Source organism: Larus michahellis, chromosome 1 (assembly GCF_964199755.1).
Source record: "Larus michahellis chromosome 1, bLarMic1.1, whole genome shotgun sequence".
Classification (NCBI taxonomy): Eukaryota; Metazoa; Chordata; class Aves; order Charadriiformes; family Laridae; genus Larus; species Larus michahellis.
In genome coordinates, this window is record NC_133896.1 from 125,809,954 (window position 1) to 125,873,524 (window position 63,571).

Sequence of the window (63,571 nt, forward strand, 5' to 3'; positions counted from 1 at the left end):
CTGCCTAGCACTGGAGAGGGAACACGCAAGCCACAACACACCTCGTACTCGGCAAATGCTAATGTCTCATAGCAAAGAAAGGGGCAATAGTTACTTTTCCCTGGAGGCTTTGAAAGGGACTTGAAAGAACCACCCCTTCACGCTTTCATTTCTCATTTGCATGCACTCCTTTTCCAAAAAGCATCTCCTGTGCTTAATAGAGTTTAAAATTGTGCCAGACTAGGCCATTCTAAACTGTATTGATGTTTCCCAAACTCTCCTGGGGTATCTCTAAAAGTGAGCTATATTCTATTGGTTGAGGACTGGGAGAAATGTGAGGGGAGCTGGAAAGAAATTCAGAATATAGAAAACAGAAGGATAATGTAGGAACTGAGAGCAAAGATGGTCCTTATGACTCAGGTATTGGACTGGCTCTGGATTCATTTGCGAGACCCTTGGCTGCCTGCATAACCGTTGGCAAGTCGCACAATTTCTTGGGTTCTCATCCTCACTTTATAGATGAGGAGTTAGTGGTCCCAATTTCTCTTTGTACATCATGTCTATTTACCGAGCAACACAGAATAAAAACTAGTAAAAAATGAGAAAGATTTTTTTCTTGCATCTTCTTTGTCAAGTGTGCACATTGTTTAGAAACTCTGAGCTAGCTGAGGTTCTCCCAGGAGATGCAACTCTTATTAACAGCATGACAAAAATACACTTTGGATAGTCTGCGCATAAATGCCAGCAATTTTTAAATTGCATTCAGGCAATGGCAGGGCCGTTTAGATACAAAAAAAGCTTTACAACTGTTCCAAATACTTACTAGTGGAAGACTGTTAACAGACGGGAAAAAATGGGGAGGTGTCCAAAACCAGCAATCCACCCTGGTGAGAAATCCAGCTGCTGGGAAGTGGAATGGTGCTGGAATTCATACCAGGTTGTTGTCTCTGGACACCAGTCAATGGCCTCCATCTTTTATATCACGCTCCCATTAGCCATAAGGATTCCGTGTTTTTCAACTCCTTTTCTCTTGGCGGCTGGGTAAGGAGAAGGAGCTTTTTCTCTCAAGTCCTCACTGAAGAATCGTTTCAAAGCTGTTGCCTGGGTGAGGAACATCACTACTCTACCCCACTCCTGCCTCCTGAAGGTCACCGTTGGGCAGAGAAAAATCGACCAGTCTACCTTTCCTCCAGCTGCTTAGCTCCTGATGTATGTTTGTTTACTGCTGGGCCCCGAGCTGCTTATCTTCATAGTCTTCCTCCCCTCTGAATAACTTTAGGATTTACCTCTAGAATCAGAGAGCGCTTTCTTCGGCATGGTGTTGGGAAACCAGCATGTTTGAAAATCTTGAGACAGACACCCCATTCCCCGCCCGCCCCCACAAATTTGAGATGACTATAAAAAAGGAGAACTAAAGGAAAAAATAATTGGGAGTTCTTTTCCTTGATGTTGGTAGTACTTTTTATGATTGTGTTTTTTGAGATTTTCCACATAGCCTCGAGGAATGGGGAAGCTATTTTTTTGGACGTTAAGATTTCAGGTAACAGCTACAAGATTCCAGCTGCTCGGGCCTCGGGCTTCATGATACTCACCGATTTATGTGCACTAATGTTAAGAGATTTGGCAGCACTTCAAGCAACTGAGTGAAAACAACGTGTTTATTCTAAGCTTCGCTCTTGCCCTTTGACTCGATAGCGGCTGTGCAACTGGCCTGGCTGCTCAGCTCCGCTCTGCCGGAGCATGGGAAAAGTAGGAGCAGCGGCAAAGAGACAGCTGGCTGGCTGCTGACTTAGAAAGACATCATTGCGTCACGCCACGCTTGGTAAGTTATCTATGCAGCACAAGGGCCAGGATTTTCCCCCCTTTTTTTTTAAGTGGGAGGTAGGTGCTGTGCAAGTTGACCACGGGGACTCGGCCGTGTCGAGTAAAGCGTCCCGTTCGTCAGTGGCAAGGTGGTTTTTCAGCCCTGAAATGTAATGCTTTTCTGACCCTCAAAAAAAAAAGATCTCTGCTGAACGCCTTTTGAATCCCGTTTAAATGAACTGTTTGTAACCTTATTAGGATTTTCTTTTTCATTTTTAATATGTGGATTGTTTGAATGGAAATATTAAAGCCAGCACGAGCAATAAATATGGATTGCCAGTAAAATAAACAGTTTGGCCTCTGACTGCACAGAGGAAGCACATCAAGTGAAGGAAACTTCTTCTAAAAGTCACTTCTCTAACTGTAAGACTATTCTGATAGCTGCTTCTTATTTAAAACCTGCACTATTTTGTAGCTTACTAATCCACACATTTAACTCAGTGTGGAAGCATAAGTTAATTGACATTCTGCTTCCAAAGCGATACTGATATTATGAAAGGCACTAAACTGATACGTGAAATATAGAGTAAAAGTGAATGGGAAGCAAGAGAGATGTATTTCTGACAATCCAAAAAGAGTTTGCAAACGATAGATAATGAACGAACATGAAATAGTTTTTACATGCATATGGGTTGCTAGTAAAATTCTGGCTCTGGATGAATCTCATGGAAAAATTATGATAGATTTCTGTCATGCCAGACTTTTGCCTTGTCTCTTTAAAACTCTTCTGGTGAAACTCATAGGGAGGTATGTCTTGCCCAGTTCGCAGTTACTGTTGTAAAAGTATACATATGTAGAAGACTCACTGGTAGGGAATCACATATGGGACTCTATCCTGAAGTCACTAAGCCGGTGAGTGTATTTTACACCTATTTATGTTGAGCAGGCTCAGCAACTTGCATGAGGAATGTAATGTCCTGAAGGGCTGACTTCATAATTTGCGGCTGCATATATATTTCCTTCACGAAACCACATTTATGTTTCTTTATTATCATTATTCTTTTAAAGGTTTTTAACTACTCACAACTCTCGTTTCTTTTTCCTTGAGTCCTGCTACTCCGTCTTCAGTATTCTGACTTTTTAGATTTCAAATCTTGGCTATGGTGTTGAGGATCAGGTTGCTGGCTGGGGACATCTGGATGGGTTTGAGATTTGTGCATATCATAATCAAATCTCCTAACTGTATATTTCAAGTCCATGTTTTCATTCTTCCTTTGCATTTCCCATTGTTTGGTATCCTCTCTATTTGTAGGAGTGTATGCAGTCTCATGCAATTATATAAAAATGGTTTCCTTATGCATGGTATGAATTTTTATAGCTTTACATTCACTTTTTTTCTTTCTTTCCATCATCCCATTTTGTGTTTAAATAGGTAGAATAAGTTAGGTAATACGTACACAGGGACTGCTCCACCATGGACCGGAGCTCTAAGTATCTCTGTTAACACATGCTGTAGCCAAAGAAGTTTACAGCATGCAGAGGGAAAAGGTTATTGTTAGTGTAACTGAATAAGTATTAGGGTTAATATATAATGTATAGGTCTATGTAATGGATAGTTTTTATTCATCATAAAATGTTCAAATGACTTGCAGATGTATGACTGCTGCAGCTGTTGCAGACCTTGTAATGGCATTAGGCTCTGACTCAGAAAGGAGCTCGTTTGCCAAGAGATTCTGGCAGTGGCTGCGGCTGTGATATTCCCATTGAAGAAAGTATTGTCAGCAGTGGAGGTGGTGATACAAAAGTGAACTGGAGTATGAGAAAGGGGCAAGGGCAAGACTGGGTCTACGTACGACAGGAAAATGGGGGTTCTGAACGCTTTCGTTTGTTTGATGTTTAATTATATCGGTAGTGTCCTACCACTACATGGTCTACTAGGGGAGCAGCCGGAATTTATAGTTACCACAGATTCTGGCTACATGCAGTTTATGTTATACTAATTGCAGAAAAAAAACCCCACAAAACACCAAACCTTTGATAATGTAAAACTTTGCTCATGAGTTTTAAAAAGAAAAAGCAAGCTACAGTCCCCACACGTAGAGAGAATTGAATCTCGCTGTGCAAACACAGTCTGTGGCGCAAACTGTGCAGCACGGGAGCTCAGCTACTTTCTGCCTTTGGAGACTGTACAGTCAGGGAATATGCGTACTTAGCAGTCAAAGGAATGCCATCATCCTATGGATGCATACAGTACTCTGAAATAGTACTGAGGAAGGAAAAAAAAAATCCCCTGCATGTTTTTGATTGTTTTCCTAGGTCTGATTGAAGTAAAGAAAATAATGAAGATTGACATCTGAAATAGGCACACATTTTATACGTGGGATGTCATACTGAGATAAACATGCTGGGTTTGATACAGCTTTTTGATTCCTGTGCAACGGGAAAAGCAGAAGCATGAGCATTTTTAGAAGAGAATTGGGGAAGGCAGTGCAAAACGAAAGCGCAATTTTGACAGGGTTCGGCGATAATACTCAGAAAGTTGGATTGAGGGAAGCAAACCCTAGAGACAGCTGAACTGTAAATCTCTGAAATGGCGAGGGAGCACAAGAAGAGTCACCTCTCAATGAAGAGCGGATTTCGCCACTGCCTTTTCTGATGCTTTAAACTACTTACAGAGTGCATGAGTTAGTTATGAAATGGACTGCAATGCCGACTCTTGCTTTCTATGAACAGTTAGAAAGCCATAAGCACTATTGTTTCTGGAACTTTTTGAAAAGCCTTTGCCAATGCCATTGTGTTCTTTCTGACCCTGTTCAATGCCGTATCTATGAAAGTAAAACTACCAAAATATACAGATTATTAGGAAAGAGATGCAATCTACATGAACTTCACTCATTAGATTTAAAAAACATAAATTGCAACCCTTACTGATGTGACTTTTGCCTTACATGAGTACAAGGGAATGAGCTGATAATAGATCTCTTCTCCAGGGCTCAGAATTCCTTGGATAAGAGAAAAAAAGCCAGCCAACGTGACTGCATTGGTTGCCGATTGGTGCTGTGAGCTGGGATCTGGGTCTCCCCTCTCCCTGGTAAGCGTGCTGCTCACTAGACCAGGGTTACTCGTTTTGTCTGTTCAAGTCTTGGTCCGCAGACTAAAGTCTGCTGGAGAACTTTACCAAGGTCGCATCAGTGGGAAGCAGTGTGTGACAGCAGCGCACTGTTGGGCACACCAAGCGATTCACCCTGCCTCAAGGGCTGCATTTCAGCTCCTTCCTAAGAGCACGATGTGAAGTGTGGGGCTTTCTGATGGATGCAGGATGTGACTGGGCTTGGACATAGGAGCATGAGAGTAATCAGGGCATGGTACAGGGCAAATTTTATTTCTGCTTCGGTTCTGGATCAGATGTGCTTAAATAATCCTACAGACCATTGTTCCATCGTTGTCTGCGCTAGTCAATAAATACTACATGTGACGAGGAAGAATCTCAGTACTGGATGGTTGCAGTGTCTATCCTAGGAGGCCCCATAGCAATGGTATGAGGCACGTGGCCTGCAGATCTGTGGGATTTCATGCACCCTTTCTATGGGAGGAGGCTTAAGTCTCTCCCTGGGAATCTGCACCTGCTCTGGGAAATAAAGAGGATGTTGCAAACTGAAAAAGAGCTGAGCAGTCACTGCCCTGCAGCTTCCGGGTTAGATGGTCCATGGGGGAGGTGGGTCTGTATCCTCAGGCATTGCAAAGATTTGGGAGCGTGCCTCTCAGGATGTGCCAGTGTGGCACAATGCATCTCTGCGCTGCAGGTCCCCAACCCATGTGTGAATGGACCAGTCTTTCTCGGAGGAAGGAGCAGACCTTGGCAGGGATACAAGCTTGGATCCCAGAAGCAGTATTGCCTTGCTAGCATAGCACTCAGTCTCAAGCCGGTTTGCCTTGCCTCTCAGCCCACCAGCTATCTTGCGCACAGCATGAGGCTGGTGTTACTTCTGCGCCTTCCAGATCCAAAGTTATTTCATGCAGAGGCAGAATAGGGATCTCTGTACCATATTGCTCTGCAAGCTGTTGACATGTCCTTTATTTCCTAGAATGTCCTCTCATCAATAAATCTTAGGAAAAAATGTCCAAAGAGTCTCCTGTATCTCCTCTTTCTTATGAGGAAAGGCTGGCTTAGGTAGTCTAACTCCAAGAGAGACTCACTGGCTGGCAAAAGGACATTATAGAATTGCAATCTGTAAATGAGTTCAAACAAGGGAATAGAGGAATTAATGGAGAAGTCTGCCAGCAGCCATTGAATATGATGGTCTCTGATTTCAACTTATGATTCAGAAAGGTGCTAAACTATTGACCTCAGGAGCTCTTAGGATGCACCAGAGGAATGCTGACCCAGTTGTTTTCATGTTTGTTGCAGTCTTTCACTAAGCACTTACTACTGGCCAGTATTGGACTCATGGTAGTTTGATCCGCAGGTACATGTGGAAGGAAGGATTGCCCTGAAATTAAGAACTGGGTGCCAGCTAGGTCAATCCGGTCTGTCATGCGTGAACATATTAGCATTGTGCTCAGATGACAACAGTTCTTCATGTTGAGGAAGTGCCTGAAAGCGTTAGTGGGAATGCTGCCCCCAACATCAACCATCAGCTGATCTAGAGCCTGGTCCAGATGTCTGACTGCTCCAAAGAGGAAGGGCTTCAGCTAGATGTGGCGGCAGGAATGTGTGTCACATCTGGAGTGTGGATGTGGGCCTGGAGGATATGGTGTAAGTACTGCAGCATGGACCATCAGAGACGGGCTTGTCTCCATGCAGCCAGGGGTGGCTGTGCATGGTAGTTTCCACAAATCCCAACTTGGCAGAGATGAGAAGGGGAATGTTTGTGGAACACTTCTGCCCGTGGCATTTCCTATTTGCTTTTAGCTCGGTGCAGACGTTTCTGTGGAGCCCAGCTTTTCTTTTGCTTTGTGCTAGGAGCTCAGGTGCCTGGCTAGACAGTTGCATTAGGCAGCAAAGCACCTAATCCTCACTGAAGGCCACCTAATCCTCTCAGCTGAATGTCCGCCTACTCCTTCAGATACTCCCTTCTTTATTTTTTCTCTATTTGCTCAGCAATTGAGTTCTTTTCTCTTCCATTTGCAAAACACTGTCGGGAGCAAGCTGGCTGGCCAGCCATTCTTATTCCCCATTACCAACGCCTCTCGATTCTTCTAGGCTCCAAAATGCAGAAACTCATAAAAGCCGCTGGAAGTAAAGGAGTAATGGAGAGGGAAGACAGGTCTCTATGGACTGAAGAAAGTGCTCTGTAGACCAGTGTTTGAGAATCTCTCATTAATGCTTCCTGGTTATTTTTTCTGCATTTCACTTTGCGGAATCCAAATCCTGCTCAAGCTGGTGGGAATTGTTCCACTGACTTCTGTGAGAGTTGGATCTAGCCCCTGGTCTGGAAGGTAAAACTAGCCTCACTGGTTTTCTTTTCTTTCAGCTGGTTTCACTTTCTGCTTCTTAACTCCCAGAATAACGTGAATGCATTCATAGTCCTCCATGTTGAGATTCATACAAAATATTCTCTTTTTCTGTTTTTTTGTGAAATAGAAATCAAAATGTGTATTAGAAATTCCACCTCTGTCCTTCTGACTCTCTTTTCTGCCCCTCTGCCCTGTTTTTTCCTCCCCCCTCCCCCCTTCCACAAGGAGGTAAATGAAAATATCTTTTTAAGTCTAACACATATTTGAAGAAACTTTGCAGTCAACCAGTAAGATACTCTCAGCTTTTGGCATCATTAAAAGCAGAAAGTTTGCCCTCAGAAGGTAATCTGTTTATAGTATCTCAAGTGGAAAAAAGATACCTTGGGTTGTGAAAGATGTTTGTTCCATCACCATGGAAGTCCTCGCGCAGTTCCCAGGGCAAGGCATTGCATGTGGGGAGGTGACGGTGGATTTCTACATCACAGCTCAGTCTTCAGCTTCTAAGTGGAAGCTGTGCTTTTATGATAAGCTGTTTTTCCTAAAATAGCAGTTTGTTCAAATTAACATCTCTGATAGCAGAAAACGAGCAATGTAGAATGTGGTACGACAGAACATACAGAAAGGAACATTATCTTATAGAGCTTTGGGGTTTTATCCTCCAGATCGCCTAAAATTCTTTCCAAATAACGTGTTAAGATATTGGTAATGCAGTGACTCAACCATATAAACAGATGGACTGAGTAGCATGCAGCCAGTGATTCAGCTAATGTACAGCTCTGGAAATTCAAATTTGATTTAACAAGAGGAGAAATGTTGAATAAGACATTGATAATTTTTCCTTTTCTGAAGGGGGCTTTAAGTACATTGTTTTTTTCTGCTAAACAGAGAGGGTGGAAAAACACAGGACAGTAACAGCTCATCAAAAGGATGGCATCTTGATCCCCACACAGGAACTCCTTGCAGTAGTACTGCACTGCAGTGCCAGCTCTTGGTCCGAGCCCAAGTCCTGCTGTGGGACATGAGCTCTTAATTTCTCCAGAGGGAGTGTTCCCAGCTGAGTTACACAGATCTCCATGATCTACTTCAAGCAAAGCTTGCCATTTATTTAGACTGAGTTAACTCATTAATTTCAGCTTTAAAATCTTAAAAGCCAAATCCATTATAAAATCAGTCACAAATTTTTCCCAGGCTCCTCCTATACCACGTAAAGTTGTAGCTGCAGATGTGAATGTGCTGCGCCTGCAAACAGGGCACACAGAAGTTGCTTTTTGGAATGCTCTCCAAACCGCCAGAGGACATCTAAGTTGTTGACAAGTCTTATTACACACTTTTTCCCCTTGGAGTGATGAAAGAAGAAACTGGTTTGCTGCAGAGGCCTCCCATTGTTGAGAGATCAGCACTTAAAAACTCACCTGATTTTTATGGGGGTCTGGGGAAAACCCTGCTCTGCTTAGATTATTCCAGTCTTATCACTGCAATTACAGACTTTATTCAGTAAATCATGAGTACAGATTACTGCCACCTGCATGGAAGCCCATCCCTTGAACTCTATGTAAACATTTCCTTTGAAAGCTTAATTATGAAAGAGTTGCACAGTACACAATCAAGAGCCATGAGGCTCTCCTTTTTCTGAACACGTTAAATTCATATGAATGTTACATTATGCACACAGTTGTAATATTTAGAACTTGGAAATTACTAAAGGATGTCAGAGTAAGCCTAATTTGTCTAGCAACTGTATGCAGGATACAGTTGTGTCCTCAAATGCATTTGCACAATCCTACTATCACGAAATGGCAACTGAAAGTGCATTTTGGAGAATAGATTTGGGAAAGTGCTTTTCTCATTTGGTGAGATGGGACCTTCATAGCTTAGTGTTTGCAAATACTTGGTCCAACTGTGAGGAAGGCTCTTATATATCCGGGACTGTTCTCAGTAACCAAGTAAGGTCCTGACCCTACAAACATGCGTGCTTTAAGTAATGAGCTGTACTTAATGAGCATATTTAATACGTACAATGTGAAGAAAGTAACAGAAGTTTGAGAATCTGAGTATTCTGTTATTTGTAGTTGTAAGCCTAAATATTACAGAACCTCATTTTTACGTACTTGTAATTTGCAATTACAAAATATTAAAATGTCATTTCATTCATGCTGGAATGTAGCTTTTGCTTTTTTAGAAAAAAAAGCAGCACTCTCACCATTGCATTGAAGTGAGTACACCCATACCAACTGAAGTTCATAGCATAAAACTGCATCAGTTGTGTCATAATCCTTATCAAATGTGTAGTATGGAGAATTTCCTCACGATTTCTGTCTTCCGTCCTATGTATTGTACCTTTGTCCTTTTGCAGAACTGCTGAGGGACAACACAGTTTGTTTGGAGAATAAGAAAGAAAGAAAAGGGGACATATCCTTTCCCTTTTTGTTTGTCTGTCTTTGAATCACTCCTCTTGATTACTTTTTAATTCTTTTCCCCTGATGCTTCTCTCCTCCCAGCTCCTTCTATTCTCCAAATGTTGCAGGCTTCTCTCAAAAGCCTTGTAATTTTTAGTGCTTGTTGTGGCTTAACCCCAGCCCGCAGCTAGAACCCCACAGCTGCTCGCTCACTCCCCCCAGCTGTGATGGGGGAGAGAATCAGAAGGGTAAAAGTGAGAAAAAAACTGATGGGTTGAGATGAAGATAGTTTAGAGAAAAAAAAGCCATGCAGACAAGCAAAGCAAAACAAGGAATTCATTCACTGTTTCCTATTGGCAGGTAGGTGTTCAGTCATCTCAGGAAAGCACGACTCCATCCCATATAACAGTTACTCGGGAAGACAAATTCCATCACTCCAAACATCCCCCCTTTCCTTCTTTTTCCTCCAGCTTTATGTACTGAGCATGGCGTTATATGGTATGGAATATCCCTTTGATCAGATGGGGTCAGCTGTCCTGGCTGTGTCCCCTCCCAACTTCTTGGGCACTCAGCCTGCTTCCTGGTGGGGTGGTGTGAGGAGCAGAAAAGGCCTTGACTGCCTAGCAACAACCAAAAACACCAGTGCGCTATCAAAAGTATTTCTCATCCCAAATCCAAAACACAGCACTATACCAGCTGCTGGTAAAAAAGTTAACTCTATCTCTACTGAAACCTTAACAGTGCTTTTCTTAAATCTTCATCTCCTAGAGTCATTTCAGCTGTGATATTTTAAAAATTAAGCATAGCTTTTTGAGCTTTGCAGAGGCTGTGTCAGAGAGAAATGAAGATAAAATGAAAAGCAGGGATCTCTCGAAAGCGGTTAGGATTGTGCACTCAGTGAGTTTAGAGATGGGCAGCTGGAAGGCACAAGGGTAATTTTTAGGTTACTTCCTTCTAAGGTTTACATAGTTATATAACGTAGGTACAGGTATATTTGGGGTGTATCCATGTCATTTAATAACATTTGAACCTAGCCACTTAGTCCAGTCAGAATAATTTTGTTTCTGTAACTTTCATGAAAGTAAGCTGTGGAGCTGTGAAAATGTGTCTGTACTCCCTTAATGATCGAAAGTCTCCAGTGGGAGCTTTTAGGCAATGGCATCCACTGATTACAGAGAAACCTTATGTACAACAGAACTTTGGAAGAGATTACAGTCAAAGCTTGCAACGTAGACCCTAAAGTTAACAAACCATGAGGAACAAATGTGGAGAACCAGGCTTTCTTAACTCTGGTGCTAGGGGAGTCACGTGCTTTAGGATCGGGAGAGTTATAACATTTACTGATACTATGAAAAGCCTGGGAGGCTGAGGAGAGTAAAGGATGGAGTAACCTTAATTAAAAAGGAGACCAAGAGATGGAATTACTGAGGTGAGGGGAAGCCAGCAGATGAGGAATTTCTAGACCTGGTGTGTGTGAGGGGGGAGCTAGGGAAGAAAAAGTGGCAAGAAGGAAGGGAAGGAAAGGCAATTTGAAGCAGCAGGAAAACAGGAAAATTCAAGTTGGGAAAGGCATCAAGAAAGACTTTGAAGATCACTGGGAGAAGAGATTAAACAGAAACTAAATTAGTTTGAATTTAATCTGTACTTTCTCAGGAGAAATCAGTGAACTCCTATCCAAAGAAGTGCAGGCAAGGCAGAAGGAGAACAAAGGGTTTGCAAGGAGAATCAAATTTGAAGAAGAGGCAGGTCTGGGCATGGGAACCAGTTAATTTTAAGCTCTGTTTAGTGAATGTGTCACTAATGAATGTGTCAGGGATAAAGAGAGATGAAACTTGTGGTAGAAGCCAGCCTGGCCACAGGAACTCTTGTAGAGGTGTCGTTACATGGCGCAAAAGCAGAAACAGAGAAAGAGGCTCTTGTGAGTAAGACAAACTAAGAGTTGTATTTTTAAAAAAATCTTGTTTATGTAAGTCATTCACATGAACTTTGACACCCAATTCACACATCTGAGCGCTCTGGATTAGCATAGTTCATTTTCTTCCCCACTCTCTCTGCTAGGTGTACAAGTTCTTTCTCTGTTCACAAGCCCAACGTCCACGTGGCTCTGACTGCGCAGAGGAAAAATGGCTCGAAAACTGAACTCCTGTAAAGGCTCCAGGCGGTCTAGCCAGAGGATGAAACGGCGGTTTCGTTAGTGGACAAATGGTGGCAGTGTGCACAGAGGGACTAGATCCCTGAAGACCAAAAGCAACTGTGTTGGCCCAGCAGGGTCTGGACACAGCGGTTACGCTCATTGGACTGAAGGCAGGCCTGGCTTGCAGGAGCATTTAAGTAGCAGTTTCTGTTACCGGCCTATTAGCCAGATCATCTTTAAGTGGCCTGGCCCAGGAAAGGGTTATATAGAAGAAACTAGGCAGCTCACTACTGTTAAACCAACAGGAAGAGTGGCACAGACCCTGAAAAAATGTAGGGCATTCCCAGTTTACAGGGGCACGGGGTAATCGAGTGGATTCCCAGCTGCTGTGCTGCAGAGGGACTACAAAACCCAACGCTAACCCTGCTTTGGTTTTGAGCCGAGCTCCCCGAGATGAGATTTGCTCCGTGTGTATCAGCTCCTTCCCCTCCTTGGTAACTTTTGCCCTCGAGGAGCGAGGCAGAGGTTGCCAAGATGGTCCTTCGGGTGGCAGCACGAACGAGGAGCGAGGCAGGGACGAAGGATCACCTCAGCGGGCCCTTTTTCCACAAAACCTATAAGAAACTTTTAAAACATCCCAACAGCAAAAACGAGTATTGATTCTCCTCCTCCTTACCTCTAAGAGCTCCTGATTTAAGAAAAGTTGAGGGAAACGGGGCATATTTAACGGGCGGGCCCCTGGGTGAGGAGAGGCTGCGGCCGGTGCGCCCCGTCTCCCGGCTGCCGCCCTCGCCCCCTGTGGCGGAGCCACTTGGTATCTCCCTCCTTCTGCACCACCCCCCCCCCCCCCCCCCGGAGGAGGTGGTTTCACCCCCCCGAGAGGCGTGGCTGCTACCGCCCCCTTCGTCCATATGCATGAGCGCGAGCCGCCAGGCGCCGGCGTAGGGAGGTGGCGCGCGGTCGCCCCGCCCCTCCGCTCTGGCGGCGGGGCGGGGCGACCGCGCGCCACCTCCCTACACCGGCGCGCGCCCCGCCCCCCGCGGTGAATATTGATGAGGCGTGATGCGCGGCGTGGTGTCGTGTCGGGCGGCGCGGCCGGCCATTGGCCGGGTGCGTGTGTGCGCGCTGACGCGTGTCGCGGCGGTGCGGGTCCCGATTGCTGCAGCCGCTTGTCAGTGTGACGAAGATTGGCACCCAGGTAAGCGCTGTCACTCAAACCCGCTCCCAGCCAAGCCAAGCCAGCCATCCATCACGGCGCGCCCGCCGCCGCTGCCGGCCGGGCTCAGGCCTACCACCACACCGGCGCAGGGGGGGACGGTTGGGGAAGGAGCCCGGCGGGAAGGAGGGGGGAGCCCGGCAGGCGGAACAGCGGGGAGGGGGCACCCGCTACTCCGCAACTGGCCCGGGGAGGGGGGGGGGGGGTTGAGGGGGGGTTAGGGGCGGTGGCGCGGGGAGGGGAAGGGAAGGGAGGCGGGGGGGGGGGGGGGAGCGAGGAAATTTCTGGAACGGCCGCCGTGTAACCGTTGTCTCTTGTGGGGGCGCGCGTGCCGGCGGCGGGCGGGCGCGCGCGCGCGCACGGGGAGGGGAGACGGGGCGAGGGAGAGAAGGGAACGCGGGCCGCGGCTCGGCGCCGCGCGGAGGGAGGAGGAGGAGGAGAGGGCAACGGGAGGGGGGAGGCGACGTGATGCTTAAAGGGACAGCGCCGCGTTGGCAGGCGTTCCTTGGCGGGGGTGGGGTAGGTGTAGGGGCTCTCCGGCGTCCTTCTCGCCCACGCCGCCCCGCCAGACCCGGCCCAAGCCAGCCCGGGGAGCCCTCGCCTTTGGCGGGGATCAAGCCGCCGCAGCAGCTGCCTTCCCTCCCCCCCAACCCCCAACCTCCGCACCTGCCCCCGGAGAGGGGGAGGAAGGGGGCTGCTGACGGCAGTTGGCCGCTGCGGCCGCCCGTAGCCCGCCGTGGGGTGCCAGCCGGCGTGGTAGGGGATGACCTCCAGACCCTGCTCCCGGCCCTGGTGCGGCTTCGGTGGCGGCCTGGCCCCCGGGAGAGCGGGGGCTGGCGTGTCTTTGGCTACGCTTCCTCCCCCCCGCCGTCTCCCCTCTTATTCATAGAAAGCAGATTCTGTTAGCGGCTGGCACTTGGGGCAGTGTGCGCAGTTCTGGTGTGAGGTGGTTTCTTCCTTTTTTTTTTTTTTTTTTTTTTTTTTTTTAATTTTTGATGTGACCTCATTGTCTCTTGGCTCGGTTACGAGTAGAGGCTTCTTGACACCTAGACCGAGGCTTCTTGAGTGTTTACACAGCCGCAATTAGGAGCTGAAACTTGATGTTGCCCAGAGGCCCTGCTTATGATGTGTGTAAACAATAATAAATCAAGTTCTGGTTTTATCCTGAAATATTGCCTCAATTAGCCACATGTCCCTGGTCTCCGTGGAGCAGTCGATAGCTTTCCCTCATTCCCACAATGCCAGCTGTATGGCCCAGAGTCCATCAGTTAAAAGTATAAGTAGTTAACACGACTGGCTGGTACTTCTATGTATAGCTTATCACTATCTTTTTTATAAAATATTTTCTGTTGTCCTAAACGGGAGCGTACAATGTGATTTTAGAGACACAGTTACAGTATTTTTTATTTTTTTAAATCTACTGCTGCAGTTTGTGACCCCTTTTTGTGAGTTTCGTCTAAGTAAATGACTAGTGTGGTTTTGGGAGGGAGAATGAGATTCTAGATCTGGCACGATACCCTTACAAGTGAATTCTTATGCTGTGCAATGAATTGCTACTTTTTTCTTTTTTTTTTTTTTCTCACATGCAGCTAAGAGCTGTCCAAGCAAGATTAATTTTTGTCCTTGCCCCTATTTGGAATATGATGTGTGCATGCCATTAAAAAGATCACAGGAATAGGGAGCACAGACAATATGTTCTGGTGTGTGGATGTTGGAAAACACTTGAGCCGGCACTCTATGGAGGATAACGGGAGGGTGTAGATAATTTTCAATGTATGCTAAATGCCTCATCTAATTGTTTTATAAAAAAGTGAAAAAAATCTTCCTCAGTCTTTACAAAAACATGCACGTATAGTTACTAGTTTATAATACTGTTCATAATTTTGTTCTAGAGCATGCTCTGCACAAAGTTTTACCAGTGTAGATTGTTTGATTAGGCAAATTGAAACAACTATAGTTTTAAGAAATTTATGCTCTTCCCTGTTGTCCATACCATGAATATACTTAGAGGTTGTTCCCTTTCCTCTATGGGATATAAACTGTTTATGGTCTCCTTGTGCTATGGGGTTATATCCCTTTAGTTATATATGTGTAGTTAAAGTGATATAGCTTCTACAGCTGGGTTAGCACTGAAGTCTTGTTTAAGAATGAGTCCTAGTTAGCCCCTGTTAGCTGCATGTACAAACTTTATGGATTATACTGAACGAGGAAACAAATTGTTGTGACTGTATCAGAAGTCCTTCTATGGATTTCCAGACCTTGTAATTGGTAGACTATGAAGGAGCCGCGAGTGCATTTTCTAAATAGATCTGTAAAATAAAATTGCAAAATTATCCTTTTCTGAGTCTGTGTGTAGCCATATATAATTATTACATTTAAGTTTTCAAAAACTTGTGAGTAAAAAACGCCAAAATATTTCACATTTATTCAGTCTGAAGAAACAGTTTCACGCTTCTTGGTGTGTCATTGTTTTTAATCTATCCGAAATAAATCTAATTTTTTTTATGTATGTTCTACAGTTTATTTTATGAAGTGTATAGTATATTTTTGCTGTTGACTGCTATCGCTGTACACATTTTTTTGTCATGATTAAAGTATCTACTGGAAAACTTCAGTGTAGGTTTCACCGTTTTCTTAATGTGAGCTTCAGTTAAATGGTGAAAGGCATAGCTCCATTTACTTCGTTCGTAGGGTAAAGACAGGTAGTGTAGAGGCTATTGTACTGCAGTGAGACTTTGAAGACTCATACTGTTCATTCTCATTGATCTCCTGAGTGATTTTGAGGCATGTATTTTTTTTTTATCTGTGCCTGTGTATTCTTCTCTACATAAACTGAATACTAATACCTGTCTCCTGTCTGAAGTGGGTCTTATTATCGTGTAGTTAAAGTGCTTTGCTGGACTGGAATTTATTTTGTTACCGTTGCCTGTGGGCTAATAGGAAAACTGAGAATTCTTCATATTTTGTATATGTTGTTGTTATGGTTGGTTGGGGTTTTATTTTGTATTTGGAAATTTCACTTTGGCATGTAAAAAATTAGTCTAATATTAAGTAACTTATGGCCTTGATTTGTACTTAATCTGGATACAATTTTAAAGATTCAGATTGTCTATTGAACATAAAAATAACATTTTAAAACTAAATCCTTGCAGTCTTTCATTAGTGCAACTGAAAGGACTTTAGAATTAAATTTAATCAGAATTAAATATATGTATTTATTCTAAATACTTCAGTCGTATAAAATGGATATGTCTTCTAGAAGCTGTACTTCCTTTTTCAGAATTTTGCTTTCTGACTGTATTTTTTTCATACCTTTCACTGTACTGTAAATGCAGTGCTATAATAAAGTCATAATTCTGATTGCTACCACAGCAAGTTTAGAAGTGTTTAGGAGCAATTCAGGTTTCTGGAAAAGAATAACTCTTTTGCTGTTATTAAGCCCTGTATCAACAGCCAAGGGCGAATGATCCACAGAACCACTACCGTGATAGTGGAACTGCTTGTTCTAACGGCTCTGTTAATGTCCTGAATGAAGAGAGATGTAGTCCAAATTGTATTTCAGAATATTATGTAGTGGTCTGGGAGCCAAATGTTACCTCTTCAAAACTGGCACACACGTGAAAGCTTACAATAAAGCAGATTAATATTTTTATTTTGGTGTAAGTAAGACTGAATTATTTTTTTGTGTGTGAAATTTAAAATTCCACAAATGTTACTTCTCTCTTGCAGCAGCTGGTTGCTTCAGTGTCACTTGTTAAAGAGTCTGTAGGTTTGCAAATGATAAGTCTCTCGGGGGAGGTTATTTTACCACAGCTCAATGCTGTGCAAAATGTAAAACAACTTAGTGCTCTTCTAAGCAAGAGGATTCCAAGAACAAGGAAAAAAGCTGCTGATAGAGTTCTTTCCTTTGGTTACTTGCTGCTAGATGTTACCAAAGTATTTTACCTGGACCATTATAGCTCTCCCTAAGATAATTGAATGGTGAAGTATTCACATTTGTTATTGAGTTCTTCACTTCGTTCAGTAAGGTTGTTTCATGTTGTAACTGTAGAACATGCGTATCATGAAATGGAACTAGGAGTTGGGTGGAAAATAAAATGATGACAGCAAGAGTCTGAAATGCCAGTCTTCATTGTTAATGGAGCACTGGCACGCTTTCACGAAGTTGGTAAAGGGCAGTAACTTGGTTCCCCTGCCAGCGGCGTGGGGATCCCAAGTCGTGTATGTTACTGAAGGACAAAAAGGAAGTTGGTGTTAGAAGTGGAAATAAAACTTAAGTCTGCTTGTCATCACATGCTTGCTTATTATCATTCATATGAACATGGTTGTTCGTTTTTTAACATAGGAGCTATGCCAGGCCATGTTGTTCTCTTTTTTTTTTTTTTTCTACGTATGTGTATAAAAGAGCTATTTGCTGTTAAATAGGAAGGCTATTTAAGTACTTAGACTGTCAAAAGGTGATTTTTGAAAATGGGAGCTATCTGACTGTTATAATCTTGTACTGTCCCTTATGTTGCTATACCTGTGGTCTGTAACTGTTGTCTTCTACGGCTGACAGTAAATTCAGGTAGAAAAGTAGAATATGGTAGTTTACTGCTGGTGTGCTAAAAGAGGGATCTGGTTTTTTTTTTTAAACCACCAATTCCAGTTTATATTTTATATGTGAGCTTTTGGAATTGCCTGTGTTTTTTCTTGAGGACAGAGGAAGTTAGGAAATGTGGCTATACTTCGCATCCTGCTTAGCTTTTTTCAAATTACATAGCAAGCAAAACAAAGGGAAAAGGATATTATAATACTCACTACTGAAAAATAAGGTCCAAGTGTTTTATATTCAAAGGAAACAGAGGCAATTATGAAACAGAAATTGGAGCATTATACATGGTTAATTTTTTAAAATTATTTAATTTTTTAAATTTAATTGAATTAATATTTAATTAATAACGTTTTCATTCCCATGTTCTCTAGGTATGTGCTATGTTGTATGTTTTATAACTAAGGAACTTGAACTTCCAGATTGGTCTATGATTGCTTAATTTATATTTGTTCTAGCCTATTTGTATGTAGTCTAGACCATAATAGTAGCAATGCCAGGAGTAAGGTTACCTGGTTTGGGTGGGTGTTTTCTTGAGATGTTGTTTTCAGTAGCTTATTTCTTAGTCATACTGAAATTTGCCATGATGAGTATGTTTGTGCAGGGTTGTTCTGGAAACTTTAAGCTAAAATGACTCAGCATTTTGAAAATGACTTTAAGAGAAAGTAAATATGTTAATTTGAGGAGGTGAGGAAATGCTTGTTTGGCTTATTTAAGAGCATATTAACACTTCAGTTCTGGAATTTAGCGATGCAGAGGAGAGAGGGGAAGAGAGCATAAGCATTCACACAGAACGTATGGCCATTCCTCAAGAAACTTCAACAAATCATAAGCTCTTGAATAACTGGTTCATGCATGTTATTCAGCAAATACTTTTTAACTGAACATCCGAATATTCCATGTAACACGAATATCTTCCCATCTGTTGGTCCTTGCATGTCACCTGACTGTGCAGTCATCATCTGAACCAAGTAGTTAAGCATGATGCATCCCACAGCAGTAGGTGCTGGGTAAGTTTAGTCCTAAATAGTCTGTCTTTATTTGTGCTTCTCCCCCAACCCCAGAATGCTTAGGCAGCAGTTGTTTTCACAGAGGGATGAAGACTAGTGTTCAGGGAGAGATGGGGAACAGAGTTTGAAGCGTGGTGGAAATGCAGTAGGCCCAGGAACCAGAAAAGGATGGTACTAGCAAATGGTCAGAGGTGGGGGGAACAAGAAATGGCAAGAAGTGAGGAAGAGGACAAGCTGTACGTTAGTGTGGAAGGAACAACATGGAAGGGCAGTATGAGGCTGAAGAGCAGAAAGAACATGGATAGGAAAGTAAGGAGCATGAAGAGCGTTGGCAGCAGGAATAAACGAGACTAGAACACTGTACATGTTCCACGCAAAAACTAGTTGAGCTGATTGCTTCTGGTTCACTGTTACTAAAAAGCCATGGAAAAAGTGGAGCAGGAAAGGAAGAATTTTTTTATTTAGTCACCATTTTGAAAAGAAAATAACAGTTCATTTTAGGGCCTACACTTAGCAGCAAAACAAAGTTGTTTGTGTTCGACCAAATGTTAGACTCAAAAGAAGGAGGGTTCTGGAAAAGGTACTGACCAATTGGAACCAGTCAGAGAATTGCAGGACCAGGATTTTGTGTTACTAGTTTATTTAGCTAGTCCAAGTTAATGCTTGGTTCATTGGCAGGCTCATCATAAAAATGACATAACTGACAATGGAACATGTTAATTTTGATGAAATGTTTAAATGTGAAAAATGTGTAGAGAGGATCTCCTTATGTATTCAACATCTTAAATGCATTTTAAATGGTTTTATAATAAAAATGGTGGAAAACTTACATATGCTTACATAAACAGCTTGCTAACATTGTAAAGTAATGCATGTAAAGCAATAAAGGCGTAGCGAGATTGGCGCTTAGTCTGTGTCTTCTTCATGAAACTGCAAAGTATAAGCACAAAACAAGATTAATTTCATAGTTTATTGGATGCTGATACAAATCATGATTCAAATAGGATTTCTTATTGCTTTGGTTTAATTTGTCTGAAAGGATATGATAAAATGAGTGTCTCCAGAACTAAGAGATTCACTACATGCTTATGTGGATATTCCAAAGGCTTCAATGGCGAGGGAATGGAATTGTGTCTAGTACATACACAAGCCTGTTTTTCATCCATGTGGGGAATGCTGGGGAAATGTGGAAGTGGAGTTATGGTTTTTTTGGTGGTCTTTTTGGCTTTTTTTTTTTTTAAGGAAATTGTGTTTGAAAAAGTAATTAAATATCATTAAGTAGGAAAGTTGTACCAGAGTCAGTTCCAGCTGTGGAATTGCTCATACCTGCTCTCTGGTACATAAGGGGTTTTTGTTAGTCTTTCTAATGCAGTCCTCTTGCCACGATAGCAGCAAGGCAGATGCTATACTACCTTCTTGATTTTTAGTCTAAAATGTTATGATGACAGCACATTGGGTAAATACTGAAGGTGGAAAAAAATACTTCTCTGTCCTGTGACAAGTAGGTAATGTGTGAGGAATCATGATGTATATGCTAGGATTCACAAGCCAAAAATGTAAGAAGTCCTTCAGTTTGCAGTGTTAAGAATACAGGAATAAAAAACCGTAAAGGAATCTTCATTTACTATGTGAATATTGGAGATGAATGAGGGAGCGATAGGAAATATTTTTGTGCTCTCTCATACCCTAATCCCTTGGAAGTCTTGGAGCAATTAAAGAAGGGGGAGTTCCTTTCCACCAAGTTTTGTTTTCCTTATACCAAAATTTCTGTTCAGTCCCCTTAATTCCTTACTATTACTTTATGGAGCTAATAAAGCGGGATCAAGTTACAGTGTGAAATGGGTGGGAGAAATTGACATGCTGCAGGAAGTTTCTTGAATTTGACAATCTTCTAATAGTTAGATGAATGAGGTTTAATTTTGTAGGAGGTAGGAGAGCAACCTGAGGATTTCCTTCTGCAATGCCAAGAGCTACCTGTAGGCAGGATACCTAGCATACTGAGGTGACCTTATTTTATGACTAGCTTGGATAGGATTTCTTATCTTTCTCTTCCTTGTTGTTAAGAAGCATCATGGTAAATTGGTGATTACATGAACCGTAAGCATGAACCATGATTATGCATGCTTCCCAAGAAATATGCTGGTGTAAACACAAAGGATGTATGCAGAATTGACGAGATTAAGTTCTTCAAAAGACCCAGATGCCCTTAATTCTGCTTTTGTTGTTGTGCCTTGAGAAATTTATATTATTTTGTGCATATGTAATATCCATTTTATCAGTTACTGCATACGTAATAGTAGCTTGTAAAGTGGCATATTTTTTACAATACTTCTTTTTGTACTTGGTGCCTGCAAATAGGAGAATTTCCAGAATTCATTCAAAATACCGAAAGCAGGGTTTACACAAAGAGTGAATTGCTAAAGGGACAAAAATCTTTTCATGAGATGGTGTGTTGTTTGTCATGGTGTGTGACATTGTGTGGTGATACTTGGAAGATAGTCTGTGATATAAACACTTAGTATGGCTTGTTAAGTTCTGAAAAGGGATATATGAAGAGAGGATGCTACGAAAGATTAATGGGACAACAAAACAGCATATATAGTGTTGGAGAGGTCTTGCAGAATAAAGTCAGTGTTACATAGTATATATGTTCAAAATCCTACAGGCAAATAAAGGTTGATGATAACTTGTAGTATAGCCTGTGTTTCTGAAGAAATTTAACCTTAGTGGTGTATTGTAATTTATTTTTAATTTTCAGTTTCTTAAAGTGTAATATGTATTCAGTTTTTGATGTAGTCTCATATTTGTCAAGATTAATATATAAATAACTTTATTGCACCACCAAACAATAAAGGGAAAAATGTGACACGAAGTAAATCTCATTTTACTGCAGTCAAAAATTGGTTTTGTGGCTTTTTAGGGCTTCTCTCCCAGGGAAATTGACGGCATAACTGTTGTGTAATAACTGTTTTGCTGTATCTGCGTAGTGTAACTCCCTGAGGCTGGTATTGTATTCCTGAACAGGAACATCATCTTTCTAAAAGTATAATATTCTAAATAATGACTATGCTTTGTAAGTACCTAAGATAGAGGAAATGGAAGCCACCTTGCTGCTGAATGAGTAGTACATTCTCATTGAGCACAGTTTTAATAAAGTTGTATGCATCAACTTCATAGTGATTTGTTTGTCTTAATTTTACTGAATGCCTCTTTGTAGGCAGGTTGATGGAGATAGGTAACCACTGCAGCAAAGGTAGAATGAATCCCTGATGGCATGTTGTCATATATACTCTGTGTATTGCTTCATTATTATTATTTGAATCTATAAAAATATGAATGTATCTTGATCTTAATGTCTGCTAATATTTTTATATGTGAATATATGCACAGGTCTTTGTTTCTTACTAGCTGACACGCAAAAAGAATGACTGAACAGAGGGTTCTTCTATGCTTGAATGAACAAGGTCATATTTTACTTTTTAGTAAGAACTTCAATCATGATATGCTTTTTAAGTGACAAAGCAAGTTGGCCTTGGGTTTGGTTTCACAGTTAAGTATCTTCTTTGTTATGATAACATGACTTTAAAGCTTGTCTGCAAGAGTAATAAAAGGAAAAAAACGAATTGGCAATAGCAGTTCCAAGCTTAGCCTCCACAGTGCCTTGGTATTGTCTCCATCCTTTAACAGGTGTATCTGCTCCCTCTTTTTGCCCCCACTGGGATATGCAAGAGGACATAACGTGCAAGCTCAGATCTCTCTTGTTTTCTTGTCTGATATTTTTTAGGCTAGACTCTAGTCTTTATTGCTGTTAAGTGTCTCTTGGAAGAAGGCAATATGACTGCAGTGTCGTCTGGCTTCTTCTGAGCCAAACATTTTCCCCTGCAGCATCTTTCACCTGGGCCTGCATTTATTCAGTACCTCTTTCGGCCCTCGATGTCTCATATGCAGTCTAGAAACTTGCCTATTTCAAGAATTTCAGCTGAAGGCTTTGCAGGCAAGGGCTACTTTTTCATGCGTGAAATATTTTTGACTCACCAGGTCTGACAGTAGTGGCACTATTGTTTCTTTGTTGCAGTTGTTTCTGAATGGAGGGAGCAGGTTTTTCAGATTTGCAATGGTGAAGTAGTTCTTTATGTCTGAGCAGAGACAAGGAATAGATAATCACAATTTATCTGGCGGTGACCTACATTCAGAAGATGCTATGGATAGTGAGAAGTCCTCTATTTGAAAATAGCCCAGCAAGTTGAGGTGGGTGAAAATGCGTACCGAAATTATAGAAGATAAACAGCATGCGAAGAAAGGAATACAAGAGTACAGTGTCTTCTCAGAACAGAATTAAGAAGATGCAAAAATGAGAGAAGCCCATTCTTTGGGGACACAGGTCTTTGACAGTTTAAGTGGTAAGAACTTCTGATGTGTCATCTGCCCCTTGAGGCATCAAGACGAGGCATATCAGTTTGGACTGAAACTCCTTCTAACTCAACGATGATTGAAGCTTATACCGCCTTGTAACTCCTCAAAGTATCTTCTCTGCTCTTTTAGAGCTAGGTTTCATGAACCAGAGGTGGCATCTATATTGAGTGGCTCTTAGCATTTTTTTTTTCTGTGAACTTGTCTGAAAAACATTACTTTTACACCATGCATGGATAAATTTTGGTTCTCAAATCCAAATACCGACTTCATTTCACTTTCAAAAATGTTGGAGTTGCCTTCATCCCAGTTCTTACGCAGTTGGCAAAACTGGCAATACAGGAACTTTGTCTATGTGAGAAACCGAGATAATCTTATTCAAGATCTCAGCTGTGTGTTTTAGCCATCAGATGATTTCAGATGGACTTTGTCCAACATTAGCGTCTGGAGCTTCCCCTGAGGTAGTCTTGCAGACTTTTTTTAATGCTTTTCAGCCCTTGTGTTTTCTAAATACATGTTCACAATCTTTGCTACTTTGCTTTCACAATCATTGCTACTCTTTAAGAAGTAACTTTAATATATCAAACAGGTGTTATTAAATTACCACTTAAAATTACTTTAATTATATTTAATTTTTGTAAAGCTTTTTAAAATTGCAGAATAATCCTGTAGCAGAAGCTGTCTTCACAGAATGTGTGATCCTATAGTTCGTGCCCCTTTCTATAGTCTGTTAGTTTTTATCATGTAGTAGATTGCTTGATCATAGCCATCATTAGAGTACATTCTGTGGTAAAATCAAAGCATGATTATGAAGGGGATTTAAATTTTAAAAAAGTCTTTCACCTTTCTTAGTTTCAGACTTTTTACAACACTGATGAGTTATTCCTGTCTGCGTTTCCTAGTTTTATTTTTGGGATGTGTCTTGTCTAGTCTAAGCAGACAGACACAGAGCCAGAGAGTAAAACATAAAGGCTGAACAGCAAGTGAGTTAGTAGTGCAAATGTAGCTTTCTTTTAGAGGTGTCAGCAAAGACAAAGATAAATATGGAATGGATAAATGAATAAGATGAGGGAAAGTTCAAATAATAGCATGGGATAGTGGGTGTGATTACAGATTTTTAAAAATGCTCCAAAACCTGCAAAAAAAATTCCTGTCAGTTTAACTAAACTTATGGACGGAACCACATAATAAATGTAAATATTTTTCTTTGCTGTATTGCCTCAGAAAGTGTGTTCTATGTTGTTGTCTCCTTCTGAATATTTCTCTGTTGGTTTTTAGGTTTCTGTCCTCTACATTGTATGTCGGTGAGATTGCTGGAACAAAATAATGTCGTCTTCAACCCATTGAAGGAAAGGGGTGAGCACCTTTCTCAAGGCCAATATTTTTATCTTCTTTAGAAAGCAGTGTGCCCTGGAAACAAATACCATTATGTATTTTGATGAAAAGTTAAGGCAGTTCTAGGTGCTTTTCATGTGTCGAACAGGCTTGCTGTTTTGATTTTTGTTTCTTTTTAACTTTGTATGTGAATATAAGGGTCTATGTTATAGAGCAAGTGCCAGGACTAAAGTAGGAACGAACAACTCACCATGCTGAATCTGCCAATCGTCCATTTCTCTCTGAAGGACTTCAAAGGAACGTGTATAAGGGAAAATTAGAAGGAACAATTGCTTGTTAACAAGTCTGTTGGGTAGTTTCTTCACAACCCTAAGACAGTTAGTGGTTAGTTTATACCCTGAAGCATAACTATTTATATCTGTTGCAAACATCTGTTGTAGCTTGTATATGTTAAATATGATATTCCTGAACTCCAACAGCTTACTTGCACCTTATGTTAACATTACTGGGTGGTCCCTTTGCTCTTAATTATGAAGGAGTAAGTAGAGCAAGTGAGGAGTGATGTATGTTAAGTGATCGCTTTGTGTACATGTTTCAGCTCATCTTTAATCTCTTCTCTTAGATACTCCTTAGTTTGCACAAAGTCTCCACATTTCTAATTATGATTATTCCTCTTAATTTAGTTTCCTTTCTACTCTATGTTTTACCTTCATACTTACTTTTATTAAAGGCTTGAATTTTTTTTCTTTGTTTTGCAGAACACAATGCTTTTATGAATTCCCTTTGGCCACAGATATCAATGGATTTTCTGTTTGCAGTTCATGCATCAGCTTCCAGTTTACCTGGCCTTAAACATTTCCTTGAGTTTTCCTCATGCTTTGTTTTCAAAATAAATAGCATGAGAGTTAATTCTGTTCTGCATGAAGCAGACTGGATGACTCTCTCAGCCTCGGGTTATTTCTTTTTTATTTGCAGCTCTGAATATAACGCAAATGCACAGCTTTCCTTCTTCTGTGATTTCTTTAACAAAGAATAATTGGTGTTTTTAAAGCTAAGTTGTCCAGAAGTCATGTGTTTTTAGGCCCACTTCAGATACCTTAGGCCATATAGTATTTGGTGTAGCTGTGCTGGTTAAAGATGGTCCTGCTGTGAGTTGATAATCGCCACACATGGGCCAGAAATTACCACACTAATAGGTCAGCCAAGAGCAGGGGTTGTATGAGTGCACAGCAACGTGCTTCAGATAAAGTCAGCTGGTTTACATCATAGCCGCCTTTAACAGCGGGTTGAACAAGCCTAGCTGACTTTATGTTAAAAGGATCAGAAATCATTCACGTGTTCTGTGGGCTCAGTGGTAGAGCTGTGGAAGTAATTAGCTCTGGCAGGGTGGCAGCGATGAACATCTGGGAGCGACACCAGCTTTGTCTAGCATCATTGTTTGCAGAATGAACATCTGCTTAGGCAGTGTATCTGCTAAGTAGAACTGGATGCCGTATCCTAAATTAGGTTATAAAAGCTGAATGTGTAAATACCTTTGCATTTATTTTTCTTAAAGTTTAACATAGTTTGTCTCTTACCACTACTGGGTAATGAGAAGATGTTTCTCTATAGTGAACCAAAGTAATTCCTCAGTAATTGCCTCAATTTAAGTGTGTGATTAGCTGAATTTGTTCTTCTTGATTTGCAGTAGTTGTGTTCACTAAATCTCATCAGTTGCTGTCTTGCCTAATAGCTTAATCTTCTTCTAATGTAATTATAAGTCAGAGGGGAAGCTCTTACGGGAAATAAAGGATATACCCATGTAGAATTCTTTCCAGCCATTCCCCTGGGAGGCAATAGGGCAAAAGTCCTTCTTGATGAAATAATCTATGGATCTGGCTCAAAGCTGTGCACCTCTTTCTTCCTTTGTGTGGCTTGAGGGATTTTGAGATGTGGAATGTCTCTTCCTTATGGAAATCTGGAAGGAAGGGTTGGTACAGCTTGTCTGATTCTCCAGAAATTCTTGCCATGTCCTATTGTCCTCACGAGTTTATATGAGTTGTCTTTGTTACTTCCCTCTCCATGTTGTTCTCTGTGTCGCTAATGTGATGTCACATCCTTACTTAACTCTAAGACAATCTTCCTCTTCTATGACTGTTTTATGTCTTCTTATTTCCTCCTTTCTGACTAAGAACTTCATCTTTCTCCCACAGCCAAATAATTTCTTTAACAGCATTTTTTGAGGAACTTCTTCAGCTTCTAAAACAATCACTGAAGATTTACTCTGTTGCTCTGTTCAACTGTTCTGCTTTTATTTTGAGGGTAGTCTGGTCTGTGCTTTGGATATCACAGTCAAAAATTAAATGTGTGCCTTTTGAGAATGAAGAAAAGCAGAATTTTGTTTGTGTCCTTTCAGTCTGTAAATACAGAAAGACACTAATGCCCTGGTTGTAAGCTACCATTTTTGAAAGAAAATAAATGTTTAAATGTAAGACAAATGCTTACAGGGCTGAGGTTTTAGAATATGTCCCATTAAAGTATTTTGAAAGATGCCGCGCTCTGCTGGTGTGGCAAATGCTGATTTAGATTTAACATTAAATGACTCATAACTATAAAAAAAATTTCAAAAGTCTGAAGTACTTCTCTCAGTGACTGCATTTACGTTGTTCCCCCTTTTTTTCTTCTTCCTTTATTTTGGTGGAGAAATTGGTAATATTTTTGTAGTTTCAAAGAAAGAGATACTGATGTTTTATAAAGACGGATAGGCAAACTGGAACAAGAAAATACTTTCATTGAAGTTATTAGAAAAACTCTAAATAAATGCAGGTTTTACTCTTTTCCTCTCTAAATCATATTCTTAAGAAAAACATACTTCAGCACAGGCATTCCCAAACTATAGCACACCTAGTATTCCACCAGCTACTGAAGATGATATGTGCATGTTGTCTACAGGTAGCAACTTGTTCAGCTCTGCAAGCACATGACCCAGTGCCACAACCAAGATTTGCTCTGTCTGCTCACATTTGTGGTTCCCAAGGTGCTTTTGTGTGTGTAAAATGGCATAGACTCCCAAAGAATAACAGCGCGATTTAAGTATGAGCGAGTGAAAGTCAATAACCTTGATTGTAAAGGAAGTCATGCTTACATCATCCTGGTGAACTTCTCTGGTCTTTAAAGATGTTCTGGAAAAAAAAAAAAAGGATTTGCACTTTGAATAGAATTTGATGCAAAGTAAAACTTGAGATTTGTCCTGAGGAGTTAGGTTTGTCTCTGTACCTGAAACTGTTAAGTAAACAAAGAGGATCTTGCATTTTGTCCTGTGTTTCCTGAATGAAACATTTACTTGAGACTATGGTAATCTATACGAGAAAATATCCAGGAATGTAAAAATTGCTCTTCAAAATGGGTCATGCATTCTACTATTATGCAGTGGTGAAGGAAAGATTTCGAAATAGTTGAAAAAATTTGTACTTATTGAACACATTACAAAGAAAAAAGGTCTTGTTTCAGATCTTAAACTGGTGAAAATTCTAATAGTTGGTTCTTTGATACTGACATAAGTGGAAGAGAGCAGAAGACCTGGAGTTAATAGCTGGATTTAATCTTTCACAAGACATGAGCTCTGTCTTCTTTTTTTAATATGAGTATTTTTTTAAAGTAGCTAAACGTTAGGACTCCTATGTGTCGAGGAAAATTGAGTTCTGTGGTAATATGTAATGGTAATACCTTAATGCATTATGTGATTTCAGTTGTAATGGCTGCTAATCTGACAAGAAAATGAAATGTAAATTAGTAATCTGATGGATAAACGATCTGCTGGTGGTGCTATGCTAAATATTACTGAATGTCTAACTTTAAAAAAAAATGTTTAACTCATCTGAACACCAAACTCCCATCTAATCCGTAGGGGGAATAACATGCATAAATTTACTTCTGTTATAAATTCTATTAAAATTAATATTTCCCAAGGTATCAAACGTCTATGAAAATGCAACTTCTGAATTCCTTGGTCACTTTTCAAACTATAATCGCATAGGCCCAGTTGTTTAAAAGTTGCTAGATACCGTTTCATTCTTTGTTGAGCCTTAAATGACTTGGATGGTAGATTCCTGATGTCAGAAGTAATTTGAGACTTCAGTTTCTAAAAGTAATTCCAGGCCCTGACTTTAGAATGTGGGATTCATACTCATAAGTAAATAGTAAGTAAATAGGGTATTCCTTAACACTTTTTACATTTGGTTCACTGGTTGTAGACTATTATTATTTCAGTTACAGTAATGCTGAATGTATTGTTAGCTTTTTCAAAACACAGGAACATCAGTCTTAGCCTGTTTCTAGACTTTTATGTATTGCATTAGAATAAGTTAGTTAAGTAGTGCGGAAATAAAAAGCTTTCTTGAAGTTTATGAACGTAAAAGAACCTCATCCTCTTCTTAAAAAATCTTATGTTAAAATATAAAATGACACAATGAAACATGTTGCATTTTCCAACCTGTGTTTTTAGTTTGTTTTAGAAATGCATGTAACTGCTGTCATTGTCAATAAACTTGCTGGTTTTTTGGGTGGAGGTTTGCATAAATCTTTATCTTTTTCCAACTTTTAGAACTAGATTCTAAGTGGTCAATTTTGTAACTGACTTTGGTTTGGTTTTGTTGTGTTTTTTTTTAAAGAATATTTGTTCATACTTATGATGGTTTGACATAATTTAACGTTTTATTGACCATGATGGCAACACAGACATTAAGTATAGACAACTATCAAGATGGACAACAGGTAGGTGTGTTTTTCTTTCTCTAGGAACTAAATACAATTAGCTAGAGAAAAAAGGTAGTGACTTTTTCTTTAAAGCCTGCTTTGGAATTGTTTAAATATCTGTTCATGTTTGTAAAACAAGATCTTTAAAGTGATAAACTGCTATTCTTAAATACTTGAATACTTATTAAAGGCTTAGTTAATCTTTGCGTGACTTTACTTAACTTCTGGAAGAATGCTTAGATAAGGGGTTTTCTTCTGAATCTTCTCTAGATGATCTGTGGGCTGTAATGTTCCTGTTCTTAGGGAAGTAAGATGGGCATCTGTAATATTCTGTGTATATGGTACTTCAGTGTTCTTACGTGTCTGCAGATAGATGACATTTATGCAGTCATAGACTTGTTGGCCTTGAACAAGCGAAGGATAAATTTAGGTATCTAGAATTACTACTACTTTGACTACATTTAAGTTGATGCAATTATGCTGCAGGCTGCAAACTGTTAAAATACTTGAATTAATTTTAATGAAGTTATTGATTAGAATTGCTAATTAGAAAGCTGGTCGGTGGGCTTAGAGTTTCTTATTTCTGTTAACGAGCAGCTAGAATAATGAAACATACTCAGATATGTCTGGTCATGAAGTTTCATTTTTGTACAACAGGCTGTATATTTCAACAATTTGAATTGCTAAATTATAATACTGTTAAATGGAGACAAATCATGCAAGTGGCCTGTACTTTGAAGACCTATTTTTACATTACTATGTGTCAGCCCTAAGCAGTAAATACAAGTACTTCTGTCAGCAGATGGCAACAGTGGTGAACAGTCAGAAGAAAAACAGGAACTTTCCCATCTCTTATAAAAAGATGTTTATCTGACTGCAGTCTGGATTATTGATTTTTGTTGTTTGATTGTTTTATTGCAACTCTAATTTCTCTCTCTCCTGTCGCCTACCTTATGTCTTTCACCTTATTCCCCCAGCAAACGCATACCATCCTGTGACATGTCAGTGAAAGTAATACATCTTTTTGTAAAGAATGGATTGGGAGAGAGCATTTTCTTTCTATTTGTTTTGTATTTTAAGCTCTTGGTGACCAAGATACACAGGTAATTTGGGTGCCTGCTGCTTTTGTAGTTTGGAAATGGCCCATAGGAAATAGCTTGCAGTTTTAAGTGAGCTATTTCCTCCTCCTAGTGTGAGCGCGCCCTAACTGAACATGCTCTCTCCCTTCAGACTTTGCAGATGTATGGCTCAACATTTATAATAACTTGTATGAGTCATCTCCTTTTATTTTGCTCCTCCTTCTTGTCATTAGCCAAGAAATGAGTCCATTAATTACGTCTTTTTTTGCAAGCATTCTGGCTTAAAAATTATCTATGCTTGCTGAAGAAGCAAGGCAAGCTGCTCTGTTGGGTAGGATATGCTGGCATTTTCTCAGTTTCTGATTTTGCTAGGGGGTGGCTTGTCCCCAACAGGTAATAAGAGCACAAACCTTTTGGTTCTCCCAGACTTCTTGTTGGGAATAGTATAAATTTCTTTTGCTTACGTTGTGTTGAAATAGATTAAATTCTGTCAGAGTCAGGTTCTCTAGTAGTTTCTGGAGGTCAGCTCACCTCTCGGGAGAGTTCCTGTGAGTGATGTGATATGTACATCTCATGGGAAAAGAGAGCTGAGGATTGCATTCTGTACACTTCCGTTCTGCAGGTGTCAATTTTGGCTGCCTGGTGCTATCTAGAACAGTGACGGTCCTCTACTCAAGATAAAACCATTTAAAGTAGAAAAAAAGATTGCAGTGATTTCTTGTCTCTGTACAGATTTTCCCAGTGCTCAAAGGGGAGAAAACCAAGGACTTTGGGTTGGGAGGTGGAAACCATGACTTTCAGAGGTCAGGTTCCTCTAAGACATTTTAGTCTGAAAGATGTTTAGCTGGAGGTGATGGGAAAACCACTCTTTCAACACTTACAAAGCACTCAAAGGCATTACCAGCCACCTAGTGCAATTTAGGTGCTCAGTAGAAGCTGTGCTCTATGTTGTTTTTCCAGTGGTGGCAGATTGTGTCACTGTGTGTTAAATGGATTTGTAGAAGCAGTTACTACTCTTCTCTCCAGTAGCTTCATATTCCTAAAATAATTTGTTATTACAATATGTGAATTTGAGTGGTAATGGGCAGGGGAGGTTATGCTCCTGATTATTCAAAGATTAGGGTGACGTAGAATATATCAGTTCTTTGTAAGAAAATGTGTGGTTTAATGGACAAAAAAACTTCGGGATCTCTTTTCTTCAGTATCTTGATATAATGTACAGTAAGAAATAAGAAAGAAAACTTAAGAGTAGAAACTTTCCTTTTGGAAACTTTTACGGTTAGACTAGAAAGGACCCTTCCAACCTAGGCAATTCTGTGATTTTTGTTTTCATCCTGAAGGCTTTTCCCATAATTTTTTTATCCCCATAATTTTTTTTTTCAGCAAAAACATTCCAATTTTTTGCTAGTCTATTCCAAAAATAGCCGCTTCAGAAACAAAATGCTTTAACAATTTACTAATATCTGTCATTCCCATTTTAAAGCCGAGTGCTGAAACTTGAAGTGACCTTTACACTACCCATCAAAAAGTGTCAAGGATTAAAAGAGGGGTTTTGTTACTGCTGTGGCTTTTTGTGTAACTGCCAAGTCATACCAACCTTCTGGCAATTTAGTAGCCTTGTGCATTGCTATTTCCTTAGAAAACAGTACACTTATTTTACGTCAAGCGTACAGATTTACTTATAACTTACTCTTTTTCTACAGATGCAAGTAGTAACAGAGTTAAAAACTGAACAAGATCCCAACTGCTCTGAAACTGATGCTGAAGGGGTGAGTCCTGCCCCTGTAGAATCTCAAACTCCAATGGATGCAGACAAGCAGGCCATTTACAGGTAGTAATGGACTCGTGTTCTGTCTTTTCAAGGGTAAAGAATAGATGATTTTTTTTTTTAATTAATAATAAGTAGCTTAAAATCAGATGATCTCTTGGCTAACTGTCTCAGTAGTTTGCAGGAAAAGAGTGAGATCAAATTAGCTTCACTGTCAGTTGTCAGCCAAGAAAAAAAACTTCCCTTTATTACGGGATTCTTCAATTTCAGCATAGTTTTAAAGGATATTCTAAAGGTGTCTGCCTTTAAAGCGCAAGTGACATTTAGTAAGCTACTCAGACTGTTGAACTATGGTCGCTGTTTGTTAAACTGTAGTTTTTATCTTTAGTGTAAGGTTATATTTTTTTTTTTTGGTAATTAAGTCAATCTTTATTCCCTTTTCTTTAGGGATAACAATCTGTTGCCCAGTAATTAGCTCAAACGGTATTAAATGTTGATGTATAGACACACTAATTTGAGATTTTTCCAGTGTTAAGTGCTGTGCTAAGCAGTATGGTCAGTTTTGATGAGGTTAAGTGTTCTTTCACTTTAAGTGCTTTACAAAGACAGAATTATTACCAGTTTGCAGGTAAAAAAACCAAAACAAAACAAAAAAAAAACCTGAAGCAGAAAGATGTATCCACTCATTTACAGGCTTGTGCTAACAAAATCGTCTTCTGCTCTGAGCATGATTTCACAGGAGGCCTCTGAGTACAGTGTGGATCCTATTCTCGGTTCTGTAAAGTTATTCACGATGTATAAATAAGGCCCACATTGAAGGAGAAATTAATTTTGTCAGACTTTAAATCTGCATTCATCCTATTTATAAATCCTAATCCTCATTTCTAATGCACTGTATTAATGTATCTCTTGACACTCAATTACAGTGAATAAAATAGTATGTCATAGCTTTTTAGCTTGTGATTGTTCTCTTTATTTAAATATATACGTATTCTACTGCTTTACTTGCCTCTAGGGTGTGTGGTTAATCAAAATGAAAAAAACACAAAACTTCCATTGTTTTTTGCTATATCCAGTGGTGTTATATGCAGTCTCTTCCAAGACTTGTCTTTGTTTCTTACATGAGTGACTGTTACCTTACGTGAGTTAGATGTCTTACTTTTCACTGGCGTGCATTTAAGTGAAAATACTTATTCATGTATTTTAACTTTTATTCTAGGCACCCACTATTTCCCTTGTTAGCACTATTATTTGAAAAATGTGAACAATCTACACAGGGCTCAGAAGGCACAACTTCTGCTAGTTTTGATGTAGATATTGAAAATTTTGTAAGGAAGCAGGAGAAAGAAGGAAAACCCTTTTTCTGTGAAGATCCAGAAACTGATAATTTGGTAAGTATAAGCTGTTTCTTTTATTTCTGAAACAATCATCACATTTGCGTCTTCGTAATTTCTGATCTCAAGTGGTGCTTATAGTTTCTCTTCACATTTTTCTTCCTACAAGAGATTCTTATTTATGTTAATGCTGAAAAACTTTTTTTTTTTTAAATTTCTTCTGACCCCTTTTTACCATCTTGTCTGTAAACCTACATTGGCCCTTCACAGTTATTTCCCATTCTAAACCAACTGAGTTCAGTGTGTTGGAGATGAACAGAAACATATGCTTGCCATAGACAGGTTGACTCTGCAAATCAATTTTTGGAGTGTCAAAACATATATTATCAAAAACAGGTAATCAATTTAAGTTTTTTCCAAGTTTTTTTTTATCAAGGTTCATCTAGTTAATGTTGGAGAAAAGCTGTTGTAAGATGAGCTTAGAAACTCTCTAACGTAGACAGATTTTTTTCTTGCATGTCGTTATCTCCTTTAGGCTTTCTGAAAGTCCTTACTGTGATGAAGCTGTGATTTCCCCAGTCCCTTAGTCTCCCTTTTGAATCATATCTCTGGAGAACACCTCTGTGGGCATGCTAGTTTCTAAACTGTCCATCTGTGCTCATCTCTTTAGAGTCATGTTGCAACTAGATTTTATCATATTCAAGACTGTTAGAATTATAGGAGTCAAGTGTTTCATTTTTGAAAACCTGTTCCTCTAAGGTGACTCTGTAATAAAACAAGTCTTCATCCTTGAGGCGACCTCATAGGAGAAAAGGCTACCTAAAATATTGACGTTCTCAAACAAAACTAAATTGATGGGAGGTTGTAAACAACAGAAACAGTAATGTTTTAAAATTGATATCTAGGAAGATTTATGTGGGCAAATAATATCCTGTGTCAGAGGCTAAGGTAAGGTACCTGGAGAAAACTCTTAAATAAAATGAAGACGTAAAGAAGAAATAAATGTGAGATACTGTTTAGAATTGGCAAGAGTGTTACAGTGAACAGCATGTTATGAGGGGCACATATTGTCACAAAAAAGGGGTCAATTTTGGCTGCTTTTGCAAGCAACCTAAATAGGCATTTTGCATAACTTCATTTCTTTACAAGCACTTTATGACCCATATTTAGTGTACTTAAGTTCTGGGAAGATAGTATTTAAATAGTGTCATGGAAAATAAAGCTACAAGAGTCTCTATGTATAATAAGACCAGTGTGAGAATAAAGAAGGCAGAAGACTGTATGTTCTAGAGTGAGGCAAGATTTTACAGCTCTAGGTAGAGAGACATAAAAAGCTACCTTCTTGGCTACTTGTTCTGTCTCTTTAACTGTAGGTTACAGTGTCTAGGATTGAAGTATCTTAATACATTGCGTCAATGATCTTAGTCTATGTAAACATAAAGTCACCTTAGATTAAATCTTCTTCAAGGATGCATCAAGTTCACTTTGCGCTAATCCACCTGCACGAGTGCTTTCTCTTACAGCTTTGGCTGAGGAGCTGATTGTCTTACAGCAGCTTTTATTTTCTGTTTGGAAACATTTTGAGACTCTAAATAAGGTTTTTGTGTTAGAAGGGGACTGAAAACAATGCCCTTCAGAATGATGGGAAAGCAGCTAAAGGAGGACACGTAATATGATATATAGTGATACTCTCAGTATTAGTGTAAAGATACTCGGTTTATAAATGAAGAATTGAAGAACAGGCATTGGCCACTTTGACCACAGTTACAACTAGAACAGAATTGAACCCCCAAAATCTCAGTTTAATATCTTTATCATTAGATCTTTGTGGGCAAATTTTGATGCAGCTCACCTGAGAAATATTTATTTGTACAGACAGTGATTTAGTTTTCTAAGTAGAAAGAAGCATTGACATACCTACTAAAACAGTTTCATGAATAAACCCTGTAGTAGAATGACTGTTGCTGCTGTAGGAATTAAAAATACGAAAGAAGAAAAATAAAGGCAAGGGGAAATAAACAATAATTCTCTTCCTTAGTTACTGCCCTAGTATGAGCAGCAGTGGTGTGGGGTGCTTTGCTTTTTAAATTTTTTTTTATTTGAAATATGAGTGGTGTAATATTACACTTATGAAATACTTGTAGCACAATATAATGATTGTCTGACGTTTGTAAGCAGAAATAAGTACTTCAGAATGGTTATAATGTCATGATCTGTCTATGAAGAGTATGGCTGTTCCATTGAGGTGCAGAAATGCTTGGAGATTGAAGGCCACTGGTACCATCATTTTAGAACTTTCTTGAACAGGAAAGCACTCAGGCAAATTTAGGGGGGAAAAAAAGTGTATTATTGAGGGAGAAGGAGCTAAGTACTTTAAAGAGCTGTTAGTTTCTGAGGAAGACTAAATCCAGGCTAAAAACTGCAGTTTATCACATGTGCTAATTTGCACATGTACAAAATCTTATGTGACCTGTGGCTGTTAAAGAATTAACTGCACACAGAATTCCCCAAATAACATACCAGTTTCAGGATCCTGTGGTTTGACCCAGGTATCTAGAAAGTTGACTACCAGGAATGCTTATAATTTTGGAATTACTTCTTTATCTCTTTCACTCTGTAATACGTTTGGGGTTTTGTTACTGCTATCAGTGACATCTCTGGAGTGCTTCTTGCATATCAGCTGTGAATTTGAAGACACAAATAAAATTTTCCATGGTTCTTTCTTCAAAGACTTTTTTTGAATATGCTTGCCTCCAATACTTTACTCAAAAATAAGCGATAGTTCTGTTCTGCATGAAGCGGGTCTGCTGACCTGCTAAACCTGAGGTTATTTTCTTCATGTGTAACTCTCAGAATTCAGCATAAATACACTGTTTTCCCTTATTTCTCTAATCCCAGTTTCTTTTCAGAAGCACATCTGAAATCTCACAGCTGGAATGTAGTAGTTCTGGCTCAGTGGATGAGGAAGGAGCAATGGATGTGTTTTATCTTGACTTTAGTAAGGCTTTTGATGTTGTCTCTTATAATGTTCTCATAGACAAACTGATAAAATGAGGATTAGATAAATGAGCAGTGAGATGGACTGAAAACTGGGTGAACTGCTGGGCTCAAAGGATTGCAGTCAGCAGTATGAAGTCCAGTTGAAGGCTGGTCATCAGCATTGTACTCCAGGGATTGATACTGGAACCAATGCTGTTTAACATCTTCATTAATGACCTTGGTGATGTGACAGAGTGGCAAATTTGCAGCTGTTGCAAAACTGGGAGGAGTGGCTGATGACCAGATGGCTATGCCACCATTCATGGGTACTTTGTCACTTTTGGGAGAAGTAGGCAAACAGGTATCTTGTGGAGTTCAACAAAGGGAAATGCCAAGTCCTGTACCTGGGGAGGAATAACCAGTACATTCCAGGGACCAACCAACGGGAAAGCAGCTTTGTGGAAAAAGACCTGGCAGTCCTGATGGACACCAAGCCAAATATGAGACAGCAGTGCATCCTTGTGGCAAAGAAATCCAACATACTTGGGCTGCGTTACGAAGATCATTGTCAGCAGGTCAAGGGACATGGTCCTTTTCCTCTACTTGGCACTGGTGAGATGCATCTGGAGTGCTGGGTACAGTTCTGGGTTCCCCACTACTAGGCATAGACGTACTGGATTGAGTCCAGCAAAGGACCAAAAAGATGATTAGGGGACTAGTGCATCTCTCCTATGAAGAGAGGCTCAGTGAGCTGGGACTCTTTAGTCCACAATGGTAAAGGTTTGGGGTGATATTATCGATGTATCTAAATACCTAATAGGGGAATAAAGAAGACAGACTCTCTGACTCTTCTCAGTGGTGCCCAGTGAAAGGGCAAGAGGAAATAGACACAAATTGAAAAACAGGAAGTTCCATTAAAACATAAGAAAAAACACTTTTACTGTAAGGATGAGTGAATACTGGAGCAGGTTGCCCAGAGAGCTTATGCAGTCCCCATCCTTGCAGACAGTCAAAACCCAACTGGACGTGGCCCTGAGCAACTTACCCTAGCTGACCTTGCTTTGAGCAGGTGCATTGGATTAAACAATCTCCAGGTCCCTTCCAACCTCAACTACTCTGTGGTTTCTGTAAGCCTTCAAAATAGGTTTCCCAAAGATCCTGCATGCTTTGGCCTGCTTCACGTGCTTTTGGCTGTACACAAACATTCTCTCAGATCTAGCTGGCTTTGGTTGTAGATGGGTCTGCTGTATTCCAATGGTCCTTCATGCTAATTGACCTGTTTGTGATTTTAGTGGTGGCAAAGTCTCTTGGTTAATGTGGTACTCACCTTTGTTGATGGGCTGCACAAATCTAGCTGATTTTACTTGAGATGGATGAGGAAGTATTTGTTTGTCTTGTATTCTGTGGCTGCTGAGGTCAGTACTATCTTAAACTGGAACCACATTGCAAAATCCAAAATCTTTGGCATTGAATTCCTGTTCTGTAGTTATATTGTTAGCTATGACTTTCCATTACTAGGTACCAAATGAAATCTGAGTGCGACTTGTCCTCTGCCTGTCCTGAAGGCTGGGCGCTCTGAACAGCTGACATTCTGACAGGCTATTAATTTTGTAAGGGGCAATGAGCAGAAGAGTTTCTGTCAAGTTGTGAAATAGCTATTATGGTTTTCAGTCTCTTCTTTAGCTTGAAATATTGGTGCTTGCAGAGAGAAGGCTGAAGCTGGGCAGTTTTCTCTGCCTTGTGTCACATAAATACATACATTTTTATATAGCTTAAAAATCTCTTTAGTAGAGAGGGCTTCTAATATTGTGCACCTTTGTTGCGTATTGTGTTCTTGCTGCCTTCCTTTTTAACTCCAGTGTTAAATCAGCCATTCACTCAAAAGGAGAAGCTAGTGAAGACTACTAATTAGAACGAGCCAGAAGGGTGGAGGTAGGCCAGACAACTACTTGCCTTCCACCTGTGCTCTTCTCTGACCCCAGCAGAGTCAAACAAATAAGGTGAAAATGCTTGCACAGTAGCAATCACTCAGCTTGGAGCTAGAGCTAAACTGAGATGAATTGAATGTTGTAATACTATAAAGAGTAGAATTCAAGTCCTGTCTGAAAAGAGTCACAGACCTGTTTACAGTAAGGAAATTGGCACGAACTCAGCTGTTTCAGTTTTTTTCCTTTTACTACTTTTGGAAGTGGCATGAAGAACTCCACTACACTTCAGTTTTTGTGATGAAGCTTAAACTAATGGCACCAAAACAGCAGAATATCATTTCAGGGTCCATACTGCCTATAGGCTAATTGCCTAGATAACAGAAGTTGTGATGGGTCACAGATACTGATTGCCAGAATTGTAAGAGGCCCTAGAATGTTTCACGTTAAGCACTCACTTGAAATGCCTTGAATATTCCAAAGGAAAAGTTTGGGTTTCATCCAGAGGACCACAGAATGTTGATCTGGATGGCACAGGCATTAGGTCAGTTTGACCTGAAAGGAAGTTCATTAAGATCACTAAGGTTGTTCTAACTTGAGTAACTCTTAGTAAGCTACAATCTAGACTACCTTGTTATTTTGGTATTATGGTTCCCATTCTCAATTAATTGATCTTTTCCTGCATTAGTAGTATAAAGGATTTCAGCACTGGGAAGTACAGGTAGCGTCCACCTGAAACTTAACGTTAAGGATATCCATATATTGCTAAGCCTGGCCTGTAAACCAAGTTTCAATCCTTTTTTTATTGTCTAGATAGAGGGATTTGTTTCCTTTTTGTTAACCACTCCAACAGTGTCAGTTGGTGACTTTGAAGCATCATGGCAAAGGGTTATGGTCAACACAGAAATGGTGTTACTAGGCCTTCTGCAGTGTCTTTCGCAAGTCTGACTTTGTCAGACACATTTTCAGAATAGCGTGTTTGCAGTGAAATGGATGAGAACACTTCTGTAAACACTGATGGCTTCTGGATTGGGTCAGAACTTTGCTATTAGGCTTCAGCATGTTTAAACAAGCGAGAATTTCTCAGAAGAGATTGTAAGAATTTCTAAAGAGATGGAAAAAAATGGCACTTTTTTGTGGAAGGTTTTTTTCCTTAAAAGAATGTTTAAGGTACTCTGTGAAATGACTTGGATTCAGCATATTTTTAGTTTGATTTATTGCCGTGTTCCTGATCTCTTCTATATGCGCATTCATGTAATAAGAGTCAGCAATGGTTCGCGTTCAAAACCTGCAGCGCTAAAAAACTCACAAAATTGTGTTATGGCTTCCCTGAAGTGGGAAGTTTCAGGTGTTGTCTCTTCCTTTGCCTGAGAGGTGTATAAGATGCCTCTTTTCCTTCCAAGGAAGAGCGTATCACAGGAAAATGCAAAGTTAATTCTGTTGAAAGATCTGTTGAAAGAAAAATGAGAAGTTTCAGTGCTAGCTCCTGGGCAGATTTCATCAGCTTGCTCTGAGATATAAGAAGTTTTGACATTCTAGGTATGTCTTTACTTTTTTTACTTTTTTAATCATCTTCCAGTCAGAAGAGATGGCTGGTTTTGGACTGAAATTCTCCCAAGAGTTCCAGTCCATCCCTAATAAATACACAAAGAAAGTTGTTTTTCCGTGATAGTTACCTGTTTGCTCTTGAAGAACTGTTGGCTGCAAACAGAACTTTGAAACTTTTCCCTTCCAACTTCACTGACTCTGACCAAGCAGGTTAGACTCTTCAGGAAGGTAAAAGAGAGGTACAAGTTTATGATTTTTTGCAGTAAATATTTAGCTCTTCTATGCATGGCACAGCGTATTATTTGAGCCAGAATTATCCTCTATCTTGGAATAAGACATTCCAAGGTTTCTTCTACAGGTTTCTTTCTGGTTTTCAACAGTTTTGTTCTCTTTTCTGTTTCTTGGTCGCTTATGGTGTCTGTGTCTCCATTGATCTTCCCTGAACTTGGTGTAAGTGCTGATTAGCTGCAAGAAGTGCTGCAGACCTCCCCTTTTCAAATCCTAGTCCCTGTGGGAAAGAAGTGGAAGCTGAAGGCTGTGCTCATGTTTACTTACTAGACTGGAAGTGTACTTTCTTTCACAGAGCTTTATCTACCTTCATATCTTTTTGGATTGCTGCTTTGCATTCACCATACTCCCTCCCTATATCAAGCATCAGTACCAGAAAAGATGTGTTTGCTGTTAAGAACCAGATCTTGGTGGTCTGTGTTGCTAGCCAAAAGTTCCCAAGTGCACGTGCTGCTTTCTGGAAGCCTGCTCAGCTGTATCCCCATAACATGGAGTGTCATCTGTTGGAGCTTGTTACCCATTGCCCCTTACCTTTTGACATCTCTATATCATTTTCACAGATAAAACAGATCTTGGAATGAACCAGCTTCTCTTTGTTCTGCACTAGTATCCTTTTGTGTTTAGGACTTACGTGACAGGTTCCTCCATGTCTAAGAAGTTGTTCAGCACAAGTGTTTGCAGATAACTTTTAGAGTTTTCACAGATTACATTATGTTTTAAGACATTCAGTAATTAACATTTCTTTGTTCCTTACTATTAACCCAGCCACTGCAGAGACATCGTGTTACCTCAGGATGGTTCCTGGCTCTTGTATAGCTTCTGTTTGGTGTAAACTCTTGCCATATATGGGTGGCTTTTTTAATTTCCCCACATTCATGGACCCATAGGATAATACAGGTTGGATTACAAGCTTGAGAGGTCTGTAGTCCAACCTCCTGTACGAAGTAGGGTCAGCTGTGAAGTCAGAGCAGGTTACTTATGGCTTTATCAAGTCTAGAAACAATACAAAACAAGGGGTGTTAAATATACTCTCACTTTTGTGTTTGAACAGGACACTGCCTATTTTGAAGACCCCTGAGTTTTTTGTTTTGTTTGGGGTAAGGATTTTTGGTTCAGTACCCTCTTCTCAAAGACTATCCTATTGAATTTTTAGTTGTGTCAGGAAACAATGTAGTGTAGGTGAAGCCAGCTGATGGCAATTGAATAGTCTTGACTGAACAAGCGGTGCTTTTGCATTTCTGAAAAGTTTTCTTGCTATTGTAATGTGCAGAACTGCCTCAAAAACCTCCAGTAGTACCTTTTGTAGCTATGTCTTGTAGCTAGGGACTCAAAATAGCGGAAACAAAAACAAAATACCCCCTCTCCCAGAGTTTCTGTTCTTCCCCTGAAGACCTAAATCGCCCCAGAAGGATTCGCTCAGGAAGGTAGGTGAGCTGTGGATGTACATACTTTAATTGGCTCTTTGCAAATGAGAGGTCATTTGAGTGAGAAGATCACTTGTCAGTACACGGAGATTCTTTCATTTATGTTGTCCACATACGTATTTGCTTTATGCTTATGTGATGTGCCCTGAAATCCATTAAAAAATGTTGAGTATATGTTTCAGATAAACAAAGGTGAGCTGGGCATTATGACTAAGGTAGTGCCTAGTATGTTCTATGCCCTTTGCAGCATGTGCTTGGTGCACTGAAAAGACAGGACGCAGGCACAATCTAAAGCATTTTTAGGGCTAAAGATGTCTTCAAATTTAATGTATGATGTATTTACATGTGAATATGCTCTGGATACCAGTTTTAGCAGGAACTGAAAGTTTTTTCAATAATCTTTCTTTCTTTGCTTAATAGTTTACCATTGTCTTTATTTACAGCAGTTTCAGCAATACACGTATGTCTCATAGTTACTTCTGTCTTTGTGCATTTCTCTGAAATGATGCTCCAGGTTTATTTCTACAGTAAAAAGGCTGAATCAATTGGGTTATAAAAATTCATTGTTCTGTGGCATACTCTACTCAGTAGTACTAAATAACAAAAACATGGTTGTTGTAGATTTTAAGGTGTGCCTTTTACAAACAAAGGAGTGAAATATTACTACTTCTTGGATCTGTCTGGAAACATTTCTCTATATTGCCTTTGTTCAACATGGGTGACTTTATCAGGAGTTCTTTGTTTATTTTTTTATTTTTAGTTTCAAGGAAAAAGTGAACTTCTGTCAACAAATTTAAGTTTGGTCGACCCATGCTGCAAAAGAGCAGGAGCCATATGGCCACAATTAGTGTAGTTGTAAATGAGTAAATAAGTCCTGGTGACAGGCATGGCATATTTACAAAGTTTTGTTTGCCTTCCTAACCACAGTAGCCCAGCTTCCTGTACGAGTAGTGTGTCTGTGTGTGGCTGTGCAGAAACCTGGATAGTGTTACTAGTTCTTGGTTTATGGTTAATTTCGACTCTAATTCAATTTTTACTTCAAGTATCAACCATCTATTTGAAACTGAATCTGAGCTGAAGAAAGGACTTTTATTTTTCCTCCAAACAAATGCTGATTAAATAAATAATATAAATATGGGCAATGGTGTAAGAAAAAAAAAGAAAACAAACCACTCCTGACTGAGCAAAACTAATCACTAAAACGGTCAAATATTGCGTGCTCTAAGGCATATTTTTGTTGCATCGTTTTATCTGATTGGTTAGGGCATACACTAATATATGTGCTCTGTGTTGGTCTGCCACACGTAAATAATTTTATAATTTAAGCTTTTTTGTCTCTGAAACTCTTTGGCTATTACAGAACAATTGTTAATAATTCTGAAAGAAGCAGAGTATCTTTAAACATAGATGACCTTTGTTTTGTATATAACCTATGCAAATTAAAATAGATTTTAACTTGATTGTGTTTAAAAGTACTTAAACACAGTTTAAATGTACTTAAACAGTTTAAACAGCAACCACTGCTGAGGGCTGTTTTAGAAGATTGCTGTTCTATATACCTCAGCGCTGGGCCACTTAGTCTTTCAAAGGCTTTTGGTGTCATAGGTCATAAGAGTTGCCAGATTTTAATTTGGATCAACTGTCTCAAGTCTGCAGCTCTTATTTTTCTGCAGCTGTGCTTTTAAAGATAAATATTTGGGTTTTATTCTTTTTAGCCCTGAGAATGGATAAGATTTCCTTTTTTTGTTGTCACTTCGTTCTGTTTTTTTTCTCTTGTTTATTTAAATATACAGTCGTCTACACTGGGTGAGTGTCATACAGCCGGCATACCTTCTACTGAAAAAACAGGGAAAAGATCTGTCACAATGAAAGCTAAAGCTGTCATGGTGGAGAGGAGAGTACACACAGAAGTTTGCCTGTCTTGATCTCCTTCAGGTGCTTTGAATAAAGGCAACTTCATCTCCCAGTTGGCTTCTTTAGTTAGAAGTGATAAGTGGATTACTTAGTAAGCTATCATTTCTAGTCATTGGATTCAGCGCTCTGGCCAAGTACATGACCCTTCATATAGGACAATTTTTTCCAAATAATGCTAAAATCAAGCTCTGCACTATGTTTCAAAATTACGGTCTATTCAGTTTCATAAAACTGAAGGATGTTTTTCTTCGAGATCTAGCATAGCAAGTAAGTGTTGGGGATGGCACGCTACATAAAAAAATCAAGTAAGTAATTACTATGCCGGTGTGTTATGTACATACTTGAGTGTCCTGGATTTCCCACTGCATCATGAAAAATTAGACCATCTGGATTTGGTTTTAGCTTTTGATCTTCTGCCCGTGACCCTTACAATCACCTAAGCTACTTCATTGCTGTATGTAATACCATTAGCTATCCAAGCTTATGAGTCTTTTTCTCATGGTAAGCACAATAGGTATTCTCACATCACATACATTATCTCCTCCACGTCAATTTTTGTTTAAACATGGATTTGTTATTGGGTTTAGTGCTTTGTATTTTATGGTTTATATTTCAGAAACACTCTCCTCACCTGGAAGTTCTTACAAGATTTTACCCCAGAGTTTTTAATCTTTGACATACACTTGCAGAGGAACTTCAAAGTTCTAGGACTGAAGAACTGTTCGATTACTTTAAGCTTTGTTCAACAATATGACAAACTTTGGGACCTTTTTATTCTAATTCTATAGAAAAATAAAAGCTATTGTATTTTTGTTATAGGCGAGATGGCAAGCCATTTCCTGTACCTTTCACCCTCCCTAGCAATCTGTGACAAACTTATGCTAAGTCACAGAAGGATCTTCTCAGTGTATCTCAAATACATCTGTATGCTTTTGGTTTCCTTGGGTCAGCGTGCAATGTGGAACTGATTTTTTGGTATTTCTGATATGTAGCTCAAATTGACTGTTGCTTACTAAGCCTGTTCCAACCACGCCATCCAAATAATACCTGTGGGTGGGATTACTTTCACTTTCAGTCTTGTGTGTTGTATGACCCAGGGATGTATGATGGGGATAGAGATCACAGGGACATGCAGGCTCATGCCGTGCTCCATGTACACCTTAACTACGCTCTGTCTTCCTAACATGTCACATGTGACAGAGACAAAGATTATATTGTTGTTGTGTAGTTTACTCAGGCAGTGGAAGGGTACAGGTTTTGTATGTAAACATGTGCCTTTCACGTTTCAGGAGCATAATGGTCAGAGCTAGAGGACTCAAGTCAGCGCTTAGCAATTAGTAACTCTGCTTTAATTGGATGGGTTTTGTTACTGGAAAGTAGTCTGTGCTTAAATCTCAGATTAAATATTTTTTTAAATTAGCAGTTACTTTGTTTCTGATTTTTTTTTTTCCCAATTCTCTCCCTAGATGGTAAAAGCAATCCAAGTTCTACGTATCCATCTGCTTGAGCTAGAAAAGGTTAATGAACTCTGCAAGGATTTCTGTAGTCGTTATATTGCCTGCCTGAAGACAAAAATGAACAGTGAAACTCTATTAAGTGGAGAGCCTGGAAGTCCATATTCACCTGTGCAATCTCAGGTATGTTTAAAATACAGCTAAGTGTATTTTTGCTTAGATTTCCATAGGAAGTTATAATTACACTTCTGTTACTATTAGTTTGCAAACAGTGTTTCTGCACATTCTTTGACTTTCTCAAAATTGGTTATTAAGAGTAGAAAGAGATGTATTTTTTTTTTGTGCACATCTGTGTGCCACTGCCTGATGGACAAATTTGTTGAGATGAGCCAGAACATAGAGTCACTTTTCTTGTCTGTCTTCCTTTTATGATTTTCCTTCAGTTCAGCAAATGGAGATACTCAGAATCGCCTGGATTTGCTATTTTGTTGGAAGGAGGCTAGGAAACAGAATAAACAAAGGAGAGAAAAAAAATTCCTTGTTAAGAAGGTCTCCTTAGTCTACTCTGCTTCATTAGAATATTGAGACGTCTGATGCTTTTTATATACAATCAGTATTCTGGAACAAATAGACAGTGTCTGATGGATTATAGTTGCAATATTTGGGATGTATATCACTGCATGTCCCCTAGGGTGACTATGTAGTTATGAACAGTGCCTGTTCCTATACAAGCGAACCTCAGTTTATATATTGTTGACATTACCTAAATGCAATAACCAATTGCATTTTTCGTAGTAAATCAACAACAGTTAATTAACAACGGTATGTTATGGTTGATGCCTCTGCTCTTAGATGCTGGAGAGTGAGCCCTGCCATCCAAGTACCTGCTAGATATCTAGCCTTAGGGGATGCCCTTCTCTGACTTACTAATGTGTTTGATGCTACGTATTCTGAAAAACCTCGATGACTTTTAAACTTTGCTGTCTGGACTCGGTTTTGGTGTCTGGAAGTGTGGAAAGGAGAGTCTAAAATCAGACAAAAACAACTTCTAAAAGGTGTTTTTTATAAGTCTGTTAATAGCCTTCTGTAGAGACAGGATGGACTGAATTTTGCATTTGGTAACTATATAGAGATTATTCATACATTTTAAGGAATGTGTAAGAGTGTGCGTGGTCAGGGTTGAGTAAGAGCTATCCTGAGCAGAAAAAAACATATTGAGCATCTTGAATACTTAACGCATTATTTTGAAATTGAAGGAATTGAGGTAATAACTACAATTCTAAAGCTTTGATGCTTGTAATAAGAGCATTAAGGGTCCATTTCATCTGTCCTTTTTCCCCTGTGCCTTTGGAAACTGTTTCTCTTAGTATTTATGTACCTAGAATAATTTCTCCTAAAATTTCTCAAGATAGTTTTGTGTCTTTTCTAACAGTTGCTCTCATGAGGATTTTCAAAGGTAATAGTTGGTGATAATGAGAAAGTTAATGTAGGTAATGATGAACCTCTAATGAAATCTCTTTCTCTTTGAAGTTAATCCTATGATTAAACTCCAAATGTCTTTTTAGAGCCAAAATTACACAAGCATGCAAAAAACCAAAAAACATCAACAAAAAAACTTTATAAAAATGCAAGCAACTAATTGTTTTATTTTTCTAGCAAATTCCAAGTGCCATTGCAGGCACACTCAGTCCCCAAGGGATTATGGTGCCAGCATCAGCATTGCAGCAGGGAAATGTAACTATGGCAACAGTAGCAGGTATGACACAGTAAAGAAAATCTGGCACCTTGCACTTCATTCTAGTTTCTTTCATAGTTGTTACAAAAAATGCACAAATACTTTTAAAAATGTGTTTTAACTCTAATACCTGAAAAGTTGTTATCATACAGTTGAGTGCCTTACTGGTTTCTGAATGTTCATTTAATTTATATGTGTACCAAGTATGCATCTGTGAGTGGAGGTTACGTATATATAATATTAAAAGATCTTTCTGTGCAACTCTGCTTTGTTAAAAGACATTTCAGAGACTGGGGTGTTTTACACTTTTTTTTTTTTCCCCCCTTCAAAAAATAACTCTGACAAAAACATGCATTACTTAAAATATTGCACTTGTTATCTGTCTCATGCTCTATGGAGTTTGGAACCACACCTACAAGTCTGTGAAATCCTTGATGTCCAAGTTGTTCTACTATTGTATGGAGATGAAAATGGAACTGAAATATTTTACCTTGCTTCTAAGCAAGGTTTTAAAACAAACAGGAAAAATGCCTTGACTCAAATGCAACAAAGCAGTGCAGTCTGCCTCTACAGCATATACTTGCAGAGAGGTTATCCTGAGACACGGTATGTGCTTTGTGGCTTTGGTGCCCAGGACCCCCTATGCATTCACCAAGATTCTGTCACCTTAGTTCACCAGAACATCGATGTGTCACCCAGCTGACTGCCCTAACTAGTTGACACATATGGGTGTGGTTTTGGTGTTGTGACTGTTGTTGGCTGGAGAGTTAGCTCAGTTAAAACAGAACAATGAACTATTTTATGGCCTGATAGTCATGGCAGTTTCCTTTGAAAATAGATTTAGAATGCCTAAAATACAAGGAATCACAATCAAATTTTCTATAGATTTTTGTGGATGGAAAAAATTTTAGTGTAGCAAAGAGGACATCTCACATGCTTACTAGAAAAAAATAGTTGATATATTATCAAAACCATTGTGTTGTCTGCAGTGCTGATGTGTTTGTGTGTATGAGAATACTATTTGAAGGGCTTTTACTTACCTATGATCTTTGTTGATGTTCTGTTTTAAGGGGGCACAGTGTATCAACCAGTCACTGTGGTCACTCCACAAGGTCAAGTGGTGACACAAGCACTGTCACCTGGGACTATTCGGATCCAGAACTCTCAGGTTTGTTTCATGGGCTTCACAGAATAGTATTCTGAGTTCAGATAAATCTCACTCATTTTAAGAATTTTGGTTTAAATTTTACATGCTGTCACAATGAGCTCTGTGTACACACACACATAGTAACAAATGTAAAATTAGTGCAAGCACTCTTATAGGAGTTAAAGTTGTATAACATGGCATAAGGTCCCAGACGGATCTCCCTTGCCTCAGCAGGTCATCATAGTTCCTACCTGTTAAATATCTTTTTTTAGTGATGGCAGAAAAGTATAGGTACATGGACTTAAAAAAACCAACCAAACAAACAAAAAAAACCCCACCACCCCTACCCCAACCAACAAACCAAAAAACCCCCACCAAACCAAAGCCCCCTCTGAATTAAATAGACGCTTTTTCAATGCTTAGAACTTTTCTAATTGTTGAACTAGGTTTATGGCTGAATAGATTTACTATATTGCATTATGGTGCCACACTGGTATTGTCAGAAATTTGACTTCTTATGATGATGGCAACCACTAGTGCTGTGAAACTATATGTATTTCAGAATTTTTATTTATTGAGAAGCATTTTGCCATAAAACCTTCAAAATACTCACTTGAGACTATGGGAGATGCTCACATTGGGGTTATATCATTATATAACCTCAATTATATCATACCCTAAAATATAAGAGCAGGCACTCTTTTTTTGGGAGGTTCTTAAGAGTCGAATCTGGAGAGCTCAAAGAAACAACTAAGGAAAAGGAAACATGAAACCTAGACTATCTTCAGTTATGGAAAACTTTGCTAGCTTTCCTTTGAAGCAGGAAGTGGTAAATCAAATCTTACAGGAATACAGAGTCAATTAGAAATGTGAATGAGGAGCTACCATTTCCACAGCATAAAATCTGTTGGTAGTCACTGACTCACTCACTGTCTTTTCTTCTTCCGACCTTCCAACCAAAAAAGTATGCTTAGAGTATTCTTACCTTCTTTTTATTGGTAGTAGCATGTATATATTTGCCCATATTCTTCCCTAGAATGCACGCAGTTCTGTCCTCAGATACTTTCTGAAAGAAATGTGTAAATTACTCTCCTAGACTGAAATGTTTTTGAAGAAAAATGCTTTTTTATACCTCTGATGAAAAAAATAAAAAAAAAAGGGGGGACTTGATCTTCTATATATATATCTGTGGCTACTCTTGATGTTAGAAATCTCCAAACCCACGTATACATAGGTTTGGACCTGTATTCCTTGCGACCCATACAAAATCCTTCTTCAGATTTTTCTTTTTCAGTATTTCAGAATGGTGTGGAGATAGGGGGAAAAATAATGATGGAGAGCTATTGAAAGTTCACTACAAAGCCTCCATATACAAGGAGATTATTTAGAATGTAAAACATTATTTTGGAAATAAAAGTATGCTCCAAATATATATTTGTTGTAATTTGATAGCTTAAACCTTGCTTGAAACTTGTTCATACAGGACATAGACATAACAACTGGCTTGAAGAAATTGCTCTGTACTGTCTGAAAAACCTGATTTAGAATGATTTCAGCTATAATTGTCTGAAATATAATCTCATATGCAATTTATATGCTGTTTCTTCTCAGCTCTGCATAAGCATTTAAGAATGTATTCCCTAACGTTCCGAAAACCAATGTGCAAATGATTTGATTTATCCATAGGAAGTGGAAAAGAAAGCAAAAGTGAGAAAGAAATACGAACCTGTAGGAAAGTAGTAAGAGTGTTGTAAAGTGATTTAAGGGTTCTACCATATATATGCTCTTTGAGAATTTAGATGCATTTATTTAGCAGAACCTTTAGCATCTTTGTTTGCAACTGTAGCATAGTAATTAATTTGACTTTAAGTCCTTTGTTTAAATCTTACAGCTGCCATAGTTGTTTATATTTGCATAGTGAGTATATTCAGTATTCTGTTATTCAATTGCTCTTCACATGTGCAAATGACTATGTAGGGTGACAAGGCAACCAGATCCTTAGGGTAGCGTAGATTGATACAGAGGATCGTTAACCTGACGTACTACATAGGTGGATTTTATTCTAAATTAGAGTAGATCAGCATTTGGCTATTGTCACAGGATCACGTACACAGCCTGGTAACAGATGTAATTCTTAAAACAGAAGTTACATGAAATGTGAAAAACTATGGAAATCTGATAAAACATTTTCCCCGGATAAAGACATTTTGGAATGCTATTGTAGGAGAGCTGCTATTGTAAGTCTTCCCTAGGAAATAAAGTAGCTTTTTATAATCGGCATGCCTCAAGCCTAATTTCTTTTCATTCCTTCTATAAATGAGTTATTCATACATTGATATAGAATACTGCTATTACTATGTTAACTGCCTTATTTCTTCTGAAATTATATGTGCAGCTTCAGTTGCAATTAAACCAAGATCTAGGCATCTTGCATCAAGATGATGGCTCATCAAAAAATAAAAGAGGAGTTCTTCCCAAGCACGCTACAAATGTGATGAGATCTTGGCTCTTTCAGCACATAGGGGTAAGGCCTGAACATGATCAGCAGTCACAGGTTTTTATGTAACTCTTTTATGTGGTCTCTTGTGATTTTTGCTTCATAAAGAAGGTGAATTTATTCTGTTGTTATTTGTGTAATCTCAGTTCAGTTTTCCCTGAAGTCATTTGGACTAGTTCCACAGTCTAATGTCTGTTGATTTTATTATTATTTTAATAAGTATGTTACATTTGTACCTCATGATCTCAATAAACATTCTTAAAAGGGATCTTTCTTCGTTTCATTGTGTTGAGAACTTAATGCTCTCTACACCCTGGTTCATGGCACAAGGGAAAATAGTTCCATCTGTATTTTGTGGGAGTTTTTTGTAGAGGAGAATTTAAAATTTTCTGGCTTATCTCCTTTCCAGCAGTCCTTCTAATGTGTACCAAGTGTGTTACTATCTGCTTACGCTTTCAATAGAATGACTTTCCTTTGCAGAAAGGATAAATGAGTCTCAAGTTATGTCACAATGTTTAGTTGATTGATACCTACAACTATTACAACTGTTTTACAACAGACAAATGATACAAGGAAACTGTGTGTATGCTTCTTATGTTACGTGCACTCTCTTCATCCATTTAGTTCAGAGTAGCTTTATTTAACTAGAAAATGCTTGTCAGTACTCTCATATGACATTACCTTTAGACGGCATAACTAATCAGATCTTATCACATGCTGTGTTGCCCCGGGATCACGCTGTTTAATAAAGACTGCCAACCATGAGAAGCTTTTTCTTCTGAATTACACATCAGCAGTTTAATGGTATCACATACACTTTCAAGGATAAAATCGATTTCGTGTAGTAAAGCACTCTTTGTTAAATGGTTTTTATCTATAAAAGTTTGTGAGGTTTCTAAAGTTTGTTTTTTAACAAGTCAGATGGTCTTAATCTAGCAGCTTGAATCAGTTGTAATAAAGGAGTCCTTATTTTTGATGAGGAGATGAAACAAGCTTATGCCTTTTTTGTTTGCTTTTTTGTCCTGTCTAGCATCCATATCCAACAGAGGATGAGAAGAAACAGATTGCAGCACAAACAAATCTGACACTACTCCAGGTTAACAACTGGTAAGAGCAAAAATTCCTACTTAATGTCTGTTGTTGTCTTCACATGCTTACAACATAGAGAAATCATTAAGAGTATAACTTGGACATCTGGAGTTGAATTTACTGTTCTACATGTGTTACAAAATATGTATAAAAATACAAGAATGATACACTGATACACAAGCATATTGTTTTTATAGTAAGGTATAATCATACTTGTGCCATTTAAATTATATAAGGACTCCAGAAAACTTTACAACGTTAAGGAGTTAAGATTTGGTCTGTTGCTGAAAGAGGTGGAAGTACTCTCATGTCTCTTCTGCAAGTAAAAAAATTGAAGTTTAAAGCCTTTTAGTGACCTGAAGTTCTGAAAAGTGTTCTCTGGTAATCGTGGTTGCAAATGTTTAAGAAGTTACTGTCAACAGGTATTCATTCTGCTCTTGTATCAAAGGATCCTGTCCTCTGAGCAGTGATGTCTGAATGGAGAGTGTCAGTACATCAGCTACTCTAGTTCATGGTTCAACATGTTCTAGCATGTCTCATCTTCACTAGAGTTTAAGATAATACACCTCCCCCTGCAGAAGAGAAGAGCAAGGGTGCCGACATGCATCATATTTTGCTTGTGGTATTGGTTCCTAAGACTATTGCAGCTAAGTCCAACAGGGACCTCCCTCAGATTTCAATGATGCTCGTTGTGTGGCTGCAGGGGGGTCCAGTGGGGAAATACTCAAGATAGTAGTAGTACACTGGTTCCAGAAGTGGGACAGTGTAACTGTGCCTCTGTGACATGGTAGTAACGGAGCTCTATGGTACTGGGACTCAATTAATGTCTCTGCAAAGCATTGCATTACACCATGTGGACCTTCCAGCTGCACCCTACTTCCTCCCATTGCAGGTAAAGATGGGTCCTGGATGTGTTTTGTTAGAGTTAGCAAGGGATGCTATCCTCAAGTCACAGCTCCTTGCCACAGCTAGCTGCATTGAAATTGGTTCAGTTAACTGCTGGTAGCTAAGTGAGATGTAGTTTAAGTATTTTTCTTGTTCACTAGCAGAAAGGGGAAGGGCAACAATTAGCGTGCTAAAGTAAACAAGTGTATATCAGGGAACCAAAAGGAATTGGGAAAGATCTGAAAAATGTGTTTGCTGTTGTCTCCTGCATCAGGAACCAGACCTTGAAAAGCCAGAGAGCCTATAAAATAAGTAATGCAGGAGCTTAAGGAGGTAAATGAAACCAGACCAAGTAAACTAGGTTAGGCAGGGGCTAGATTTTAGCTGAACCGTAATGAGGGGAGTATCAGCTTTCTGAGCTGTGCTGTCAGCAAGTTTTCTGGTGCTTAGTTTTTAATAAGATCTTGAAACGTACATCTGTCATGCTGTCTGGAGAATTTCCCCTTCTGAGGTGGGGGGAAAAAATGCTGCTAGCAACAAAATGATAGAAGTACTTTCTTAGCTAGTTTGCCAAAATCAAAGGATGACAGTGTTCTGGGAGCAGTTTTACACATTAAAACGGATGTCAAGCCAAGCTGATAGGGAGAAGATTTTATATTCCTAGTTTTTTTTCCTCATTGTATACTTTGTGAATCTGAGAGATAATTTTACAGCCAGCTGGTGATAAGTATTTCTTGTCTTCAATTGTGTTTAGGTTTATCAATGCTAGAAGGCGAATTCTTCAGCCAATGTTGGATTCCAGTTGTTCTGAAACTCCCAAAACAAAGAAGAAAACAGCTCAGAACCGACCGGTTCAGAGGTTCTGGCCTGACTCCATTGCCTCAGGAGTTGCTCAGCAGCAATCGAACGAGCTCACAATGTCAGATGGTAAGGAGAACTGGCTAAACTACAGATAATGAAGTTAATTCCTCTGTAACTGGGAAATTAAGGGTTTGATGCTTTTTGGGGGAGGAGGACTTCTTGATATTTCAGTATAAATGTGTTAATCTGGAAAAATATAATGTGTCAGTTTCTCTCTCTTTAAAAAGTATCAGTGTTTTGGGGGGATATTCTATTGGAATTTATTTTGAGAGACTGTTGCTTTTGTTTCAAAGGTTATGGAACAGCAGAACAAGGTTAGATGTGCAACTGAGTTCTCTCAATATGCACGTGCATGTCAGTAGCATTCTGTTTGATTAGCAGTATTGGACTGCAATTTCAGTTACGTCATTCAGTTACATCCTGTTCACATTCATTTTGCTGTTGCTAGAGGGGCTGAGCATCTGCAATTCTATATATGCCTCATGTTTCAAGTAGAACATTGAGAAGCAGAGATATGTGAGAGCCGCCAAAGACTTTGACTGAAGTAACTTCCTTAGCATCAGATCAAACAAATAAATGCAATTTAAGAAAGGTACACAACTGCTTTAATCTCAGGACCATCCCTTCTGTCCTGCTGCTTTATTCCTTTCCAGTTTTAGCAACTTTTTCCTCAGCCTCCACTGGATCTGACAACAGCTGTATCCATTTAAGTCACCTTGAATCTCTATGAATGCTCCCATTTTTTTTTTTGCAATTAATTAAACTGGAATACTTTGCAGAAATGGTCTTGTGATGACCGGATTGGAGAATTGCTGTAACGGGTGTCCATAACGCAGTTAAGTTTAAGATTCCTGTCCAACTTAATTCTGACATTTCCTGATATTCAAGTGTTTGACAACCTATATAGCTTTTGTTTTAATTTAGTTCCTTAGGTTTTCTTCCTGTTGATTAGAAACAAACTCTGTTTTATATAAATACGTATTACTTAAAATTAGAAACCAAGAAAGATGCTAAAGTATTATGATTGTGCCTCTCCAGGTGCTGTTGTAACAATTACAGCTCCAGTCAACATGAATGTAGACAGTCTCCAATCTTTGTCATCCGATGGTGCTACTTTGGCTGTTCAGCAAGTTATGATGGCAGGGCAAAGTGAGGATGAGTCTGTAGACAGCGGTGAAGATGATGGAGGAGATCTCTCAACAACAAATATCAGTGGGCTGGTCTTGGATAACAGCGATTCTCTGCAGTAGGAAGCAAGAGAGTGTGACAAAATGTCTAGGAAAAAGAATGGACTGACTGACTGACTGTTTTTATAGTTTGCACAGCAAACATTTTACACAAGTTTTATTTCTAATATGTTTTATATGTAGATATAGAAGGGTGCACTTTTTTGTATTTCATAGTAAGCTTAAAGAGTGTTTTTGCAGGTGCAGCAACTTCTTTCAAATGTGTTTTTTCATTTATTTTCCTTTTCTTATTTCAGAAAATTATATCTAGTAATATAAAGAACCACATAAGCACCCCTTTGTTCTATGAATTGGAAGTGCTGCAATTTCTAAAGAATTATGCAGTTTCGATTAGTGCTGTTATTTAACACAGCTCTTGATGGGCAGGTGATGTAAATTTAAAGCATGTGACACTAGCGTGTGGACTTGATCATTAAGTTAGATGCATATATTTGAAAGATGCTTCTGCACCTTAAAAACTGCTAGTCTGAGGTGGACAGCAACACACACAAAAAAGAAAATGTTGATGTGTGATTCAGTAGCGAATGTATGGCAATTTAAATAAGTTTAGTTTCTCTCATAGTCCGTAAGCCTGTTTATCATTTGCTATAAAAACTCCTATTTTTACCTTGCCGGGGTTATTGGATAAAAAATATTTTTATAAATTCACTAGGAATTGGGATGACGACTGTATTAAGCAGGAGGAAAAAAAAAAAAAAGAATTTCCAGAGGGGAAAAATAAATGTTTAGTATTCCTATTTGGAAGGTCTGAAAACTGACCAAATTTAATAAACAAGCCTATGCTAGCATTCTATGATTCTCAGCTATCCCACAGTGATATACTATATTTGATAATAGCATAAGAAGGGCCCACTGTTTGATGGGATTTTGATATTGTCAAACATTGATTTATATTATGTGTAAACTAATATTCAAATTACGTTAACTCTGTATCTAGACTTGTATCTGAAGATATTTGCTAAATGAGTATTCAGGTAAGTAAATTCAAATACCCACAACTTTTCCAGTTATTAGAGAAATTTAACAGTTTATAGTTTGTACAACTGAATCTGAAAAATGAAAAGCTGCCTACTATACAGTCATGAATTCTGCTATTTCTCTGCTATTTTATTGCATTTGAAATATTTTCCCCTATACAAAAAGAAATATAACTTATGGATTTATATAAAATTTCTTCAGATCTGAAGGTTACTACCGGAATATACAGCAGGCTTTATTAGAGTAGAAAATCCTTGTGTGTCGTTTAAAAACTAAGAGCTAATGATGAAAACACTTATTTTTGTGGTAAGAGTTCATTTCTTTTTTTCCCCAAAGTTTGGACTCTATGTCTGCCTATCCATGAACACTTACTTTTGGAACTTTTGTATTTCCCCATGTTAAGTACAAGTAACAGACTCCACGAGTCTCATGGTGAGATCAATGTCTTCTGTTCCCCCTGTCCATTTGTGACGATGTTTTGAGTTAGATCAAAGCCAGAACATCCTTCTGATTTAGGGCAAATCTAGTTGCATTTCTAATGTGACACGGAAAAAGATGTTAGCTTTTAGAATCTTTAGACATTGTATTTGAACAAAGCCCTTTGACAGATGCAAATATTTAATTGAATACTTAATTTCTGCTTCAGAAAACACTCAGGCATGTGCTTAGGTCCCATTGATTTCAGTAGGATTAATGCATGTACTTAACATGCTTAAATGGTTGGAAGGTGGTCTTTAAAGGTTGTCTTCCAAGGCAAATATAAGTTGATATGAAGAAAAACTTCGGAAAGAAATGTCAGTAGCATTGGCATACAGACATGGAGAATAATACTAGTTTTCAGTGACTAGTAGCTGTTTTGAAAAATTGGCGTTGGGTTTTGCTCAACACAAGTGGTGTTTCTGCTATGGCTTTCGCTTATTCCTGGCTGAGGATCTTGCTTCTTAGTTCAAATGCTGTAATGATCTACTCCAGCTGGAGTGGTAATTTCTAAAGAATGTGTTTTCTTCTAACTTCTCTGCTTCGCCACTAATGTGCCATGTTTGTTAAAGAGCATAGTAGATGAATGATGAAAGATTTAATTAGGAGGGCGTTGACATAGCATAACTATCTCAAAAGCTATTGTCAAATTCAGTTTGACCCCAAAACATTTCAAAAGACAGCTATCATATACAAATCATGCTCTTCTGGAAACATTCGACCTACTGCTTCTACAAAGGATACCTGAGATGACTAGAACTGAGAGACAGATTCTGTATTTTTCTTTTTAGTTATTTTTCATTTAATTCCATAAGTGCTTCATCACCCCCACAGTTTCCATTACGTAGTTTTACGTAGGTTTTATTTGTTGGTTTGGGATTTTTATTCAGCTACCCTTGTTCATATTTAATAATGCATTAATTGTCCTTCTGGAATGTAGGCAGATGAATAGTCTACTTCTCAGTGTGTACAGGCCTATGGACAAATACATGCTTTTCCAAATCAACCTGTGCTGGAGAAACAGGCCATTTCTCACTATCTCCTTTTCCTCCCTGACCAGTTGTTGCTGCCTTGGATATACCAGCAGAGCTTTCCCCAGTGTGCCCTGAGGTAGTCTAGGAAGCAGCTGAGCCAGCAGATCTGTTGGGGCAGCGAGTAGCCAGCAGTGAAGGGAAGGGTAAACCAAAATGGGCAAAGAACTTGTGTGGTTTGGAGATAATGTGGCAGTGGGCATTTGCCCCCACTTCAAAACTATGAGAATTGAGATCTTAAAAAGAGAGAGGGTATACAGCTGGCTGGAAGAGGATCCAGGAATACGTAGTTTGTGCGCCACTTGGAACTCAATTGGAAAGAACCAGGCATCAGGGTTTGAAAACTTCTGAAAGTTTATTTTTCAGAAAGAAATCACTACCTGGTTAGCTTTTTCTATTCCCCCCACCTTACATGCAGAAGTACTGTGAAAGGGAGAACGTGGAATAGTTTCACTGTCAAATTAGAAACATAAAAACATAGGGACGTGAATTCCTAAAACTGAAAAGGCTTTACCAATGTAGTCAAAGGTATTGCTTAATATATGGAACTCAGACCTTGTATTTTAACTCAGTGAGAATTCTGTAGTGGGTATGAGCTGCACAGAAGTGCTTGCTCTTTTCATGATTTAAAAAAAAAAAAAAACAAAAAAACCCAAAAAAAACCCGAACACCCAAATGAAAAAAAAGCAGTATCCTTCCTTTTTTGCTGTGTAAAAAAGATTGCTGGTTTAAGTAAAGCATCACTATCCAGGAAAGGTACGTGTTTACATTAGTTAAAATGTTTTTATAGGGGACCTAATTTTAAACCCATATATAATTACCATACCCTCACCCCCACCCCACCTCCTGACCCCAATTAAAGTCATGGTCATATGCAATAGAACTAATTTGTTTTTTTTAAATCAATGTAATTCTTCTGCAGTTATGATTATTGAAACTTTTAAAATGTTTTCAATGTAATCTTGATCATTAACCCAAAACGGGGTTCTCAGGCCAATTTTTCCAAGATTTCTGTAACAGGCAATGCAATTTCCTGTTGTTCTTTAACTTTAGAAACATTGCGGGTTTTGTAAATCAATTCCAAATTGATCAGGATATATTTTTAAATGACTGTTCCAAAAAAAATAATCATGTTGAAAGACATTTATAATTGACAGGCATGGCTCTGGCCCTGCAGAGAATTTCCTAGATCTGGATATTGGGTCAAAGTGGAGTCCTGCTGACCTCAGGGAAACTCCGTGAGGCTGCATGTCGGGCTGCATTTACCTGCAAAAGAATCAGTTCCTTGTTCTGGTCCCTGATCACTATTAGGAACTTTTTGGAGAGCCCTCAACTTTATCTTCCCTGCATACCGAGGTTTTCTTCCAGTGGAAACCACGGTATAGACGAAGGGCTTAGAATGGCAGGAATTTGTGTTGACCTGGTGTGCACCACCTATCGTTTTGATGCTCAAAAATATGGCCAGAAGGCAGACCTACACTGAGGAATTAGTTCCCGGTTCCTGTTCTTAGAAAGTAGCTTCAGGTTTATGAATATTCTAGTGGAGTAGGGCCACAAAGACAATGCATGAATAATGTATCTATTCATTTCTCTAATCACATGGAAAAAGAATTAGAAGGCAGTTCCGCTTCCTGACTTCATGAACTTGACAGCCCAGAGGATGAAACAAAGCCTTTCCAAGGGATGGTAGTTTCATAAAACCATTAGACTTGTAGCACTTAAACAAACAAAAAACCCCCCACAACATCCTGGTATTTTGAAAAATTGGAACATGTGCATTTAATTGTAATTAAAGTTGGTTGAAGATATATTTTCTGAAGCTGAGTCGTCTTGGGAGAAAAAAAATGAATAAGTATTTGTCTATGCAAGACATAAATGTCAAAAATGTGTGAATTACCCATTCTTAGGTGCTGTATTGTTACTGTCTTTGACTTCTGTTACTTTGATTAGTCTTTTAAACCTTTCAGCCTTATATTCAGCTTAGTTTTTAGAGTTGAATAGGCAAAATGTAGTTTTGAAATCCTGTTGGAAATGTAACTAACCTTCATTCCCTCATGGAAGTCTCGCATGTTAAACAATTGAGTGAAATGTTTTGGTTTCCTAATAATAAATTCAAACTCTCTCCACCTCCAAAAAACAGAGCATATCCATGAAAATGCAGGTTTAATTGTAGCGTGCAAATGATCAAATCATCAGCCTTGTGCTGCGTACACTTTGCTCTTCACTGTTCAGTGTAGCTGAACAGTAAAGCAGGTTGGTTTTGCCAAACTCAAGCTCAGTGTGGATTCCTTCCCTCCCCACCCTTGGCTTGCTAACCTCCTTCAAATAGGTTTTGGGTTGTTTAATTTTTAGGTCCTAAAAGTAACTTGATCATCCAGTGTAAAGCGTAGTGAAATTGGCACTAATGTGCTTTTAAGTGGTTACCTAAATCATGTTATTTGTTAATTCTTGTCACCTGGAAATATAAAAAATCTGTTCCTTTTCTGTGACTTGGTTCTTTAGGACCTGCTGAGTGATCACAGCTGGTTTTGCCAGAGAAAAGCAAGGTGCGAGAAAGCAGTGAAATGCCGTACCAACCTTGTAGGCTACTATAAAGATACTGACTTCGTGTTAATAGAATCCAGTGTTTTCGGGTCATGACAGAAGTCGCTCATAAATCTTTCCCTGGGTTAGCAACATTTGGTCTGTACAATTGACAATCTTTAAAATGTGAACCCTGTAACTTTTTTTTTTCCTTGGTTATTAAGGGATTTTGAAGCAACTGATCTATCAAGGGATAAAATTAAAAATCAGAATATGGTTCATGGGTGATTTACTTTACACTACTGTTCTCTGTGAACTGAAAAAGCACACTTTTAAAGCGAAGCATTTACATTACTTTAACATTAACAGTATTGTTTGGCTGAAAGACAAATATGTTTTCAAGAAATCTTGAGCATAGTTTTGAGCTAGTTAACCAGTTCTTGGCCAGGGACAATCCTCAGCCTTTTTGTTTGTTTTGGTTTTCTTGTTTATGCAAATGAAGAAAAATGTTTACTAGTTCTTACCATTATGGGGATTTTTATTACACTTTTGTAATGCAGGAGCAGCTTCGATGAAAGAATTAGCAGGCAAATAGTCCATACTGCGTGTGACTGGGATTTTTTTTGTTGTTCTTCCAGTATTGTTAATCAAAATGGCATGGACATCAAACTTTCAATAATGGTTCCAACCATATATGGTAGCGACTTATTTGAAGAGACTGCCCCCTGTGCAGGCCCCGTGTGTTAACTGCTTAGCCAGATTTGTAAAATTACCATGTTCTACTAGATCAGAAATCTTCATGAAATGAGCAGCTTTTTTGTTACAAGATAGCGATTCCTCTCTAGCAAGAAACTCAAAACTATTCCGTCCAGTGTGTACGAGTCTTATTCAGCAAAGATGAAGACAGACATGGTGCTCTGAAGATAAAATGTGCTTCTGCTTAGCACCGGAGCATTATTTATTCCTACTGTTGCGTCCCCAGCACCTGGCATGGTGACATCCAGGTGTGATCCCCAAACGGTACAGCCCTGAGCCCAGGGCAGCTGGCTGAAGGCGCCCTGCGTGGCACTGCGCTGGCTGCGGCTGGTACAGCCTCATGGGGCCCTGCCAAACTTTTTTTACAGGTTTTTACTTACTCCAGAACATGTCCCTGAGGATTTGGAATCTTATTTTATTTTTAAAGGGTTAATCTGTGATTAACTGAGTAGCATGTGTTCTAGACATTTGATCGTTTCTTTGTCTGACATTAAATGAGTGCCTGAGAATAACTCTTGGTGATATTGTTGGAAATAGTTTTAGCTCTACTGCTGCCAGGGAGCAATTTTTTCCTTACTTTGAAGAGAATAAACAACCAACCAACCAACCAAAAAAACCCTGTAAAGCAGATTTTTTTTCACCTAAATTACGTCCAGTGTAGTGTATTCCTAGTCCAATGGTTTCAAATTCCCCTGGAAGATGAATCCCCCCTTCTTCAAGGAGGCATTACAGGAATTAGAAGGATAGTCATAAGAAACTGATGAGCCCGTTTGCTCTTGTGGAGCACCTGTTTACAAAGCAGCACTCCTTCAGTATGCAATTTTAGGGCTGTTTCTAAATACCGCTCTTTGTGGAAAACTAGAGCAATATCCTCAATGCTGAAACGAGGGAAAATAAACTCCACGCGCCGTGTAAAATGAGGGCTCTGCAAAAAGTAACAGAGAAGGCTGGGACACATACTAGGTAATGTATTACTTATTCAAAATCCGTATTTAAATTCATGCAAGTTCAGTGTGTGCAAGGTAGGTAGGATTGAGCCCGTGGTGTATTTAAAAAAAAAAAAAAAAAAAAAAAAAAACCAAAATGAAATTACAAGCTATCATTTAGATACCCTACTAAAATCTGAAACCAATGTGACCTTCGTAGGTCAGGTTTGGTTTCTCTTCGTGATGCAACTGTGATCTAGAGTTTATGAAGTCATTGGAGAAAAGCTCCTATGGGTATTTATCATCTCTGTTGGTCTTTGGACTTCTGCGTCACTACTCGCACCAGTCAGAAGATCAGGCCCATGGTCCTACTCCTGACTGTTATTCCTAGCACCCTTTTTGTTAAGTTGGTCACTGAATCCTAAACAGGGACTGATGCATCTACTAAATGTGAATGTGGAAATAAAATTTAATTTAGAGACAATTTTTGTTAAGATCCAAGCATTTTTAAACTTATATTTTTTTAATAGTTGTGAAGAATACGCAGATCATACTTAAGAAATTCGTGATTGACTTGTATGTCATTTTTTGTTGTGTCCCTGCAGCCTTTCGCTGTGAGCTACAAACCACGGAGACTCTCTTGACGTTCATCAAATCCTCTTTGCCATACATTTCTGTGCAGCTCAATGTATAACCTTGTTTGGTCTTTAAGATTTAGACTGCTTGCTTTCAGCAGAGGCTGGCGCACAGAAAAGACAAGGGGACTTTAATTATATGTGTGATTACATAAGCAATTACTGCACAGGTACTGATTTTTCCAAGATCCAAATTAAGGCTGGGAAGGAGAGAGAATATTTCCATTACTGGTGTCTCACTGTGTTGTATATTGGAACAAGAGGGTGATTTTTTTTTTTTTTCTGGACACAAAAAAGTACTATTTTGCACAGCTGATTCTGATTAACTTTCTTCACCCAGTAGTACAGCTGGATTCAGACCTGAAAGCTCTTGAAAAATTTGTGTCATCAAATGAAACTCAGCGATTCTGAGGAACTGAGTTGGCATTTGTTAGCCGATACCTGCGCTGCCTCGGCAGGTGCTGGGGGGAAACACTGCTCCTGACTCACTTGTAAACAAAGTGACGCTTTAAGTAGCCACATAAATAATTTTCCTCTGAAATCCTCCATTCTGCTTTCAAACAACCATTTTAGTATTCCTGTTCTTTTTTTTTTTTTTTCCTTCCCCCTTTTTTTCTTTGAAAGCTGGCAACAATTAATCCTTGATGACGTACCCTAGACTTTCCCCTGTGTCTCTTCAGCTTTTGAATGGTGAATTGTGTTGAATAACGACTCCGCCAATCGCTCCAAGATTCAAAGCCAGCTTTGCTGGAAAAAGCCCAGTAACTTTACAGAACTGAGTTGTGGATGCTGCTATGAATGCAGTATTGGAATGGTAACTAAAAATAAGCTGTCCCTAGCACAGAGGAACGACGTTACAGCTAAATCACTTTAGACCTAAAACAATTTGTACATTATTTTCCCAAGTGAGTGTGTGTCATTTTTGTCACGTACATGCTTTTTTAATAATGTGTTTGCCCCAGTGAAAGGTCTTAGGCATAGAAATACGCATATTTTAATTCTCTGCCTCACAAAATATGCACACCTTAGGGAAACATGCAAACCCCCTCCCTATTAGACAGTGCAAATCCTTAATTTAAAGATGTTGCAGTTAATAAATGGTCAGAAAAATCCATTTCTGCTTTAAATTTCAGAAGCAAAATATATACGGCATCAAGTGTGCATATTTTGGGATTGCCCCGAAACTCCTTACCAGCAGCTCCTCTTCCTTATGCGGCCCCTTTCTTGCTGTTCTGTAGTTCCGACTCAGATAACCCAAGTGTCAGCTCTTCTGCTCTTCCTGGAGGACATCTGTTTTAAACAGCACATCTACATGTTTTGCTCCCCCCTGCCCACCCACACGGAAGAAGGAAAGGCTGTTACTCGTAAGGCAGAGAACATCTAACACTTGGGACTTCTCTTATTACCCAGCAATATTGTTGGCACTTTCTTCTAAAATACCTCCGTGATTTTTTGCTGTGATATTGAACCAAAGGGATGTGGGAAGAAGTCTCGTTTTAAAAATCTGCTTTGGCTCGATGTCCTGCTGCAGGTCAACTTTCACTTCATACTATTTTTCTTTTCATGTTGTCCCTGTCACATTTGCGTATGCGAGTTTAGTTCTCATCCTTGTGCCATTTGCTGGTTAGTACCTTGTCAGGGCAACTGCGTACACTTAAAATTTCCTATAAGGAACAGGTTCGAAAGGTAGATAGTGTCAGATTTTACCTCCCTCCCTGCCCCCGAATTTTGATGAAAAACTATTTCTAGGGGAATGTGGTCAGTCCATTACCAACGCTGAGTGGGTGCAGTTTAGTTAAATTAGGGGATCCTCTAGGAAACCTCTGCCACGTTCTCCTGATCGGAAATCACGAGTGCGGAACCTGCCACGGGATCAGGATTTCTGATAATTTAAGACCGTAATTCCTAGACAAAATGACAGGCAGCCACCCGCAGGCTGGGGGAGCGGAGCATCAGGGAGGATAAAGCTGTTGGGTCACCCACCCAGAAGGAATTGACTTCTTCTG

At 39.2% G+C, this 63,571-nt stretch overlaps 1 protein-coding gene and 1 long non-coding RNA gene across 4 annotated transcripts; one reads left to right on the plus strand and one right to left on the minus strand.

Annotated features, from left to right (window-relative positions):
* Positions 1-5,141: 5,141 nt before the first annotated feature.
* Positions 5,142-12,569, minus strand: LOC141737881 (uncharacterized). The gene is made up of 3 exons (XR_012585263.1): positions 12,446-12,569; positions 7,620-7,777; positions 5,142-7,347 (listed from the first exon to the last, which is right to left on the minus strand). It is a non-coding gene; the product is annotated as an uncharacterized LOC141737881 (long non-coding RNA).
* A 248-nt stretch (positions 12,570-12,817) lies between these two features.
* PKNOX1 (PBX/knotted 1 homeobox 1) lies at positions 12,818-54,845 on the plus strand. Of its 3 annotated transcripts, none has more exons than XM_074602786.1 (12): positions 12,818-12,967; positions 24,275-24,352; positions 28,981-29,083; positions 31,848-31,975; positions 33,132-33,303; positions 44,791-44,961; positions 46,435-46,534; positions 47,584-47,681; positions 50,056-50,184; positions 51,188-51,264; positions 52,886-53,058; positions 54,031-54,845. In XM_074602786.1, the coding sequence occupies exons 3-12, from the start codon at positions 29,033-29,035 to the stop codon at positions 54,240-54,242; spliced, it is 1,311 nt and encodes a 436-aa protein (XP_074458887.1). In that variant the 5' UTR covers positions 12,818-12,967; positions 24,275-24,352; positions 28,981-29,032; the 3' UTR covers positions 54,243-54,845. The 3 variants fall into 3 exon arrangements, with proteins under 3 accessions (XP_074458887.1, XP_074458906.1, XP_074458896.1); XM_074602795.1 differs by lacking the exon at positions 12,818-12,967 and adding an exon at positions 22,731-23,457; XM_074602805.1 differs by lacking the exons at positions 24,275-24,352; positions 28,981-29,083.
* Positions 54,846-63,571: the final 8,726 nt, after the last annotated feature.

What these genes read in the sequence shown, in the direction of transcription:
- PKNOX1 (XM_074602786.1), top strand. Translation starts at nt 29,033, where the DNA reads ATGATGGCAACACAGACATTAAGTATAGACAACTATCAAGATGGACAA. An exon ending in ACTATCAAGATGGACAACAG is followed by an intron (nt 29,084 to 31,847) that starts GTAGGTGTGTTT and finishes CTTTTTCTACAG; the next exon opens with ATGCAAGTAGTAACAGAGTT. An exon ending in GGCTCTTTCAGCACATAGGG is followed by an intron (nt 50,185 to 51,187) that starts GTAAGGCCTGAA and finishes TGTCCTGTCTAG; the next exon opens with CATCCATATCCAACAGAGGA.